General features: G+C 42.2%; 3 protein-coding genes across 3 annotated transcripts; all 3 read left to right on the top strand.

Moving 5' to 3' along the window:
* The first annotated feature begins 22890 nt into the window (after positions 1-22890).
* Positions 22891-44832, top strand: LOC133121432 (scavenger receptor cysteine-rich type 1 protein M130-like). Its single transcript, XM_061230595.1, has 4 exons — positions 22891-22971; positions 31272-31586; positions 34222-34390; positions 44739-44832. The coding sequence occupies exons 1-4, from the start codon at positions 22914-22916 to the stop codon at positions 44830-44832; spliced, it is 636 nt and encodes a 211-aa protein (XP_061086579.1). The 5' UTR covers positions 22891-22913.
* A 9505-nt stretch (positions 44833-54337) lies between these two features.
* On the top strand, positions 54338-55289 carry LOC133116360 (scavenger receptor cysteine-rich type 1 protein M130-like; the record flags this gene model as incomplete). The annotated part of the gene is made up of 2 exons (XM_061225821.1): positions 54338-54638; positions 55078-55289. Coding segments are annotated over 2 exons (513 nt in total), but the record flags the coding sequence as incomplete, so codon positions are not given.
* A 3120-nt stretch (positions 55290-58409) lies between these two features.
* LOC133121430 (deleted in malignant brain tumors 1 protein-like) lies at positions 58410-65834 on the top strand. The gene is made up of 3 exons (XM_061230594.1): positions 58410-58673; positions 59114-59301; positions 65826-65834. Exons 1-3 carry the CDS (start codon positions 58463-58465, stop codon positions 65832-65834), a joined length of 408 nt encoding a protein of 135 aa, XP_061086578.1. The 5' UTR covers positions 58410-58462.
* Positions 65835-72089: the final 6255 nt, after the last annotated feature.

Genomic DNA, 72089 nt, shown 5'->3' with positions numbered 1-72089 from the left:
TCAAAATAGTAGTAATAATAGTGGCAATATACTTATTTTGCACTTGCCTGATTTATTTCCAACATGTGTATATATATCCTCTTTGGGATCTTGTATTACTCTACATAGCTTGCCCACAAACTGTCGATGCATCGCACACAATTTGTAAACTGTGATTGATTGATAGATAGCCGGCTGTATGTCATTCTGGATAAAAGTGCAGCAGCAGATATATCCCCTGCAGTATGTACTATATGGGCTTATACATTGTATCGCTTTCTGCACTCCAGCACATTGGATTTGAAACAAAACTGTCATTTTCAAAAAACTGGCCACACTGTGTGTGTGCTGAAGACCACCCACATATTTCCTGTCTTCTGAAAAAAACATTTCCTCCCCACCAATAGTGCTCACAGTGACCTGCAGAAAAACTTGCAAACGAGTTGTATCCAGTACATACTGCTATTGAAAAACTAGAGACTTCTGCACCTGTTTTTCTGGACATATTGTTTGGTGTCTGACATATGGAAGAAGCTCCATACCACAGTGTGGAAAGCACTGATATTGAACTGCACAGGACTGGGGGGAGGGCGGTGGCTGGAGGTATATTATCACTGTAGATATGCCCAGGGTCGTATTAAGGTTTTACTCTGTCATAAGCACGGGCCATTTCTATGTTTGCAAATACATACCCATATATGGGCAAAGAGCAGAGTGCTCACATGTAGCTGGCCGGCTACTCTATAAAACATCATAATATCTTTAAAAAGATATATTCAATGGTATCTGTAATTATGAAATCAGAAGACTAATAATATTATCCGCTGCCAACTACATTGTCACACGCACTAGCTTCATATATCAATGCAATGTTCACTTATGGGCTCTCTTGGGAGAGAGGAAAGAGCCTACTGCCACTCTCTGCACTGACAGCTCGTCATTGTCTCTGTGAACCCGATGTAACGTAGTCACCTAATCATAATCAGCGGTGAGTTGCATTTTCTGTGGGCTATTTCACATATTAGCTATCTAATTAACACATTAATTTCTATCAGTGTTTACCCGGTTAACAAACTACCCTCAACGGTAAAATAATTGCAATGCTAGAAGAATAAAGTAAACCATATTTTACAGAGGGCTCCCCAAAAATGGAAGTAGTAGGCCAAAGAGAAAAAGTAGCTGGCCAGGGGGTTTCAGTTGAAATATCATAGTATCAGGCACTCAGAACGGAGGATCCAATAGCGAGACCACAACAAAAGTTATTTATAAAATAAGGTCTTTATTTTCTCAGGGTAGGTTGGTACAGCGAGGGTCAATAGCCAGCAAACAGTTATAGCAGGGATAAGGCAGTTCATAAGCGATAGTCCAGGCGATAGTCCAGGCAAGAATAGTTAAGAATAGTCGCGGTCACAGGCAATGGGTCAAAAACAAACGGGCTAATTAAACAGAAACACAATCCAGAACCAAAGATAAACAGAAACAGGTTGGAAAAACTACAGGTCAGAACAAGACAGAAGGAATAAGTTAAACTTGGTTGGGGACGAAACAGGTCAAAACAGGTATCAATACGAAAATGCTGGAGAATATGGATTAAACACATAACAATCTGGCAACTAAATGCACAAACAGAGGGGTTTTTGTACACAGGTAACTCGAGGGAATGGGAATCAGGTGGGAAACAATCAGGAAGTGAAACAGGTGAAACGAATGAATGAAGTGACAGGGAGACTACGGTGTGCAAGGAGGTCACAAAAACACGAAAACGCAAACAACAGAATTTCGCAGAATACAGAACATGAAAAACACAAAACCACATAGTTTCATTCACTTTTTATGGCTTAGAGTGGCTCCACTTTTAGAAAGACCCAGACTGGTGGTCCCCTGTGCTGGCACTAGCAGGGCTACATCTGACCTGTTTCACATCCGACCAAAGAATCCAAGTAGGCTAATTAAAAAAATAACCTCCGGAGGATAATGAGGGCATTTTCTTCTACATAACTAGGTGCAAAATGGAGAGCACATTTTTTAAAATTGTTTCTTATCCCCAAACTATTATTTCTTGTGGGAGCTGGCTTAATGGTATGGGTAACAATTAGCCAATGTTTTTTGAATGAAAGTATTATTTTCCGTTTTTTGATCCATCCATCCATCCATTATCTGAACCCGCTTATCCTGAACAGGGTCACAGGGGGGCTGGAGCCTATCCCAGCATACATTGGGCAAAAGGCAGGAATACACCCTGGACAGGTCGCCAGTCCATCACAGGGCACACACACCATTCACTCACACACTCATACCTATGGGCAATTTAAACTCTCCAATCAGCCTAACCTGCATGTCTTTGGACTGTGGGAGGAAACCGGAGTACCCGGAGGAAACCCACGCAAACACGGGGAGAACATGCAAACTCCACACAGAGAGGCCCCGGCCAACAGGGATTCGAACCCAGGACCTCCTTGCTGTGAGGTGGCAGTGCTACTCACTGCACCATCCGTGCCACCCCGTATATTGACAAGTAGCAAATTGTTTTATTTGGAGCATCTTTGGGAGAGACTGGCAAAGGTGTGTGTGCAGACAGTAGCAACAAGCGAAGGAGAATAAAGTAGCAAATCACAGCACTGTATTTTTTATAAAAATGTATTGTTCGATTTTGTGACAATAATTAATCCCACCAATCTTCAACATCTTATTAGTCTTACAATAATAACAATCTTATTATTATTATTATTATTTTCAATGTAAATACATGTTTACAGATCATTGGTTTGAATAGGCAACAGTACCTGCCAGTACAAAAATGTGCTCTTCAAAGTCCCATTCAGCTGGCAGATTTCAGTAAAGGATTCATTAATGTGCTGCTTTCATGAATGAAAGCTCTAGATGACATGAAATGGTGGTCAGAAGTCTATGCAACTTCCAGTGGGGGTTACATCCCCTCAGAACCTCCCCCATTTGTGTCCCTACCAATGTGAAAATCGAACCTACGCCCTTGGACTCTTCCCAGTCCCTGTCAAAAGACACCAATGCTCTACAAAGCTCCTCTCCGAGACTGGGAACGGATGTTGTGTCAATTTGAACTGATTTGCTTATTAGGGCATGGGCTTCTTCCTCCTCTATCTCTGCACTGCATGGAGGCTCTCTGTGAGGCTGGCGTTGGTGCTATCTGTGGGCCTGTCTGTGAGGCTGGCATTGGTGCTTTCTGTAGGCCTGTCTGTGTGGCTGACTGGGGCCTGACTGGCACTGGTGTGGAGGCTGACTGATCCCCTCTACAAAAGCAAATGCCATTCCAAGATGAGATTTCATCTTTCATATTCTTCATATTAGTTTAGGACACAAATTGAATCACTCAGGTCTTAGTAATAAAATACCATATTGGTAAAATCATAATTAAGCACCTATAAAATTTAGAGCATGTTTTCCAAGTCATAGTCACTGATGAATCAAATTAACTCTTTATTACGGTTTCTTATAGTAGCCTGAAGTAGCCTGAATAATATGCACACTTCACCTTACATAATCTAAAACATACCTGAATTGTATTTAAGACATTTTCACTGCAACACCAAATGACACATGGGTTTGCTAATTTTACAAAAATTAAATCGATATAGATGCAATAACTTTACATTGTTCAACACCAAATCCGACGGAGACAAACAGTAGATTCAGTGGTTTCTCCTGTTCGCTTATAGCCTAAAAAGCAAAGTGGCTTCACAACGTCGATCACGTTTGCTTTTACTTTCGTCAATCTGTTCAGGTTGTGACGGCTGATGAACTGAACTGAATTTCAATTTCATAAATTGGTAACGTTAGAAGGTTTATTATGTTAACGCCTCCATTTTACAATTGCCTAACTTCACCATTCTATGCTCGACATATATAGAATATATATCACTGACGTTATAACTGATGTTCAAACCCTGAAGTCCATCCATCCATCCATCCATCCATCTATCCATCCATCCATTATCTGAACCCGCTTATCCTGAACAGGGTCGCACGGTGGCTGGAGCCTATCCCAGCATACATTGGGCAAAAGACAGGTCGCCAGTCCATCGCAAGGCACACACACCATTCACTCACACACTCATACCTACTGGCAATTTAAACTTTCCAATCAGCCTTACCTGCATGTCTTTGGACTGTGGGAGGAAACCGGAGTACCTGGAGGAAACCCACGCAGACACGGGGAGAGCATGCAGACTCCACACAGAGAGGCCCCGGCCGATGGGGATTCAAACCCAGGACCTCCTTGCTGTGAGGCGGCAGTGCACCATCCATGCCGCCACCCCTGAAGACTCATATGAAATTGACAGATTTCCGAGTCCACAAAAATCGGATCTTAAGAATGAATGAATTGATCCAGGATATCTATATCTGTCAGGTTCTGTCAGGTACGGGGAGACAGAGGACCCAAACGCAGACTCAGGGACAAAAATAGCAGGTTTAATGACACAGGGGGGCAGATCCAGAACACAATCCAGAAAACAGGCAAAGGTCGAGATCCAGGCAGCCAGGTCAATGTGGGGCAGGCAGAGTTTATAAGTCGAGGAGACAGAAAAACAGAAGCACAAATCCAAGAATCAAAAGAAGAGTCGAAAAAGCCAGGTGGAGTTCAAAACCAAAAGATCCAATAACAGAACTGAACAGAGCAGAGAGGAGCGGGACCGAACAGAACAGAACAGAACAGAACAGAACAGAACAGATAACAGGCACAGGTACAGGGAGCTAGAACTGGGGTGGGGAAAATTACATTAGGTCTGGCAGGGGTGTAGGGTTTGATGATTTTTTGTAGGCAAGCTGGGGAAGACCCTTTAACTGCTTGGAAGGCCAGCAGCAATGTTTTGAATTTGATGTGAGCCATGACAGGCAGCCAGTGGAGGGAAGTAAGCAGGGGGGTGACGTGAGTATTTGGGAAGGTTGAAGACCAGACGAGCTGCTGCATTCTGGATAAGTTGTAGGGGTCTGATGGTGGATGCTGGGAGGCCAGCCAAGAGGGAATTGCAGTAGTCCAGGCGGGACAGAACCATCGCTTGGACCAGGAGCTGGGTCGAGTAGGGGGTGAGAAAGGGGCGGATTCTCCGTATGTTGTATAGGAAGAACCTGCATGACCGGGTCACCGCCGCAATGTTCTCGGAAAGGGACAGTCTGCTGTCCATCACCACGCCAAGGTTCCTTGCACTGGGTGATGGCGTGAGTGTGGTATCCCCGAGGAAAATGGAGAGATCCAGGTGGGGAGAGGTATTAGCAGGGATGAATATCATGGATATAGGTGCAGATTGCCCCGAGTCTTCGGGCTCTGCCTCTTCCACAGAGGACATGTTGTTTGGGTCCATGACCTCCTCGAAGTGCTCTTTCCACCGCCCGACAGCATCCCCTGTTCAGGTCAGCAGTTATCTTCCCCTGCTGAAAACAGCCTGAGACAAGCCCTGCTTTCCCTTTCATCGGATGGTTTGCCCGAACTTCCTTGAGGCCAACCGAAAGTCCTTCTCCATAGCCTCCCCAAACTCCTCCCAAACCCGGGTTTTTGCTTCAGCGACTGCCGAAGCCGCAGCCCTTCTGACCACCTGTCGGTACCTGTCTGCTGCTTCAGGGGACCCCTGGGCAAGCCAAGCCCGAAAGGCCTCCTTCTTTTTTTTTTTTTTTGTGTCCCCGGTATCTTAGGCAAGCAGTATGATTGATCTGGGTGCCGTGTGTTTTGGGGCCAGAACATACGTTCAAGACAGTACAAAGACAACTACAACACTAAAGACTTGGCTGTAACAAGAGAAGAGGTTAGCATCAAGATGAACCAACTATTCAGTAAAGTGGTATGTATGAACGCGCATGCAAGTGGGTGTGAGCAGGTTTGTCACTTCCTGTGGAATGTTGGTGGACGTGAGGGGCGCGACAGGGCGCGGCGGGCCCCACCATCCAGTGGCCCCCAAGCATCGGGCCCCCCGCGCACACCCCGGCCGGGTCCCGGGGCCCCTGCCCCCAGGCGGCCTGAAACGCACCACCACCGGCCACAAGGGCGAGATGGGCCCCAAGGCCCCCCGGCCACCCCAACCCACCGTCCCCAAGCCCCCACCCGCCCCAGAGGACAGCGCCCCCATGGCCACCGACCCCTTCCCCACGCCACCCCCAGAGGGCCGCCCCCCGGGGACAAGTGCCCCAGGCCCCAGCCGGAGAGCCCACAAGGAGCCCACGCCCGGAGGCCAGGGAGGGGAACCCCGCCGAGCCCCCCCACCCTATGTGATGTCATTAATTATCGGGGCCCAAGTGTCTTCAAATGCTGCCAATTGGTTTTTCCTGCATGCAGACATTGGAAACGTGTTCTGACAGTAGATTTTTGAATTGCGTTAAATTCAGATTTTCTTTGGACTTCCAGTTCAGGAGGATAGTTTTCTTTACGATAGTAAGGATTGTGAGGAGCCAATGGGATTGTTTTGTGTCCATGTTAAGGTTAGTGAGGTCACCAAGTAGGCAAAGGGAGGAGGAGTCTGGGATGGGGTGTTCTAGGTGCAGAGATAGGTCTTCACAGACCCTTCGCCAAAATGCATTAACAGGTGTGCAGTGCCAAGTGGCATGTAAATAGTTATCTGGCAGTTTGTTTCTGCAGTGTGAGCATATGTCAGTATCACTGATACCCATCTGAAAAAGTCTTTGTCCTGTATAGTGTGTTCTGTGAAGAATTTTGTATTGGATTAGCTGTAGGAGTTTTGGGTCATTCCAAAGGTGTTTTTGCAAACTTGCGACCAAAAGTGAGGGTCAGGGTTAATAAGTAAATCTTTTTCCCATTTATGGGTTGGGAGTGAATGGGATGAATCATACTCAGATAATCTTATATAGATTTTGGAGAGTATTTTTTGTGGTGGGAGTATTAGAAGGTTTATTATATTTGGCGGGACTCCAAGATCCAAATGTTTAGTTTTAAACCTGGTTTGAATTATAGATTTCAGCTGGAGATATTCTAAATATTTGTTTTTGTCAATACCATGGGTATCTATTATTTGGGTAAATGGTATGAAGTGGTTACCTTGAAAAATGTGCTCCAGATGTCTAATTCCCTTATCATACCAAGTTGTAAAGTTTATTGTTTTTTTATTTTGTAGGATGTCAGGGTTGTTCCCGATGGGTGGGAGTCTGGGTATGAGATGGGACCAATGAGGACCTGTTTAATTTAAGAAGTTCCCACCATGCTGTCAGCGAAGAGCTAATGCTGATACTCTTGAAGCAGCAGTGATGTTTGATGATGGGACTGATGAATGGTAAATCCTGTATTAGGATGTCATTACATAGTGATTGTTCAATATCCAACCAGCCACAATCTTGTTGATTTTGCGTCATCCATTGTACGATATATTTTAGTCTATTGGCCAAAAAATAATTATAGAAATTGGGAAGCTCAAGTCCACCCCTATTTTTGGCCTTCTGTAATGTTTTTATGCTTATCCGCGGTGGTTTAGATTTCCATAAGAATTTAGTCATTGCGGAGTCTAATGATTTGAACCATGCCCTGGGAGGTTTAGTCGGGATCATTGAGAAAATATAGTTGATTTTTGGTAGAATTGTCATTTTGATTGTAGCTACCCTTCCCATGAGTGATATGGGCAGAGAGCTCCAGCGAGTGAGGTCATCTTCTATTGTTTTGAGTAGGGGAGCGTGATTTAAGCGTATTAAATCAGATAGTTTGTCTGAGTTGTTGATGCCCAGGTATTTGATGTTCCCGGATTTTAGTGGGATGGCTGCGCTGAACTGGAAGTCGTGAGCAATAGGAAGGACTATTGATTTGTTCTGATTTATAGAGTAGTCTGAGATAGATGAGAATTTGTCTATGAGTGATAATGTTGCAGATAGAGAAGTGTGTGCGTTTTGGAGAAAAATGAATACGTCATCTGCGTATAAGCTAATTTTATGGCTCGTGTTTGCTGTTTGAATCCCTTTAATGTTCACGTCCTGTCGAATTGCGGCTGCCAGTGGCTCAATAAATAAGGCAAATAATGAGGGAGAGAGTGGGCATCCTTGCCTGGTGCCCCTCCCAAGGTTGAAGTTTGGGGAGGTTTGGTCATTTGTTTTGATACATGCCCTAGGTGAATTGTATAGTATTTTAATCCAATTTATGAAGTTGTAACCAAATCCAAATTTTTGTAAGGTATTGAAGAGGAAGTTCCAGTTTACTCTATCAAACGCCTTTTCTGCATCCAATGAGACAATTACGGCTTCTGTATTTTTAATGTTGCAGTGGTCTATCAGATCAATTAGTCTCTGTGTGTTGTTAGTAGATTGACGGCCCTTGATAAATCCAGTTTGGTCTTGGTGTATTAAATGAGGTGTTACTTTTTCGATTCTACTTGCCAGTGCGTTGCAAATAATTTTCAGGTCGGCGTTTATGAGTGATATTGGGCGGTAGCTAGATGGGAGTGTAGGGTCTTTGTCTGGCTTAAGGATGAGGTTTATATTTGCACAGTTCATGTTAGGGGAAAGTCTGGAGGTTTCTTAAACTTTGGTAACCATTCTATGGAAGGTTGGTGCAAGCATAGGCCAGAATGTTTTGTAGAATTCTGCTGGGAAGCCGTCTGGGCCTGGGGCTTTTCCATTGTGCATGTGTTCGAGGGTCTCCTGGAGTTCTGTTATTGATAACGGTAATTCCAGCATTATATTTTGCTCATCGTTAAGTTTTGGCAAATTGATAGTATTCAAAAATTCTTCTATGTCTGTATTGGAAGGATTGATATTGGATGAGTACAATTTCTTATAGAATTCCCTAAATATATTATTGATTTGGGATTTTCATGGGTTGGTTTTCCAGTTGAGTCTGTAACTGAGGTGATCAATACTTTTTCTTTGTTTTGTTTCAACTGATTGCCTAAGAATTTACTTGATTTATTACTATGTACAAAATTATTGAGGCGTAGTCTTTGTAGGTGAAATTGTATTTTCATATCTATTAGTTCTTGATATTTTATTTCAAGTTTCCTTAACTCGTCTAGTAGGTGTTTTTCTTGAGAGGTGGCGTGTGCCGTCTCCAGGGCTTTAATTTTCTGTTCTAGTTCTAATTCAAGTGCTTGGTCCCTTGGTCCCACTCTGGAATTCCGAAGAAGACCAGATTCTCCCTCATACTGCGCGTTTGACAGACTAGGATGGATTCCTTGATGTGCTTATTTTCTCCAGCGATACTCGTCATTCCCTCAGATAGGGTCTTGACGGTATCCCGGAGAGACTTATTTTCCGCCGACAGCACTTCTACCTGGTGTTGGCTGAACTCGAGGGATTCTCGCAGTGCTTTAAATTCTTAGTGGAGGATTTCCACCAGAGCTGGTCGGGCATCCAAGCTGGACAGCTTTTTGTCGATTGAGCTTAGAATTTCTTCATGCTCTTTTGCTGGCGAGGAGTCGGTGTTGGACGAGCATGCGGAACGGGATCTCTTCGAGGCGGGCGTCTCCGATTTGTTACGTTTCCCCATGACGAGACGCTGAAAACACTCGTCGATGTACTCTTGAAGGCTTTCGACTGTTTCCTGGTCCAGGATGTGATAGCAGTTGTTCGGATTGTCGGAGAATTAATGCCGGTCGGTTTTATAAGCTATAGCTAGGTTTTTTTTGTTTGTTTGTTTTGTTATTTTTTTATGATCAGATCGAAGCTGCCATGTTAGATTACACGCTCGCTTACACGCTCGCTTCCTGCTTCCTGCTTCCTGCTACACCCACATCCACACGCGGCCTCCTTCTTCAGTTTGACGGCCTCCCTCACTGCTGGTGTCCACCAGCGGGTTCTTGGGTTGCAGCCCAGACAGGCACCGATGACAGCTCCTGCTTGCTGCCTCTGCAATGGAGGCTTTGAACATGGCCCACTCCGGGATGCGCGAGAAGTTCCTCCGGAGGTGGGAGTTGAAGACCTCGCGGACGGGGGCCTCTTCCAGATGCCTAACTTCACCATTCTATGCTAGACAGATATGGAATATATATCACTAACGTTATGACTGATGTTCAGCCCGTGAAGACGCAGATTTCCGAGTGCACAAAAATCGGATCTTAAGAATGTATGAATTGATCCAAGATATCTACATTACATTACATTATTGGCATTTGGCAGACGCTCTTATCCAGAGCGACGTACAACAAAGTGCATACCCATAACCAGGGCTAAGTGCGCTGAAAGACCCTAGAGGGAAGTACAATTTCAATTGCTACTCGTACAACAAAGATAAGGACCAGGGCCTATATATATATATATATATTTTTTTTTTAAACAACAAATAAACAAACAACAAAGCAAAAGTGACCAAACTTAACTATCCAAATACTGCTTACCTAGCCAACTAAAAATACCAAAACACTACGTAAATCACAAAGAAAACAATTAAGGTTCACCGGGAGGTAGGGGAGAGGTGCTGCTTGAAGAGGTATTCAGTCTGCGCTTGAAGATGGCAAGAGATTCTACTCTTCTGACCTCCACGGGGAGTTCGTTCCACCACCGTGGAGCCAGAACAGACAGTAGTCGTGAGCAGGAGGTGGAAGTGCAGAGAGGGGGAGGCGCCAAGCGGCCTGTGGTGGCTGAATGAAGAGGTCTGGCAGGGGTGTAGGGTCTGATGATTTTATTAGGTAAGCTGGGGAAGCTGCTTGGAAGGCTAGCACCAATGTATGAATTTGATGTGAGCCATGACAGGCAGCCAGTGGAGGGAAGTAAGCAGGGGGGTGATGTGAGTATTTGGGAAGGTTGAAGACCAGACGAGCTGCTGCATTCTGGATAAGTTAGAGGGGTCTGATGCTGGTGGATGCTGGGAGGCCAGCCAAGAGGGAATTGCCGTCGTCCAGGCGGGACAAAACCATCGCTTGGACCAGGAGCTGGGTCGAGTAGGGGGTGAGAAAGGGGCGGATTCAGGAACAGAATACAGAAAGACGAACGAGCAACAAGAAACTGAAAATGACAGGTTTAAATAGACTGGTGATTTACAGATAATGAGACACTGCTGATGTTATCTCTGTGTGACCGAATGGTAAGGGAGTAAAATGTCACAAGGCTAAACGTGACTACGCCACCCCTGATTATAATGGGTAAGGGAGCCCAGCTAGATACAGCATAAGAAGCAACACTTAATATAAAAAATAAAGCTTTTATTTTCATTTATCTATAAAAAGTAGCTGGTTTGGGCATCACACTCCAGCACATCGACCACGCTACTGGCCCTCGGTGTTACAAGTAGTCTTCCCACCAAATAGTTAGTTAATTAATAAATACACAAACGAAAAATACAACAATGCAGAGATATATGCACCCCCTGATGCTATGTCCCAGATAGGCCCCAGTACATACTTTAACCATGTAGCTAGGCTAGGCCCTTAGGGGTTGAGTCACACCAAACAGTTCAGAGTGGGATACAATAGGCCTTAACCCATGTGATGCACAGCACAATCCGTGATCACTACACACTGTTCACAAAGAAATACACAATTTCAACAGCAAACCCTAGTCGCTGCACCGCACCCAAAAGCTACTCTGCAATAATAGGGGTGGAATTAGTAGCCCGAGGGCCAGTCTACCAGCCAGAATAGTCTCAGTTCTCCAGGGCCCAAAACCTGGGCACAACAGTAGATGTCTGATATGGGCATACACCGAAAAGGACAATGAACCAAATAAAGAAAATACACACTTAAATCACAATACACCAAATGTAAACCAAGGCCAGCAAAAGGTGAGAAATCAATAAACAACCACTATGGTGGCTCGACTCATTTCTAAACTGCTATTGGAGGTAAAAGAAACGGTGGCCATACAGCACTCCAAGCGAATTGGCCCTTTCCTGATTCAGCAGCGGAACTTGATTATTGCCGATAGTTGCGTCTTAACTTCGGCCCGACAATAAACACGATTTAAATCCTTTAGAGGATCACTCACGCCAAACAGTCTCCTACAGCCCAGCCACGAGGATGCAAAGAAAGAGACAAGAAAGAGGCGGGTGTACCTGTCCTATATTCAATGCTCTATGCACCTGTTAGACAGCGCACCTTCTCTAACTCTATCAGTGGCGCTGATGGATGTCAATCACTTCCTGGCGAACAGGTAAATATTTGACTAGATAGACAACGGGAGAGAGAAAGGAGATGACACCCAAGTACGCCTTGTGCACTAGAGATATTTGCGTGATCATTATTATGCGCACTGGAGGAGAATATAAATATTTGCGTGATCATTATTATGCGCACTGGAGGAGAATATAAATATTTGCGTGATCATTATTATGCGCACAGGAGGAGAATATAAATATTTTCATGATCATTATTATGCGCACAGGAGGAGAATATAAATATTTGCGTGATCATTATTATGCGCACCTCACTAAATCTGTATGTCCAACAAACCTGGTTAACCTTTGTATCACAGCAGGATGCTGACTCACAGGTAACTTGCATCACCTGTGGTTTATTCCTATCAGATCTTTATTCAGCAACCAGTGCACTACACCGCCAATGACACAAAACTATTTCCCACATCATTAGCTATCTAAAGACACCAAACACTGTATGTGGAAAACCCATGGTTTATACAGAGCTATTTCAACTCATCAGTTCTGGGAGCATTCCACTGAGGTGGCAGAGTTGCGCAGAGGCAGCACAATGATGGGAGCAATAGTCCTGTATTGATGAGCACTGTCTTTTCATCAAGCCTTGCTGACCCTGTGTCAACATGGTCAACACAGTCTGTTTCCTTTTGGGGGTCTGCAGAGAGGCACACTTATGTACAATGCCCTACAGGGTCTCAGGGGAGCTTGGGCCCTCAGGGGGCTTCTTCGGGCAGAAGCAGTGCGGTTCAGCCTTATTTTTTGTAAAAGCAATGAAAAAATCAATCAGTTTGGTCCACATACAGTGCTCTTGTGCTCACAAAAAATGATTTAAAAAAACAGTATTCTAATTAAATATATATTTTACAGTATTCTGATTTTATTAAATGATTCCACTCTCTTCTACTGTTTCCACTATTCCCTTTATTTAGAACCACAAAAATTGAAACCATATTGAGACATGTATCAAGTATTGCTAACTGCAATATTAAAGTATTGTAAAAACACCGGTGATCTAAACAAATGTTTATATAATATTTCACGATAAATTAGTTACTTGAACCAGTGATTTTGGAAGTGCAACATTTCTTCAAAGATATGCACAATGCATGTTTTGAACAGGCGAACAGGCTGTGTTTACAAGTACTTCTCGTTTTTTGTGTTGTGTCTAAGGTTTTTAAAATTGAGCACAAACTTAATGTATAATTAATGAAAATAAATGTAGGCTGTAGGCCAAATTTTTTTCTTTTAGGAAAAGTTCATTACCAGTTGCAGACTGCCGCACAAACGATACTTCATGTTAGATTAGGCTCATTGGATTTGAAACAAAACTGTAATTTCCAAAAAACTGGCCACACTGTGCATGTGCTGAAGATCAACCACATATTTCCTTTCTTCTGAAAAAAACATTTCTTCCCCACCAAGAGGGCAGAAACCACAGTGCTCACAGTGACCTGCAGAAAAACTTGCAAATGAGTTGTTTCCAGTACATACTGCTATTGAAAAACTAGAGACTTCTGCACCTGTTTTTCTGGACATATTGTTTGGTGTCAGACATGTGGAAGAAGCTCCATACCACAGTGTGGAAAGCACTGACATTGAACTGCACAGGACTGGGGGGGAGGGCGGTGGCTGGAGGTATATTATCACTGTAGATATGCCCAGGGCCGTATTAAGGTTTTACTCTGTCATAAGCACAGGCCATTTCTATGTTTGCAAATACATACCCATATATGGGCAAAGAGCAGAGTGCTCACGTGTAGCTGGCCGGCTACTCTATAAAACATCCTTATATCTTTAAAAAGATATATTCAATGGTATCTGTAATTATGAAATCAGAAGACTAATAATATTATCCACTGCTAACTGCATTGTTACACGCACTAGCTTCATATATCAATGCAATATTCACTTATGGGCTCTCTTGGGAGAGAGGAAAGAGCCTACTGCCACTCTCTGCGCTGACAGCTCGTCATTGTCTCTGCGAACCCGATGTAATGTAGTCACCTAATCATAATCAGCGGTGAGTTGCATTTTCTGTGGGCTATTTCACATATTAGCTATCTAATTAACACATTAAGTTCTATCAGTGTTTACCCGGTTAACAAACTACCCTCAACGGTAAAATAATTGCAATGCTAGAAGAATAAAGTAAACCATATTATACAGAGGGCTCCCCAAAAATGTAAGTAGTAGGCCCAAGAGAAAAAGTAGCTGGCCAGGGGGTTTCAGATGAAATATCATAGTATCAGGCACTCAGAACGGAGGATCCAATAGCGAGACCACAACAAAAGTTATTTATAAAATCAGGTCTTTATTTTCTCAGGGTAGGTTGGTACAGCGAGGGTCAATAGCCAGCTATAGTTATAACAGGGATAAGGCAGTTCATAAGCGATAGTCCAGGCAAAGGGTCAGATCTCCAGCAAATAGATATATTGAGGATAATCCAAAGAGTAGTCGCGGTCACAGGCAATGGGTCAAAAACAAACGGGCTAATTAAACAGAAACACAATCCAGAAACGAAGATAAACAGAAACAGGTCGAAAAACTACGGGTCAGAACAAGACAGAAGGAATAAGCTAAACTCGGTTGGGGACGAAACAGGTCAAAACAGGTATCAATACGAAAATGCTGGAGAATATGGATTAAACACATAACAATCTGGGGTTTTTATACACAGGTAACTCGAGGGAATGGGAATCAGGTTGGAAACAATCAGGAAGTGAAACAGGTGAAACGAATGAATGAAGTGACAGGGAGAATACGGTGTGCAAGGAGGTAACAAAAACACAAAAACGCGAACAACAGAATTTTGCAGAATACAGAACATGAAAAACACGAAACCTAACACATAGTTTCATTCACTTTTTATGGCTTAGAGTGGCTCCACTTTTAGAAAGACCCAGACTGGTGGTCCCCTGTGCTGGCACTAGCAGGGCTACATCTGACCTGTTTCACATCCCACCAAAGAATCCAAGTAGGCTAATTGAAAAAATAACCTCCGGAGGATAATGAGGGCATTTTCTTCTACATAACTAGGTGCAAAATGGAGAGCACATTTTTTAAAATTGTTTCTTATCCCCAAACTATTATTTCTTGTGGGAGCTGGTGTAAGCCAGTCATAAGTAACATTTGGTCTCATGCGCTGGTCAGCTTGCTGACTTCCCCCTCCTGGAGCATACATTGTTAGCCCCCACCGTTGGCACACATGCCTGTGGGGGAGAGCTGGAGAAGGATTCTTAGAGGCGCCTTCTTGGGCCCTGGGGGCCCCCTTTTCTCACATTCCAGAACAGGAATATTGGAGATGGTATAAAGATGTTTCATGATAATCCCAGGTCAGAATATAGTGATGTTTGGTGTTATTCTGATTGGTTCAGTGCGACTGGTGTAATGGTCTAGTTTTTGTAACAGTCTACCGTTGATATCATAACCATTCAGGAGCCGAGGGGAAACTGGGCAAAAGCTGTCTCTGTAGAGGCCATGTGTTTTAGCCCCCTGCCTGGTGGGCCTGGCTGTAAATTATAGATGGGTGACTCACTTTTAGGGTCAAGAACTAAGGCCTGGATTTCGGAGATAAGGAGAAGAAACCAAACAGTCTGGGATGTCTCCTTTCCTTTCATTCACCCAAATCAGGTTTATCCAAAAGGTATATTACCATGAGAGGCACAAAGACATATTTACAGCATAATGCAGTTATCATGAAAACTCCCAACTACAGCATTCATAGATATGATGGGGCGGCCTGTAGCATAGTGGTTAAGGTCAGGAAGGGCTGCCATTTGTGAGGGGCCTGAGAGCTGGGGTTTCAATGTTGTTTAGACTACCTGTTGGGGAGTTAAGATGTATGAGTGGTCCAAGGCCAGTTGGGTCATGGGAAAAGAATCCTCCCGAACATTGGTGACCTCCCTGTGACCCCATACCTGGTCACTTCCAAGGGGGAAGACTCCGGACAATGCCACAGTGCCCTCATTTGGGCACTGCTGTCATTACACCGGTGACTGTTCTCCTAGATTAAATATTCAAAACTGCTATTAAGATAGTAAATAGACCTGGTAACACCTTGAAAACATTGCCCATGTGATCCTTGTATTATTGCATTAAGTCTTATGTAATGGTAACAGGAATTGCATGTAAAATGGATAATCAGGAGGGAAGTTTCATGATAACTGCAACATAATAAAACATAAGGGTAATCTGTTTGGTATGGATGCGATCTGATAAAATCAAGGAATCGGATGAGGTACATTTCATACCAAATGGAATTTAATAAACTATAGTTTCAGTATCCCAAGGGAAACCCTACACTTCCTCTCTTGGTAATCATCTCATTTTCCCTACTCAACAACCCCCAACGGTGGGGGTCTAAATTCCAGATTTGACCACCCCTCCGGGTTGATTTATGGCACTGCCGCCTGGTTCCAAACGTATGATTTGGCATAAAAGCAAGGGAGACAGACCAATCTGGGAAGATCGTATTCGACTTCCCACACAGCATATTGTACGTGTATGTAAGTATCAGGAAGATCGTATTCGACTTCCCACACAACATGTCTTGTGTATGTATGTATGTATGTATGTATGTGTAGCAGTGGAAGATCGTATTCGACTTCCCACACAGCATAATGTACGTGTATGTAAGTATCAGGAAGATCGTATTCGACTTTCCATACGGCATATTCTATACTCTGTGTTTGTGTGTAGTCCAAGCAGGCTAGGTATGATTATTTACTCTATCTCTATTCTTAATTTGTGTATTTTATACTTGATTGTGATATTCTAAAGCTAATAACCTACCTGTCTGCGAATAAACTATTTTGTTTGGAACTTGCGTGATCTCCATGACTCTAATTCATCTTGTACCTTTTCAGCCTAAGTTACAACTGAATACTCAGGGGGAAATGGTGGCCGAAGACCGACCGATCGGCGGGGCGGTACACCTGTGGGAGTTCTAAGCTGTGCGGCCAGCAATTTCTGTCCCTTAAAGGGTCGGGTGACGCACGGCTCTTGTGATTTGGTGCGAAGGGAACCCTTGGGCGTTACGGCGCTGGTTCCTGCCAAATTAGCTCTAAGGAGCCCAGTTAATGCTACGCCAACCTGGGCTCGCAACTATCATGGCAGGTTTGCATGTATTGTGTTGACTGGACCCGCAGCCTCTGAGTTCTCCACCAAACTGAGATTTCAGCAGTAATGCTAATCCCGGGAGCATCTATTGAGTAATGGTGGCGCAGGTACAAGTTGAATGTAATCACTCCCGAGGTCCGCGTAAATTGCAAACCCAAATTTCTAAATTATATTTTAAATGGAGTCAGATAAACGAGTAAAACTATAGTAACCACTAAGCGTACAATACGGCCCCGTTTGAGAACGGAGAATATTAAGAATTGTACTGATCCGTTTCTGGCCAGCTATAAGCGGGATATGGGGCAGGTCAATCCATATCCGACCCATGGCAACGGACCCAGTGTATTCTTAAACATAATTGTGCTCTGTTCTTGTACGGAGGATAATAATTAACCCAACTAATGTTCTCCCAGCAACGCCAGAAGGACAAGCAAGCAAAACCCCCTTCGGCCCCCACTAAATTCCGTCATTGGGTTAGCTGTGGAGTTTTACACTGGCTTAATGGTACGGGTAACAATTAGCCAATGTTTTTTGAATTAAAGTATTATTTTCCGTATATTGATCCATCCATCCATCCATTATCTGAACCCGCTTATCCTGAACAGGGTCACAGGGGGGCTGGAGCCTATCCCAGCATACATTGGGCGAAAGGCAGGAATACACCCTGGATGGGTCGCCAGTCCATCACAGGGCACACACACCATTCACTCACACACTCATACCTATGGGCAATTTAAACTCTCCAATCAGCCTAACCTGCATGTCTTTGGACTGTGGGAGGAAACCGGAGTACCCGGAGGAAACCCACGCAAACACGGGGAGAACATGCAAACTCCAAACAGAGAGGCCCCGGCCAACGGGGATTCGAACCCAGGACCTCCTTGCTGTGAGGCGGCAGTGCTACCCACTGCACCATCCGTGCCACCCCATATATTGACAAGTTGTTTTATTTGGAGCATCTTTGGGAGAGACTGGCAAAGGTGTGTGTGCAGACAGTAGCAACAAGCGAAGGAGAATAAAGTAGCAAATCACAGCATTGTATTTTTTTATAAAAATGTATTGTTCGATTTTGTCACAATAATTAATCCCACCAATCTTCAACATCTTATTAGTCTTACAATAATAACAATCTTATTATTATTATTATTATTATTATTTTCAATGTAAATACATGTTTACAGATCATTGGTTTGAATAGGCAACAGTACCTGCCTTAAAACAAAAATGTGCTCTTCAAAGTCCCATTCAGCTGGCAGATTTCAGTAAAGGATTCATTAATGTGCTGCTTTCATGAATGAAAGCTCTAGATGACATGAAATGGTGGTCAGAAGTCTATGCAAAATGCCTCAACTTCCAGTGGGGGTTACATCCCCTCCGAATCTCTCCCATTTGTGTCTCTACCAATGTGAAAATCAAACCTACGCCCTTGGACTCTTCCCAGTCCCTGTCAAGAGACACCAATGCTCTACAAAGCTCCTCTCAGAGACTGGGAAGGGATGTTGTGTCAATTTGAACTGATTTGTTTATTAGGGCATGGGCTTCTTCCTCCTCTATCTCTGCACTGTATGGAGGCTCTCTGTGAGGCTGGCGTTGGTGCTATCTGTGGGCCTGTCTGTGAGGCTGGCGTTGGTGCTATCTGTAGGCCTGTCTGTGTGGCTGACTGGGGCCTGACTGGCACTGGTGTGGAGGCTGACTGATCCCCCTCTACAAAAGCAAATGCCATTCCAAGATGAGATTTCATCTTTCATATTCTTCATATTAGTTTAGGACACAAATTGAATCACTCAGGTCTTAGTAATAAAATACCATATTGGTAAAATCATAATTAAGCACCTAAAAAATTTCGAGCATGTTTTCCAAGTCATAGTCACTGATGAATCAAATTAACTCTTTATTACGGTTTCTTATAGTAGCCTGAAGTAGCCTGAATAATATGCACACTTCACATTACATAATCTAAAACATACCTGAATTGTATTTAAGACATTTTCACTGCAACACCAAATGACACATGGGTTTGCTAATTTAACAAAAATTAAATCGATATAGATGCAATAACTTTACATTGTTCAACACCAAATCCGACGGAGACAAACAGTGGATTCAGTGGTTTCTCCTGTTCGCTTATAGCCTAAAAAGCAAAGTGGCTTCATAACGTCGATCGCGTTTGCTTTTACTTTCGTCAAGCCGTTCAGGTTGTGACGGCTGATGAACTGAACTGAATTTCAATTTCATAAATTGGTAACGTTAGAAGGTTTATTATGTTAACTCCTCCATTTTACAATTGCCTAACTTCACCATTCTATGCTCGACATATATAGAATATATATCACTGACATTATAACTGATGTTCAAACCCTGAAGTCCATCCATCCATCCATCCATCCTTTATCTGAACCCGCTTATCCTGAACAGGGTCGCAGGGTGGCTGGAGCCTATCCCAGCATACATTGGGCAAAAGGCAGGAATACACCCTGGACAGGTCGCCAGTCCATCGCAGGGCACACACACCATTCACTCACACACTCATACCTACGGGCAATTTAAACTTTCCAATCAGCCTAACCTGCATGTCTTTGGACTGTGGCAGGAAACCGAAGTACCCGGAGGAAACCCACGCAGACACGGGGAGAACATGCAGACTCCACACAGAGAGGCCCTGGCTGATGGGGATTCAAACCCAGGACCTCCTTGCTGTGAGGCGGCAGCGCACCATCCGTGCCGCCACCCCTGAAGTCTCATATGTAATTGACAGATTTCCGAGTCCACAAAAATCGGATCTTAAGAATGAATGAATTGATCCAGGATATCTATATCTGTCAGGTTCTGTCAGGTACGGGGAGACAGAGGAACCAAGCGCAGACTCAGGGAGAAAAATAGCAGGTTTAATGACACAGGGGGGCAGATCCAGAACACAATCCAGAAAACAGGCAAAGGTCGAGATCCAGGCAGACAGGTCAATGTGGGGCAGGCAGAGTTCATAAGTCGAGGAGGTTTTTAAAATTGAGCACAAACTTAATGTATAATTAATTAAAATAAATGTAGGCTGTAGGCCAATACTTTTTTCTTTTTGGAAAAGTTAATTACCAGTTGCAGACTGCCGCACAAACGATACTTCATGTTAGATTAGGCTCATTGGATTTGAAACAAAACTGTCATTTCCAAAAAACTAGCCACACTGTGCATGTGCTGAAGATCAACCACATATTTCGTGTCTTCTGAAAAAAACATTTCCTCCCCACCAAGAGGGCAGAAACCACAGTGCTCACAGTGACCTGCAGAAAAACTTGCAAACGAGTTGTATCCAGTACATACTGCTATTGAAAAACTAGAGACTTCTGCACCTGTTTTTCTGGACATATTGTTTGGTGTCTGACATATAGAAGAAGCTCCATACCACAGTGTGGAAAGCACTGATATTGAACTGCACAGGACTGGGAGGGAGGGCGGTGGCTGGACGTATATTATCACGGTAGATATGCCCAGGGCCGTATTAAGGTTTTACTCTGTCATAACCACAGGCCATTTCTATGTTTGCAAATACGTACCCATATATGGGCAAAGAGCAGAGTGCTCACGTGTAGCTCTTTAAAAAGATTCAGTGGTATCTGGAATTATAATCCTCTGTGCTGGCACTAGCACGGCGACATCTGACCTATTTCACATCCCACCAATAAATCCCAAAAACCAGGGCATCTTCTTCTGCATAACTAGGTGCAGAATGGATAGCAGCAAATCAAACCTACGCCCTTGGACTCTTCCCAGTCCCTGTCAAGAGACACCGATGCTCTACAAAGCTCCTCTCAGAGACTGGGAACAGATGTTGTGTCAATTTGAACTGATTTGTTTATTAGGGCATGGGCTTCTTCCTCCTCTATCTCTGCACTGCATGGAGGCTGTCTGTGAGGCTGGCGTTGGTGCTATCTGTGGGCCTGTCTGTGAGGCTGGCATTGGTGCTATCTGTGGGCCTGTCTGTGAGGCTGGCGTTGGGTCTCTGTGGGCCTGTCTGTGAGGCTGGCGTTGGGTCTCTGTGGGCCTGTCTGTGAGGCTGGCGTTGGTGCTATCTGTGGGCCTGTCTGTGAGGCTGACTGGGGCCTGACTGGCACTGGTGTGGAGGCTGACTGATCCCCCTCTACAAAAGCAAATGCCATTCCAAGATGAGATTTCATCTTTCATATTCTTCATATTAGTTTAGGACACAAATTGAATCACTCAGGTCTTAATAATAAAATACCATATTGGTAAAATCATAATTAAGCACCTATAAATTTTAGAGCATGTTTTCCCATTCATAGTCACTGATGAATCAAATTAACTCTTTATTACAGTTTCTGAAGTAGCCTAAATAATATGCACACTTCACATTACATAATCTAAAACATATTACCTACCTGAATTGTATTTAAGACATTTTCACTGCAACACCAAATGACACATGGGTTTGCTAAATTAACAGAAATGCATTCGATATGGATGCAATAACTTTACGTTGTTCAACGCCAAATCTGACGGAGACAAACAGTGGATTCAGTGGTTTCTCCTGTTCGCCTATAGCCTAAAAAGCAAAGTGGCTTCACAACATGGATCGCCTTTGCTTTTACTTTCGTCAAGCCGTTCAGTTTGTGACGGCTAATGAATTGAACCGAATTTCAATTTCATAAATTGGTAACGTTAGAAGGTTTATTATGTTAACTCCTCTATCCATCCATCCATCCATCGCGGTTCAAGCTGACCCCTTGACTGCTTGGAAGGCTAGCACCAATGTTTTGAATTTGATGTGAGCCATGACAGGCAGCCAGTGGAGGGAAGTAATCAGGTGACGTACAGTTGATTAGACTAAGCAGGAGACAATCCTCCCCTGCAGCAATGCAGGGTTAAGGGCCTTGCTCAAGGGCTTATTATCTTATTGTGGCTACACCAGGATTAGAACCACCGACCTTGCGTGTCGCAGTCATTTACCTTAACCACAATGCTGCAAGCCGCCCCACATAATGTAAAACCTCTGTTGGCTACATAAATTGTATTTAAGACATTTTCACTGCAACACCAAATGACACATGGGTTACAACTAGGTCACTTCTATGTGATAAACTCTAAGCTCAAAAAACACATTTCATTTCACAAAACCACTTCTGTTAGACACACACATACTTTAAGAAGCTATATCTCCTAAATGGATTGACCAAAGTGATACCTAATTGTGTAGCTCTGATCTTCTAGTTTCACATCAAATAAAAATCAGATCTGCACGAAGATACACCATTTACTGCATTGTATGACATTTTGACTTCTTCCTCTCTAATGCTATGTCAAAAGCATCCTCTCATGGCACTGGTAACCCAATGAAGAAAACTATCTGATCCCTTTCTGAGGACAAAACCAAGTCAGGTCTCAAGGAGGTTGAAACAATAATCGGGAACGTGGAGTTTCCTACCAATATCTGTTAGTAGTTTCCTGTCCATCTACCAGTATGATTTACCTGTGGTTGAACAGCACTACTCTGCCCCTCTTGCATGAAAGCAATCAAACAATTTCCACTATAAGCAGCATGCAAGTTAACCTTGACGTGTTTGCTTTCAAATACTTGACCCAAACAATTAAGAACTTGACATGATTGTGAAAGAAAAAAATCTAGGGTCCCTAAATAAGAGCAAAAAAGGGAAATGAGGGACCACAGCAAGCGTCCTTTAGGGGAGGGCTCAGTTTATTTTAGAGCTCAGAGGTGTGAGAATCCACTCTGCTCTGTGGAAGGGTGCGTTTGTCTGCGCTGAAGATGGAGACATGTCTGCTGTTCCTCTCTCTCTCCTCCCTCCTCCTGCTCTCCACAGCCAGTGAGTACCAGCTTCATCCTCCTCTCCTGCTTCTCCACACCCAGTCAGGGTCAGAGACTGGGGGCCAGGGCCAAGGGGTCAGAGGGTCTGCTGGTCAAAGGGCTCTCCAGTAAGAGCAGGGTTACAGGCAGCCTGTAAACACCACAGATTACTGGAGGAACATTTCTCTGCATGATTCATTGAGTTTTCATCAAACAAATGTTATTATGAATTATTTAGAAAATGTTTCTGTATTTGATTCACAGGAAATTGGCATACTCTCTTCACAGCAGTGCTCATTTCCTCATGAGAGCACTTTAATAATTATTTAAAATATATATACTTAAAAAAAATGACAGAGAAAAAATTATAGATATATATATATATATATATATGTATATAGTATACAAACACTATTACTGAGTACTAGTGGTAACGCCTGTGGAAACCTTAACTTTCTAAGCAGGGCTAAAGCAACATTGATCCAGAGTCAGACTTCTTCTGGAAATCTTTTAAAATAACAGATCCTCAAATCCTAAAATAATATCCTCAACCTTTTTTTTAAAAGCATGTTGTCAACTAAAATACAATAAATAAATAAATATGGAAATTTAACAAGAAATTTAAAAAAGATGTACTGATAAATAGTGATTGTTTAACGGGCAGGCATTTCTTGAAGCGCAACTACAGATATGAACTGTTTCCTCTTGGTGAAAACAAAATTTGACTGAAAACAAAACCATCACAAATGTGAAACATTAAAAACACTTTTTGCTTCATATATAAAATGCAAAGTAGATGCCTACAGGTTTCTAGCCATGGCTAATGTGCAACCCCTGTCCAAGGCCAGGTTTTTTAAAATTAAAACGGGAAATACAGAAGCATTGAACTAAAAATAATACCTAAACATTAAAAAGCGGTACAGATAAAAGACTAAAATAATGACAAACACTAAAATGGGCAAAGACAAAAATCTAAATTTTAATAATACATAAAATCAGTGTTCACAGACTTGCTTCAGTTTCAGCATGTGTGTTTAAAAATCTTGAGCTCTTTCAATGTTTTAATTTCAGATGGTAATGCGTTCCGCAGTTGTATACTTCTTACTGAGAAAGATGACTGACCAAATGTTGTTCTGCGTTTTGCTGCTCTGTGATTTCCAGTTGTTGCACCTCTGATTCCACTGTTTTGTTTGTTTTATTTCTGGGGCAAGGTTGTTCACACTTAAAAATAAGTTTAATAAATGGTACATTTACAAAACTGTCAAAGCATGTTATGTTTCTGTAAAATTAGGCAATGGTGCCTGTTTATATAACGACCTGATGGGTGTAGTTTGGTTGGCCTGGCCCCAAACGGTTATACAGTATGATAAATGAGAAAATATAATGGCATGCATAAACTGCTGTGCTGCCTTAATAGGTATGTAATGTCTAATTAAGCGGAAGCAATTGAAATTTGTTTTGACAGTTTTGCACAACCTCTTTACATGTTTATCGAACTTAAGCTGAGAGTCTAAATTAACACCTAAAAATGTCATTTCATGTACCTCATCTAACTCTTGCTCGTCAATCTTTATTCTTAAATTTTCATTGAAATGTATTTTTTATTAAAAAGCACATTGAGACCGTCTTATTACAGTTCAGAGTCAGATGATTATTTCAGAGCCACTGTGACACACCAGACATTTATTTTGTGAGCATCTCTGCTGTCATATGAGGGTTTTTTGCACGCACATATATAATTGTGTCGTCCGCATACATTTGGCATCTAACTCTTTTACAGCTATCAGGTAAGTCATTTACATATAAACTAAAAAGTAAAGGGCCTAAAATTGAACCTTATGGAATTCCCATTTGGCAAGTTTGGGCAGATGACTGGGTAGAATTTATTCTAACACATTGCTCTGTGTATTCAAGATAAGATCTAAAGCAGGTTATTGCATTGTTTGAAAAATGAAATCGTTGCAGTTTATTTGAAAGAATTTCATGGTTCACAGTACAAAAATACTGCTCCCACTACACTGCCTTCATCTAATGACTGTTTTATAGTTTCAGTGAGGTAACAGTTTTCCAACTCTGTTGAGTACCTTGGTCTGAATTCAAATTGTTTGGGGTGCAGAAAGTGATTACTTTCAAGGTAATCAACAAGTTGTTCAGCAACTGTTTTTTCAAGAACCTTTGAGAGTGCTGATAAAATTGAAATTGGTCTGTAGTTACAGACCTGGTCAAGTGCTCCAGACTTGGAATTGGAGTGATAGTTACCGATTTCCAATGCTGAGGAAACTCATTAGTTCTGATTGATAAATTGACCACATGTGTTACTGCCGTTAAGAGAAGAGAACTATGTTTTTTTTTGTAAACAAAATAACAAAATTATCCTTGGCCTTAGATTGCCTTCACTGCGTGATAACCTTACCAGTCTTTCTTTGATCTACTTCTTTAATAGAAAAGGACGTTGATTTGTCTCTCAGTGTATCTTTTACCTGTACTGGTTGGAAACTTGCTGCCATTTCCTCAGCTGATTGAGTAAAACATTTATTAAATTTGTTTGCAATTTCAATACTATCATTACTAACTCATTTCTATAATCAATTCCACTGTTGATTTTTGTGGGTTAAGCACTCAATTGGCTAAAATATTTCAGTGCTTCCAAAGTGCCAAGCTTTTCCCCTCTGATTCTGTGATCAACTGCATGAAGTAACATGTTTTTTCATCATGTGGCGAATATCCTTATTCTGCCACAGTAAAGCCCTACTACGCTGTGGGTGCTTCAATGAGTGTATTTCTGAATCACATCTATAAAGTGTTTTTGTCATTGTAGTACAGAAGGTATTTAAATCCTGAATTTGTTTAATGTTATCCCAATTAATATTCAGTAATTCATTTTCAAATTGTGTTATTTTATTCTTTGGGATGCCTGTGAACTCTGGATAATTTTCTAACAATTAAAATCATATTATGGTCGGACAGACCTGTAATTAAATTGTACGTCTTTGTCACTCGCTCAGTTCTATTTGTGAAGATCAAATCAATAAGGGTTTTAGTGACTTTAGTAAGTCTTGTTGGTCCTTTAATTATTTGGTGAAAATTATGTTTTGAATACATTGTTTTCAGTTTTTGCTCTCTGCTTTTGTTCACCAATTTATATTGAAGTCTCTGAAAAAGATAGTTTCACAACGACAATTTATCTGTTTAATGAATTCATCAAAATCCTGGTAAAATGAAACACCATGTGAGGGAGGATTACATAGTGTCACAAGATTACATTTCATTTTTGTTGACAAGACTACATTAATAGCCACGCATTCTAAAGGTGTGTCCAGATTCATTTGAACAGATTTAAAAGTATCTCTAATATAGATCAACACTCCACCCCCCCTGCCCATCAATCTGTCTTTTCAAAAACAAACAAAACCAGATACATCAATTATATGTGTTGGGATATTACTCTTTAACCAAGATTCACTTCGACACTTCTTCAGAGGAACCATCCTTCCCCATCTGCAGGGGATCACGGCTGAGTGCAGAAGATGCCTCTTCTCTGGAAATCATTTTCACTTTTCCAGTCTTTACCCTGTTACATGTCATTAGGGTGTCTTCCATTTTCCAGATACTTTTATCCAGAGGGAATTAAAGTGTAATAAAGATCAGGGAAGGAAGTGCAGTAATTCTCTGGAGAGGGAAAGTATCATCCCAGGAGAGCCAACGTATCTGCAAAACCTCCGTTTTAGGAACCACAGGGGTCTACTGAGCTCCATGGTTGGGTGACCGTTTGACCACAAAATGCAACATAATGTTAAAACTGTTTCTACCAAACTACAATAAGAAGGCACATCATCTCAGTCTAAATAAAAGTTTTACAACTCTTATTTTTTGTACAAAGTAGATCCTGATTACATTTTGACTATGTCCATTTTTGTAATGGCATGGAACTTCTGATATCTGCAAGTGCTTTTTAATACCATATCAGCATTCTCCTTCCAATTATCAGGGTAGTGAAACAGTTTTAGTGTCTGACAAAGTAAAAGGTTTTTCTCCCCCTTGTGGCCAACGTGTGTCCCTGCAGTCTGTAGGGGCTTCTTCTCCCTGAGAGATGAGCGCTGTCACAGGAGTGTCAAGAAGATGTTTCTATCCTGTATAGCATAAAAAATCAATGCATGTTCTTCACTTCTTTAGGCCGTGTTGGCCAATGGTAAAAAGCATTCTGCAATCTTGAAGCCTTTACAGGCATAGCAGCAAATACCTTTCAGTTTAAGGAAACCTTGCACAGAATCAGCCAATAATGTGGCAGCACCTAAATGCATAAAAGCATGTAGACATTGTGAAGAGGTTCAGCTGTTTTTCAGACCAAATGTCAGAATGGGGAAGAAATGTGATCTAAGTGACTGTTTGATGTTGGTGCCAGACAGGGTGGTTTGAGTATCTGCTGATCTCCTGGGGTTTTCATGCACAACAGTCTCTAGAGTTTGTGGAGAATGGTGCGATAAACAAAAAGCAGTTCTGCGGACAGAAACACCTTGTTCAAAAGAGAGTTCAAAGGAGAAGGGCCAGACTGGTCGAAGCTGACAGGAAGTCGACAGAAACGCAAACAACCACACATTACGGCAGTGGTATACAGACGAGTATCTCTGAACACACAACTTCGTTCAGCCTCCACAGGCCGCTTGGCACCTCCCCCTCTCAGAACCTCCACCTCACGCTCACGACTACTGTCTGTTCTGGCTCCACGGTGGTGGAACGAACTCCCCGTTGAGGTCAGAACTATAGAATCTCTCCCCACCTTCAAGCGCAAGCTGAAGACACACCTCTTCAAGCAGCACCTCTCCCCATCCCTCCCTACCTCCCTGTGAACCTTAATTGTTGTCTCTGTGACTTGCTTTGTGTTTCGGTATTTTTAGTTGGCTAGGTAAGCAGTGTTTAGTTAGTTAACTTTGGTCACTTTTGCTCTGTTTGTTTGTTTGTTTGTTCCAAAAAAAAAAAAAAAAAAAAAATGGCCCTTGTCCTTATCTTTGTTGTACAGGTAGCAGTTGAAATTGTACTTCCCTCTAGGGTCTTTCAGCGAACTTATCCCTGGTTATGGGTATGCACTTTATTGTACGTCGCTCTGGATAAGAGCGTCTGCCAAATGCCAATAATGTAATGTAATGTAATGTAAAAGTATTTTAACATTTACAACCATTTGTTTTCTCCACCTTGTGGCTAAGGTGTGTTCCTTGAGAGGTACACACCTGTAGCAGCTGTAGGGGCTTCATCTCACTGAGAGATGAGCGCTGTTGCACGAGTGGGGTGACATTAGCTCAGGAGGTAAGAGCAGTCAGAGGGCAGTCGGAGGGTTGCAGGGTCGATTCCCTGCCCGGGGTGTGTCGAAGTCTCCCTGAGAAAGACACCTCACCCCCAATTTCTCTTGACAAGCTTGTTGGTGCCTTGCATGTGTAAAACCCTACGCTAACCCAACGACGGAATTTAGCGAGGGCTGAAGGTATCAGCGTGCTCGTCCTTCTGGTGTTGCTGAAAGAATACTAATCGGGTTAAAAATTAGTGGCCCCTATGCGGAGATTCTAGATCAGCCAATAAATAAACCACGATACAAAGGCAGTAGTACCACTCTGCCTTCCGCTCTTTACTGGTCTGGGCTGACCCAGAATCTCCACAATAGGGCCAATAGATTCACCTTCATTTATCTGACTCCATTTTAGAATAATAATTTAGATTAGTTATCCACATTAGGTAGATTTCTTATTGATAATTTTGACTTGATCGCCATAGGAATCCTGTACTGAGATTTACTCTCCGAACAGTCCTCTGCTGGTACCGCCGCATGTCACATCGCGCGTTATGTGCACGTCTCACAAACTGACTAGCTATCTGTAGTCATTACAGAGGTCGCAGGAATAGCTAGTCTTGGGTATATCTGTTTACAGCCTAGGGACCCAAGCAGACCAACCTAGCTACGGCTGTGCTCGACATGAATGAACTACCACGCGGAGGCGAGGGATTTACCAACATAGGCCTACGGGTGCTATACGCCGTGATACATTAAGTGGAAATAATCATCCTCCCTAGACCAGTTTGAGGGGGTAAACCAAGCATTCCCTGTATAACTTTGAGTGTCAGTAAGCGAAACCAAACAGATCAAGTTTTAACAATTTATTTTACCAGGCAGGTTACATACACGTAATTACAAACTAGTTCCAAATCAAAAAACATCACAACGGAAACCAAATTACGGAGTCTTAAAAGTCATACCTGGTAACAAAAGCTACATACGGGAGTCTGGCTACAGACACCCTGTACGTAGAAATTACGTGCACGGTGTGCACGGGAGAGACTGATTGCATCCTCCCAGAATGCTTAGTTTACTGTCCTTAAATCCAAAATCTGGCCTTTGATGTTAACTCTAAAAATGGGTCACCCATCTGTAATTTGGAGCCACGCCTCCCCAGGAAACGCAGGGGGTTTGAGGCACATGGCTTTCACTGGGGCAGAGCTCCACACAGTTTTTCCCTGGTTCCTGGTTGGTTATGATGTCCAGGGTTTGCTGTTGCAGAAATGAAACCATTGCACCAGTCGCACTGAAACAATCAGAATAATACCAAACATGAATATTATCGAAACTGACTTTGTCATGAAACATCCAATGCTGTACACATCATTTAGTGACTGAGTAAAGAGGGAGAGAGCAATGAAGGGGGGTTCAGGAGAAGGTCAGGGCCTAACAGGCCGTGCCCTCTGAAACCTTCCCTTGCCGTAAAGGATGTTGCCCCGTCGTAACGAGTTTTACGGCTGGAGGCCTGAGTCTTCCCCCACAGGCTCCTGCCCGTATGGGTGTGGAGATACTGGGGGTTAATGGTGCATGCTCCTGGGTTAAATTACTTCACAACCACATATTCCACAGTACCAGAGGAAACCAGCAAGCTGACCAGCCCTGAGTGATAATGCCAGATGTCCAGCCTTACACATGGCAGCCAATCGCTGTTGGTTTTTGAGTGTGTGAATGAGAAGCATGAACTGTACAGCGTTTGGATGAATGCGTGATACAAATGCAGACCATTTTCCATTCATCTGTCATGTGACAGACAGAGCTCATGTCACTGGTGTACAGTGTACAAAGCCAGGGAGATAGAGACTCGGGTGCACTCTGTGTTCCTGCAGACACTGCTGGGGTCTTACCCTTTGAATCCACAGTGAAGGTGTTTACGCTGTGTTCACAACTCAGCGCATCATCGGCTTGACACCAGAAGTCATTCATTCCAATGGAGAATGGTTATTGGACAGTTACGCTCCTGCGCCCCCTTGTGGCCAATATTTATGCTGGCCGACGGATGACATGTTCTTTGGATTTTTCCAAACCTTGTGTTGTTGGTGGACCATCGGATTAACCGGAAGTAGAGAAAATCACAGTGTGCTCACAGAGAAAATCGGGCATGTTACACATTCCATTCATTTTCTATGGAGAGGCTTGCGGTGCGTGAAGTTTGCAGTCTGGTGAGTGCCGTGTACGTTTGGCGGTTCTGTATTTACATATCGTGATCTGCCCATGCAAATCAACTGAGTCCAGCACTGCTCGCATGGCTCACAAAACTAGGATCAAACTTTCAAACTAGGTATTGTTGGTAAAATGTGAATCAGCAAGTGTATTTTGTTTATTTTGCTCTTCAGATGTTTTCAAAAACATATTTTAATGGACTGGTTAAGAGGAATAGGACCCGCCATATTGTGATGTTTTGCTAAAACAAACGGACGCAGTGCTGTCCAATCAGGTGCCGACAGTGTTCTGCAGTAGATTACGTCCCTCCTCGTATTGATCCCATGGAGCGATCAATCAGACCGAACCAACCTACAGTACCGCCCATGATACGGACAACTTGGGGGAACTATTTGTCACCATGTGTCACTGGTCGTTGGATTTGGTGTGTGGGTATCTTGACAACTTGGGGGTATAAACCCACGCTACACCAGGTTAAGCAATTTTAAAGATCTATCAACAGTGTCTGCACAAAAGAACCATGTTCCTGAAGAAGATGTTCATGTACTGTATACCGGATAAAATCAATGCATTATCTTCACTTCTTTTGGCACTTTTGGCCACCATTAAAAGCATTCTACAATCTAGCGAACACCTCGGTGAAAGGACCTTTTATTTTGAAACCAGTAATTTGGACAGGGAGGAAGCCCTTGTAGAGTTATATTAATTATGTATTTCATTAATTAATTTGAGTTCATCTCTCTCCCTCCCTCGCTTTCTTTCTCTCACCCTTTCTCTCTCCCCCTTTCTCTCTCTCTCTCTCTCTCTCTCTCTCTCTCTCTCTTTCTCTCTCTCAGGCAGGGAGGATGTGAGGCTGGTGAAGGGTAGCAGCCCCTGTGCTGGGAGAGTGGAGGTTTACCATGATGGAGAGTGGGGGACAGTGTGTGATGATGGCTGGGAGATGAGGGATGCTGGAGTGGTGTGCAGACAGCTGGGCTGTGGAGATGCTGTAGATGCACTAGGAGGTGCTCACTTTGGACCAGGGTCTGGGAGAATATGGATGGATGGTGTGTACTGCAGTGGATCAGAATCCTCACTGAAGCAGTGTTGGTCACGAGGATGGGGTGAACATAACTGTAATCATGGAGAGGATGCTGGAGTGATCTGCTCAGGTAGGACTCAGTGTTATACAGCTCTTACCAATGTTCTTTAAAAAACCCACACATTACAACAGTGGTATGCAGAAGAGCCTCACTGAACACACAACAAATCATAGGATAGGCTACAGCAGTAGAAGTCCAAAGAAAAGTCTAATAAAAACCTTATGAAGTGCTCACTGAGTGTGAGCACATTATTAGGTGTACATTAGACTCATCTTTTAGACTGGAGTCTTCTGCTCCTGTCGCCTATCCACTTAGAGCTTAGACGCGTTGTGTGTTCAGAGATGCTCTTCTGCAAACCACTGTTGTAATGTGTGGTTATTTGCGTTACTGTCACCTTCCTGTCAGCTTTGACCAGTCTGGCCCTTCTCCTCTGACCTCTCTCATTAACAAGGCATTTATGCCCACAGAACTGCTGCTAATTGGACTTCTTTTTGTTTTTTGCACCATTCTTTGCGAAATCTCGAGACAAGTGTGTGTGAAAATCGTTCAGCAGAAGTACAGCAGTTTCTGAGATAATCAAACCACCCTGTCTTCCACCTCTTTGTAATGGACAGGTTTAACATCTTCATCATCACTGCCACCGTAATATATTTATTTTATTAATTAACAAAGGAATACAGTAAGAATTCAGTATACAGGGAATAGTGTACAAACAGAACAAAAACATAAGAGCCAGGGGTATATCACACTCGAAAAATATAAGAAATAACATTAAGTGCTTTGATAGCCTTTTTGTTTGTTGAATTAGAAAGTAGTTTCACATATCGTTCAACATCTTTCATGAAAACAACAAAGTAAGGTTTTTTATTACTAAATTTACATTTATGAATGAAACATTTTGCCAGCATCAATATCAAATTTATTTTTCCCAAAATAAATTAAATTATTTAAAGATATTATCAATGAAAAATCTGCAAAGGTCTTGCCACAATTTCTTGGTGTGAGAACAAGGCCAAAATAGGCATAAAACTGTTTCTGGATATTCATCACAAAAAGAGCAGTTTGTGTTTATGTCTCTTTTAATTGTTCTGCATATGGCAGGGTAGTATTTATGGCCGGATAGTATTTATGAATCATTTTGAAGGACACCTCCTTAACCTCATCCACAATGAGGTATTTATGGGGAAGCATCCAGACTTTCTTCCAATACATGGAATTTACAAACCGATTCCAATATGCGGTGACATACAGAACAGAGACAACATCTCTGAAAAATGGCACGTCGAACTCGCGTGTCGTCTCCTAGATCAGAGCGGTTATGCGTCACTGAAGCGTCCTAGGAATGCCACGCCCCCTTTCTGCGGCACATTTCAGCTGCTCCCATTGAAATCAGTAGTAAAAGAGTCATAGTACTACAACGACAAAGAACAAAAACAGAAAAAGCTATAAAAACGCCCCAAAATAAGTTGCAGCGTTGTGATCTGCACTGCCATTGGAAAACCCTGTTTTTCATTTTTGTACGTTTGTCATGTCAGATTATATATGATTTGTTTCATGCTAAAAATAGCTACAATGGGGAACCTCACAGATGCGCCACATCGGTTGCAGGTTGCCATCGATAGGCCACTGATTACTGAATCTTGAGTTTCATTATTAACAATAAAAAACGCCTGGTGGTTGGTCTCGCTTTCTTGCTTTTTATATGCAATTTGCACAAGAGGGCATCGAAGAAACACGATCATGAAAGTATTACATATATCCTTTCTTTAGTTTTGGATAGATAAGCGTGTATGTATTGTTAAATGTATTGTCCTGTTTTCAACCGGTTGAGAATGTTCTCCTTGCAGTGCATCACATGAGGACGTTAGCTAGCTAGATAATTTGGTTTCATAGGACGTTAACTTATAGTTGTGTTTTTATCTTAACTTGGCTAGCTAGCTCGCAAAAATTATGATTGGATAAGCCAGCATCCTTACCGTAGCTATCGATCATAGTTGAAATAGTAAGTTAGCTAGCTTGTGAAAACTCACAACGCGAGCGTCTATCATGGAGGTAGCTATGGTAACAAACCACAATGTGTGGAAAGTGGGGACACGGTCTATCAATCATAGCTAATTGATGTACATTTGTTTTATTGTTGCCTAAAGACAACTGGCAAGTGTCACATTCAACCGTAGTGCGGTTGAATCGTAGTGCTGGGCAAAAACAAAACTCACACTCACACCGGTCCTTTTTGGATAAGATTGGGGGCGACATTGGCTCAGGAGGTAAGAGCAGTTGTCTGGCAGTCGGGGGGTTGCTGGTTGATCCCCTGGGTGTGTCGAAGTGTTCCTGAGCAAGACACCTAACCCCCAGTTGCTTCTGATGAGCTGGCTGGTGCCTTGCATGGTAGCCAATTGCTGTTGGTGTGTGTGTGTGTGTGTGTGTGTGTGTGTGAATGGATGAATGAGAACCATCATTAAACAGCGCTTTGGATAAAGGCGCGATATAAATGCAAACCATTTGCCATTTGATTAGACACCCCCGATCTAGCAGTTAGAGCGTTGACCCCACCCACACCTACTCTGAGGCGGTCACATGGTTTCCCAGTACATGGATAAGTGAAATGCGCTCAGCTGAATACCAGGTTAAAGCCCGTTTACACTGTATGTTTGATGAGAACATTATTATGAGGGAGAAGCTCAGTCTGTTCTCTGTCTTACAGAGACACCCCAGGCTGTCTTGACGGTCTCTCCACATGGGTGGATATATAGAGGACAAGCTGTCAGTCTCTCTTGTGAGGTCACAGTGCCCTCTGCTGGCTGGGAATATTACTGGTACAAAGGAGATGGATCAAGTGGCACTGCCCTCATTGCCACTACAGCTGAAGGCTCGTACACCCTCAGTGCTGCAGCTCTTGCACACACCGGGGAGTACAGCTGCAGAGCAGGGAGGAGCAACCCAGTCTGGTACACAGAGTACAGTCACCCTGTCCACATACAGGTAACAGGTGAGTGCTGTTACACAGAGTACAGTCATCCTGTCCACATACAGGTAACAGGTGAGTGCTGTTACACAGAGTACAGTCACCCTGTCCACATACAGGTAACAGGTGAGTGCTGGTACACAGAGTACAGTCACCCTGTCCACATACAGGTAACAGGTGAGTGCTGGTACACAGAGTACAGTCACCCTGTCCACATACAGGTAACAGGTGAGTGCTGTTACACAGAGTACAGTCACCCTGTCCACATACAGGTTACAGGTGAGTGCTGTTACACAGAGTACATTCACCCTGTCCACATACGGGTAACAGGTGAGTGCTGGTATACAGAGTACAGTCACCCTGTCCACATACAGGTAACAGATGAGTGCTGGTACACAGAGTACAGTCACCCTGTCCACATACAGGTAACAGGTGAGTGCTGGTACACAGAGTACAGTCACCCTGTCCACATACAGGTAACAGGTGAGTGCTGACTGATATTCTTCTGTGTGTAAAACTTGCAAGGTCCCATAATGCAGTGGGCACCTCTCCCCATCCCTCCCTACCTCCCTGTGAACCTTAATTGTTGTCTCTGTGACTTGCTTTGTGTATCGGTATTCTTAGTTGGCTAGGTAAGCAGTGTTTGGATAGTTAACTTTGGTCACTTTTGCTCTGTTTCTTTGTTTCTTTGTTCTCAAAAAAAAATAATATATCTTTGTTGTACAGGTAGCAATTGAAATTGTACTTCCCTCTAGGGTCTTTCAGCGAACTTATCCCTGGTTATGGGTATGCACTTTGTTGTACGTCGCTCTGGATAAGAGCGTCTGCCAAATGGCAATAATGTAATGTAATGTAATGCACACACACACACATGCACACACACACATCCACATGAGTGCATACACAAGCACATAATATGTTACATGTACACACACATGCATAATAAACAGCAGTGGGTAGAGATGTAAAGGCAAAGCAGTGGAACTGACCTGATGTGGCTCTTATCTCTGCATCCATTAGTGAGAATCTCACACTGCCTGCTCTCCTCCCACAAACCTACACACCCCTGTCCCACACACACACATCTGAGAGGGACAGGTAACCAGGAAAAAGACAGACAGAGACGTGCCTCCTTTACAAACTGTTCCACACCAAGCCAGTCTACAGAGAATGTGTCATCCTAACAACCCCCCCCCCCAGTAACATCACCCAAAGTCACCAGTTTGCCCTCCCCTCTGACCCCTGCATGGAGAACAGTGTGTGTGGCGTGTGTTAGTGTGTAGAATCACTGCTCCCATAGCCTCAAGACAAATAACAAGCAGCACTCAGTGGCTGCACTCGTGCTGATCACCATTACTGACCCAAATGGGTCAGGCAGGCAGAAACACTCAATAAAGCAGTGACAACTTTACAGCAGTTCCCTCTGTGGGTCAGAAACAGCCATGATCTCACCACATTACAACTACAGACTGCCATTTTTACTTTTACTAAACACTAAGGATAAGGTTACTTTAATTTATTTTAGACTCTCGAGAATCATGGAGTGGATTACAGCATGCTTACAGTACCTAGAGTTTAAACCCCTAGATCACAGAACTGCATTATGACTGAAAACGCTAAACCTTATTCCACAGATTTGTATACAGTAGCTGTTCAGTGTAGTCCTGTGGTCTAGGGGGTTTAAGGCTGAGGTTTAACCATGCTGAAATTGACTCCATGAGTTTGAGCACAGACTATTTGTTGCCATCTGTGTTCAAAAAGCAGTGTTTCTTTCTGGAGCACAAATTGGTCTTGCCAAGGCTGCCCCCCTGTCTCAAAACGTTAAAAAAAAGAAGCAAAACATGCCTCCAAAAACGTGCTTCCTGTGTCAGTTCTACAAAAGAAAGAGCATCAGGGCAGAGCAGTGCCATGGAGAATCATGAAGTAGAAATGTCACACAGGAAACTCTGTGCATATTTTATGCTTAAAATACTACAATGAGTCACGTTTGATAATTATGTCTTAAATATCATCAAAAAGGCCTTCCACGTGCAAGTAGGACAACCAATTATAATGAACTGGGTGTATTGTTCTCCAGTTGCATTTTTTATTTTTGAATACAATATTCATTTTTCAACATTCATTCAGTTCTGACAACAGAGGCTGAAAAACCAGAAATAAGTGATTTTTGATATTATTTGTGATACCCCTAAGGTCTCACCAGGCTGGGCCTGTTTGGGTTTTTTTTTTTCATTCTGTTTTTAACTGTGCTTTTATTTTGGGTATGTCATTTGTGTCAAGAAAAGGGGTGATACTTAATTGGTTAATTGGGGCGGCCTGTAGAGTAGTGGTTAAGGGAAATGACTGGGACACGTAAGGTCGGTGGTTCTAATCCCGGTGTAGCCGGTGTAGCCACGATAAGATCCGCACAGCCGTTGGGCCCTTGATCAAGGCCCTTAACCCTGAATTGCTCCAGGGGAGGATTGTCGCCTGCTTAGTCTAACCAACTGTACGTCGCTCTGGATAAGAGCGTCTGCCAAATGCCAATAATGTAATGTAATGTAATGAAAAACCACATAATTTCTGGTAATTCTGGTATCCTGTTTGTTCCATAACTGCCAACATACTTTTCTGGCGTTCATTATTGAATGTCTTTTCTAAATAGTATTCATAAAAGAATTCCAGCTGCCTTTGTCCCTCTGTGAGGGTGATTTGTTTTCTCCACAGTCATAAATACACTGGTGTGAAAACTGCATTCACTTACTGTAGCAGATGCATTACAGTATACTGCATTCATTGACTGTAGCAGATGCATTTCAGTACACTGCATACACTTACTGTAGCAGATGCATTACAGTACACTGCATACACTTACTGTAGCAGATGCATTACAGTACACTTACTGTAGCAGATGCATTACACTACACTTACTGTAGCAGATGCTTATGTTCAGAGTGACGTTCAGCACAGGAGCAATGTATAGCAGTATGCATCCCTCATCTCTGTGTCTCCACAGGCAGAGTGATGTGTGGTCTGGGTGCTGCTCCTCTCCTGCTGGCCACCATTGTACTGTGTGTGAAATGGTACAGGAGACCAGGTGATGTGCTTTCACTGGGATGCACACTTACTCTCTAAAACATGATGTGTGTTTCAGGGCTCAGGCTGCAGCTCTGCTCACTCACAGTTCTCTCTCATCTGTTGTGTCTGTACGTGTTTGTTGATGTACAGGGCCATCTGATGAACCAGCTGTCCGCTACACTGGAGGGAATGTGGAAATTGGCATGTAAAACACACAGAGGCTGGGTCCGTGTACTCATGTGAAATGAGAATGAAGTCTGAGAGCTCAGGACTCTTTTTTCATCATTGTAATGTTTCTCAGCTTGCAGGAGGGGAAATTGGGGGTGCAGTCATGGGGGCATTTTAGGGAATGGGAACAGGAAGATGTTGTGTCTTTAGAGTGCAGCATCTGTACAGTATGAGCAGAGTTTCTGATTCACCTGGGCTGCACTTGTGATCCTCGTGTAGTTAGTTTGCTTTGATTGCTGTATGTTTGTTCTAGGTTAGGTCACTGATGCAGTAAATTGACATAAATTGACTGAAATTGAATATGTATGTCACCATGTGTCTGTATGTATTAAATTGGATAGATGTTAAACTCTGTGTTACATTATTTTTAAAGTGTAATGTAGCTCTGTTACTCTTCCCCTATTTCAGAGTCACAAATGTAAAAAAATAAATAAATAAACAATGTACTCTACCCATCCCTGCAATAAGTTTTCCAAGCAAATGAATAAAAACGTAAATACACAATAAAAAACTGAATTTAAAAAATGAAAGAACAAAGTAAAATAAGTCTTTTAAGCTTTACTTGAAAATATATTAATGTGCAGCCATTAATATGCTGGTATTGATGAAGACAAAGAGATACATGTGAGAATTAAAAAATATATATTTCATTTTTATGAAATGCTCTCTCAAAATCTGTATAATTCTTCAATTTGTGGAATCCAAATGTCTAAAAATATGGGATGTTGATGATTATATTTGGCAAAAGATTTTTGAAAGTTGCACGGTGGGGCCTCCATGGATTGGACTTGTTCATCCAGCACATCCCACAGATGCTCCATCGGATTGAGATCTGGGGGATTTGGAGGCCAGGGCAACACATTGAACTCTTTGTCATGTTCCTTAAACCATTCCGCTTTCGACAGTAGACAGAGGTCAGAATGGGCACTCTGACTGACATATGTAACATGGTGTGTTGTGACACATTCATCACGTAGCCATCATTAAAATAGTCTGTGACTTGTGCCACAGTAGCCCTTGTGTCAGTTTGGACCAGATGGTATGGCCTTTGTTGCCTGTAGACGGTTCATGGATTGTCCCTCCTTGGACCACTGTAGGTAGGTGCTCACCACTGCTGACCGGGAGCGTTTCGAAGTTGCTCTGACCCAGTCGTCTGGCAATAACGATTTGGCCCTTCAGGTCACACAGGTCTTTACGTCTGCCCATTTCCCCCGCCTTCAACACGTCTACCAAGGCTTCACCACCTAGCGATAGCCTTATGTAAAATTATTTAGAAAATGTTTCTGTATTTGATTCACTGAAAATGTGGCAGACTCTCTTCACAGCGATACATTTGATTACCATGTGACAGCACTTTCATTATACATTACACAACCATACTACATTCTCATGAAACATATTACAGCCACTATTAAAAATAAACTTGGTCCATGTTAGTCAGTGCTAATGCCTGTGGCATCTTCAACAGCAGGGCTGAAGCAGCCTTGATCCAGAGTCAGACCTGTCTAAACCTTTTAAAATGACACACTCAGATAATATCCTCAGCTAACAACAGCAAATGCAATATATTTTATTTCAAGCTCACATAACTTTGAATATGTGTCATGTTTCATACAACATTTTTAAAGCATGTTGTCAACTAAAAGAAAAAGTTTTTTTAATGGAATGGAAATTTAACAAAACATGAAAGATATACTGCAGGGGATCACGGCTGAGTGCAGAACATGCCTCTTCTATGGAAATCATTTTCACTTTTCCAGTCTTTGCCCTGTTACATGTCATTAGGGTGTCTTCCGTTTTACATATACTTCCATCCATAGGGAGATCAGGGAAGGAAGTGCCGTAATTCTCTCGAGAGGGAAAGTATCATCCCAAGAGAGCCATGGTATCTGCAAAACCGGCATGTTACGAACCACAAGAGTCTCTTGAGTCTTTTTGAGTGACCGTTTAGCCGGAAAATGCAATCAGACACAAAGGAACAGATTTTTTTTTTTCCAATGTCCAGATACTCCCTGACAGCACTGTAGTTTAACTTTGGCTGTTAAAAACATAATCCAAGAAAGAACATGGTGTGCTACAGGTAGTGTTTTCTTTTTCTCTGAGGCCCTTGTGGTCAGGAAGACTAGTATCTTCTCTCACATCTCATAGAACAGTTCCTCTGCTCAAATGTTTGCTGCATTTTAAGAAAGCAACAAGGTAATTCAGCATCTGTTATTGACAGTACGTAGTGTACCACCATCTTGTAAAACTCCGATCTGCTTACTAAGGTATGTGCTATGGTGCAAAATGAACAATGATTCTGGATAAGAGCGTCTGCTAAAATGCCATTAATTAATTAATGAATATGGAAACAAGTGAAAACTGAAAATAACAAAATAAACTTGTATGCCCAGCATAGCACAGCACTGCAGATAACTTTTTAATCTTTTGACTTTTTCCTGTGGTGATATCAGTGGAGCTCTTTATCTGTGGGCCTCTCAGTTCCATAGATACTGATCTAAGATAATGTTCCATTTCTGCTACTCCGCAATGCTAGAAACAAACTCTATTACTGAAGACATTTACATTTTTGCGACTTACAAGTGCATAGGTTCTTCCACAAGTTAAAGCATCACAAGAGGGATAGGGATATCAGAAAGGTATCAGAAATCAGGAGGGAGGACTAAGGTACAGTTTGAGAAAAACTGTTATTGATACAATTAGTTGTCCTGAAGGTAGGGCATGAGGAAGAAGCGTGAAGAGTGCGTGTTACCCTGGTACTGATGTGCTGCATAGTACATGCAATAGCTGCAGAGTAAAAGGAGCAGGCTGCTTCCTATTTAAAATGCATATACACTCACCGAGCACTTTATTAGGAACATTTTTACTTTATTACTTCTACTTATTCATGCGATTATCGAAATCACCCAGTTGTGTGGCAGCAGTGCAATGCATAGTTAATGTTCCCGTCAACCATCAGAATGGGGAAAAGAATGTTACAATCCGTAGTACTGCAATAATAATGCATAAAGATACAACAAAAATGACAACAAAGACAGTTCTGGTGGAATTCAAAGCAAGGGAAAAGAAGTGAAGAAGTGAATGGATTTGAGCTGGGGTTTGAAGGTGTGTATGGATGGTGCAGACCTGATAGAGAGGGGCAGTTTGTTCCACAGTCTCGGTACGGCCACAGCAAAGCCCTGTCACCCTTTAGCTTTAGTCGAGACCGAGGAACAGAGAGGAGCAGTTGGGTGTAAGACCTCAGTGACCTGGGCACAGAATATGGGCGAAGGAGATCAGAGATATGGGGGGAGGGGGGAGAAGGCTAAACCATTGAGTGCTTTAGAAACAAACAACAAGATGTTAAAATCAATCCTAAATCTAACCAGGAGCCAGTGCAGGGAAGCGAGAATTGGTGTGATGTGTGATGTGTTCACATTACCTGTTAAAAGCCTTGCAGCAGCGAGTTGAAAAAAGCTGGTTTTAATGACAGAATTAATGTGTTTGTTGACCGTGAGGGTGGAATCAAAAATGCTTTTGGCATGGGGTTTAGTGCAGTGAATAGAGGGATTAATAGAGAGAACTCTAAGAGTGTCAGGTGGACCGAGCCGGATCACCTCCATCTTACTTTCTCTTGGTTGGAGAAAGTATTTAGTCATCCAGTCTTCGATGTCAGCAAGCCAATCACACAGGCTCTTAAGCGAGCACTTGTCGTTTGCTTTTATAGGGAGGTAAAGCTGAATATCGTCAGCATTACAGTGGAATATTGCATTTCTCTACAATAGAGCCGAGGAGGATGCATTTACAGGCAGAAAATAAATGGCCCAAAAATTGAACCCTGGGGGACTCCACATGGAATAGGAGCAGAGGAGGACGAGGAGCACTTGATGTTAACTGAGAAGGTCCTGTTCTTTAGATAAGAGGGAAACCATTTTGTGTGAGTGAATAGTGTATCTGCCCTGCGATGGACTGGCGACCTGTCCAGGGTGTATTCCTGCCTTTCACCCAATGTATGCTGGGATAGGCTCCAGCCCCCCTGTGACCCTGTTCAGGATAGGCGGGTTAAGATAATGGATCGATGGCCTTGAATGGCACCTGTGTGCATAATCCGGTCCAATCATGGTTGACCTAAAATAGAGCATTCTCTGGCGACACTTTAAGGAGCGCAGGTTCAGTACTGTAAAGGGCTGTGAAGCCAGGCTGAAACGTTTCAAAGATGTTAATTTGGTTTTGTAATTTGGTTAATAATAAATGTTGTGAAAGAGCTATTTTTTCCAAGACTTTTGGGGCAGAAGTTATTTAGAATAGTGGGTTTGGTTTGGATTTTTTAACAGAGGCTGAACCACTGCATGTTTAAAGCAGGAAGGGACCATGGAACTAATTTCACACCAGCGCCAAAGCTCACACGTGGCAAACATTTGGGGTCCTTTCATAAAATCATTCAATTTGCCTGTGGACTAACCCCCCAACCCCACCCTAACCAACATATACTCACATACTCTAGAAACACTATCCATACAATGCCAAATCCCAATCCAACCCATCCGTAATCATGCATATTTTCCTTTTACTATTCCTTTTTTTTGGTTTTGCTTTGTTATTTGTTATTTTTATTTTATTTTTATTTGTTTTGTATATATTTTTTTCTTTTTCTTTTGTATTTAAGAATGTGTTATTCATATTCATCATGTTCTTCTTATTTTATTTCATTTTTTCCCCATCGTTACTTTTATTATTATTACTTTTTCGCTCCAATCAACAACCACCCACTTGTCCACCTGTCTGTTTGTCTGTTCATCCTCCTGTCTATCTGCCCGTTGGTCTGCGTATCCATGTGTACACAAGTCACTCTTTCCACACTTTATTATTCTTTTTATTATTCTTTTTTTCATTTATTGTTATTTTTAGTGACTCTGTCTGTTTTGTTTTACCCTCCCCTCAAAGGCTTCATATTGTTTTCTTCCTTTGCTCTTTCTCCTTCTCCCTCTCTCTCTCTCTCTCTCTCTCTCAAAATTAAAAAAAATAATAATAATAATAAAGCAGGAAGGGACAATGCCTGAGGTGAGTGGTTTATAAAAGATAGGATGCTGGGACCAATTGTGTCTCAAACCATTTTAAGGAGGTGTGAGAGGATAGTGTCAAGAGGGCAGGTAGTGGGCTTCATATGAGACACTGTATCTATCAGGACGGAAAGAGAGACAGGCTGAAACTGACTGAAGACAACAGTGTGCATAGGAAGGCTGGAAGGACCATGTGCAGGAGGTGGGATGTGAGATCAGATGTCATCAATCTTGGAAATAAAGACATTTTAAAAAATCATCATATCACAGAGGAAGGGTCAGGATTAATTGTGTTTAACAGAAATTTAGGCCTGTGGTGTTTTGATATCGCAGCACAAAAAAACCATGCTCTGGCTGCTTTAACTCCTACCTGGAACTTAACCAAACAGTTTCTCAGGATATCAGCGGGTACTGGGTGCGTGTGGGTTTTTGTGTGGGTTTTCTACTGTTTTGTTGGATTGTAACGCATAAACTCTGTTTTTAATATTGAACTCATGTCTCTGCTTGTTAATTTAATTCTTAAATTCTTAAACTATTTCCTTGGGCATAATTCCCAAGGTGGCGTAATCGAGTGGTGTTATGCCAGGTCACACATGGTGGAGGTTCCTTGCAGGTTTGGGGCTGCATTTCTGCAAATGGAGTTGGGAATTTGATCAGGATTAATGGTCTCCTCAATGCTGCGAATTTACAGGCAGATACTTACCCATCATGCAATACAGGGGAGGCATCTGATTGGCCCCAAATTTATTCTGCAGCAGGACAATGACTCCAAACAGTTGGCCGATGTCATTAAGAACTATCTTCAGTGTAAAGAACAAGGAGTCCTGGAAGTGATGGTATGGCCCCCCACAGAGCCCTGATCTCAGCATAATTGAGTCTGTCTGGGATTACATGAAGAGACAGAAGCATTTGAAGCTGCCTAAATCCACAGAAGAACTGTGGCTAGTTCTCCAAGATGTGATGCTGTTTTGAAGGCAAAGGGTGGTCACACCAAATATTGATTTGATTTAGATTTTTCTTCTGTTCATTCTCTTCTGTTTATGCATTTTGTTAATTGATAAAAATAAACTATTAACATTTCTATTTTTGAAAGGATTTTTTCACACCTGCCTAAAACCTTTGCACAGTACTGTATATATTTTGACAACAATGTCCAATATTTTTTAAATATTTCTGACAAGCTGAAAGTCTTCTGAGCATTGTCATACTAAGTTGACATTTTTATAATGAGTAGTTTTTGAGAACAAGAGCTTTGGTTTGACACCAGCACCAGTCTGTATCTGCACCTGCTCAATTGGCAAGTCCGGCAGTGCACTGACGTTAAATCGTTTCTCACCGGATCAATTGATAGCTAGCTTGCTCCGTGTCTTGTATATAAGTTGTATAGATAGATACATCGATAGATAGTTTCAGCACCAGTGTCAAGTAACAGTAGCTAGCTAGCTCCGTGTCTGGTAATGCCATGTTGCTGTCAAACAAAGCTCCCCTTCTCAAAAACTATTAATCGTAAAAATGTCAACTTCATTTGGAAATGCTCAAAATACTTTCAGGCGATCTTATCCAGAAAGGTCCGGGGTGGGTGCAGGTTTCTGTTTTAGCCAAGCTTCAACTGATGAACTAATCATGATCTATGATCAATCAAGATCTTGAAATAGAATCGTGTGACTTCATGCTGGGCTTAAACGCCAACCTACATTTGAGCAAAAAAAGGGAAATGGGAGGCCACAGCAAATGTCTTTCAGGGAAGGGCTCAGTTTATCTTAGAGCTCAGAGGTGCAGGTGTGAGGATCCACTCTGCTCTGTGGAAGGGTGCGTTTGTCTGCGCTGAAGATGGAGAGATGTCTGCTGTTCCTCTCTCTCTCCTCCCTCCTCCTGCTCTCCACAGCCAGTGAGTACCAGCTTCATCCTCCTCTCCTGCTTCTCCACACCCAGTCAGGGTCAGAGACTGGGGGCCAGGGCCAAGGGGTCAGAGGGTCTGCTGGTCAAAGGGCTCTCCAGTAAGAGCAGGGTTACAGGCAGCCTGTAAACACCACAGATTACTGGAGGAACATTTCTCTGCATGATTCATTGAGTTTTCAACAAACAAATGTCATTATGAATTATTTAGAAAATGTTTCTGTATTTGATTCACAGGAAATTGGCACACTCTCTTCACAGCAGTGCTCATTTCCTCATGAGAGCACTTTAATAAATTATTTAAAATATATATATTTAAAAAAAATGACTGAGAAAAAATTATAGATATATATATATAGTATACAAACACTATTACTAATTACTAGTGGTAATCCATCCATCCATTATCCTAACCTGCTTATCCTGAACAGGTTCGCAGGGGGGCTGGAGCCTATCGCAGCATACATTGGGCGAAAGGCAGGAATACACCCTGGACAGGTCGCCAGTCCATCGCAGGGCACACACACCATTCGCTCACACACTCACACCTACGGTCAATTTAGACTCTCCAAACAGCCTAACAGAGAGGCCCTGGCCGACGGGGATTCAAACCCAGGACCTCCTTGCTGTCAGGCAGCAGTGCTACCCACTGCACCATCCGTGCCGCCTCTACTAGTGGTAATGCCTGTGGAAACCTTAACTTTCTAAGCAGGGCTAAAGCAACATTGATCCAGAGTCAGACTTCTGATGGAAATCTTTTTAAATAACAGATTCTGAACAGTTAATATCCTCAACATCTTCTTATACCAATATATAATAATAATATTATATGTAATATTATATTTCAAGCTCACATTGGTTTGAATATGTGGCATGTTTTTTTTAAAAGCATGTTGTCAACTAAAATAAAATAAATAAATAAATATGGAAATTTAACAAGAAATTAAAAAATTATACACTGATAAATAGTGATTGTTTAACGGGCAGGCATTTCATGAAGCGCAACTACAGATATGAACTGTTTCCTCATGGTGAAAACAACATTTGACTGAAAACAAAACCATCACAAATGTGAAACATTAAAAACACTTTTTGCTTCATATATAAAATGCAAAGTAGATGCCTACAGGTTTCTAGCCTTGGCTAATGTGCAACCCCTGTCCCGGGCCAGGTTTTTTAAAGTTAAAACGGGAAATACAGAAGCATTGAACTAAAAATAATACCTAAACATTAAAAAGTGGTACAGATAAAAGACTAAAATAAGTACAAACACTAAAATAAGGGCAAAGACAAAAATCTAAATGTTAATAATACATTAAATCAGTTTTTCACAGACTTGCTTCAGTTTCAGCATGTGTGTTTAATAATCTTGAGATCTTTCAATGTTTTAATTTCAGATGGTAATGCGTTCCACAGTTGTATACTTCTTACTGAGAAAGATTTCTGACCAAATGTTGTTCTGCGTTTTGCTGCTCTGTGATTTCCAGTTGTTGCACCTCTGATTCCACTGTTTTGTTTGTTTTATTTCTGGGGCAAGGTTGTTCACATTTAAAAATAAGTTTAATAAATGGTACATTTACAAAACTGTCAAAGCATGTTATGTTTCTGTAAAATTAGGCAATGGTGCCTGTTTATATAACAACCTGATGGGTGTAGTTGTTGTTTGGTTGGCCTGGCCCCAAACGGTTATACAGTATGATAAATGAGAAAATATAATGGCATGCATAAACTGCTGTGCTGCCTTAATAGATATGTAATGTCTAATTAAGCAGAAGCAATTGAAATTTGTTTTGACAGTTTTGCACAACCTCTTTACATGTTTATCAAACTTAAGCTGAGAGTCTAAATTAACACCTAAAAATGTCATTTCATGTACCTCATCTATCTCTTGCTCGTGAATCTTTATTCTTAAATTTTCATTGAAATTTATTTTTATTAAAAAGCACATTGAGACCATCTTATTACAGTTCAAAGTCATGAGGTTTTTTTTGCATGCACATATATAATTGTGTCGTCCGCATAGATTTGGCATCTAACTCTTTTACAGCTATCAGGTAAGTCATTTACATATAAACTAAAAAGTAAAGGGCCTAAAATTGAACCTTATGGAATTCCCATTTGGCAAGTTTGGGCAGATGACTGGGTAGAATTTATTCTAACACATTGCTCTGTGTATTCAAGATAAGATCTAAAGCAGGTTATTGCATTGTTTGAAAAGTGAAATCGTTGCAGTTTATTTGAAAGAATTTCATGGTTCACAGTCCAAAAATACTGCTCCCACTACACTGCCTTCATCTAATGACTGTTTTATAGTTTCAGTGAGGTAACAGTTTGCCAACTCTGTTGAGTACCTTGGTCTGAATTGTTTGGGGTGCAGAAGGTGATTACTTTCAAGGTAATCAACAAATTGTTTAGCAACTGTTTTTTCAAGAACCTTTGAGAGTGCTGATAAAATTGAAATTGGTCTGTAGTTACAGACCTGGGGCCTCATTTATAAAACTGTGCTTAGGATTCACGTCAAAAGGTTGCGTAAGCATGAAACCTAGGACGTGCGTACGCAAAAAAATATTCTGATTTATAAAACTGCATACACACGTCCCACGCCAGTTTTCCTTTATAAATCACAATCAACTCTAAATGTGGCGCAACTTTGCCAGCTTCGTGTCCCGCCCACAGTTGCCTATAAATAGGCAGTGAAACACCCCTAATAAATATGCATTTCACGAAGACGACAATGGCAAACGCTGAAAAGAAGGCCAAGAAAAGGGATTTCAGCCATTTGATTGCCTCTGAAAAGCTACAGGTGTGGGAATTACCCTGATTGATTGTAAATGACGAACAGTTCTGCACAACGAATGTGATGATGACGATAATAATAATAATAATAATAATAATAATAATAATAATAATACACGTTATTTGTCTAGCACCATTGGAAAAAAAACATAATATATGAATATGATAACAATATATGAAACTATGCTTGTATCTGCCGACTGACGCATTGTAAACGGCATCAGTGCAGCGCAATTTGTCCGACTGTTCACCATATTATTTATGAGAATACATTTAATAACATGAAGTATTGTTTAACAATTCGTCTACATATTTGAGGGATTATTTTACAACATCTCCGTTTATATTTATCATCCTAAATCATATTTTTTGGGCACTCCAGGGAGCATCAATCAAACAGCTGTTTGTTTATTCATTGTGAGAGGCTTTTATCCATTTTTGCTAATTAACTCTTCGTATATGATACGTGAGAGGTAATATTTCATTACATTACATTGCATGGCATTTAGCAGACTCTCTTATCCAGAGCGACGTACAACAAAGTACAAATTAAACACAAGAACAAGTGCAAAGAGGACCTGAGAGGACAGTATAGTTCCGAGTCCTAGTGTAAACATGCAGAAAATCAGAACCCTTTAAGAGTACAATAAACAACAATCAATTTCGATTTATTTTACACAGTGGTATCTGTTGTGTATCATTTTCGACTTCTCTCGTCGCCAAATGTTTTGTTGCACTTAGGAAGGGAGAGAACCCGTATAGCGAGATTCAACAATACAACACTTTAGTAAGTATAACAGGGACGAAGCACGTCCTTTTAGCAGCCATACCCAGCCACAACTCCCGGCAAATCTTTATACCTTTTTATATCCTGTTTCACTTCCTGTTTTCCTGGTCTTACGTCACGAGCATTAAATGCACAGTTTCTCATTTCTCCAGTTAATGTGCGTACGCATGGGTCAGAGTTTCTGTGGAGGACCGCATATTTTCCGGTCAAGTTCGTTTTTTATAAATGCCAAAGTTTGCTTAGAAAGTGGCGTACGCATTCTTTAGTGCCTACGCAACGTTTATAAATGAGGCCCCTGGTCAAGTGCTCCAGACTCGGAATTGGAGTGATAGTTACCGATTTCCAATGCTGAGGAAACTCATTAGTTCTGATTGATAAATTGACCACATGTGTTACTGGCGTTAAGAGAAGAGAACTATGTTTTTTTTTGTAAACAAAATAACAAAATTATCCTTGGCCTTAGATTGCCTTCACTGCGTGATAACCTTACCAGTCTTTCTTTGATCTACTTCTTTAATATAAAAGGATGTTGATTTGTCTCTCAGTGTATCTTTTACCTGTACTGGTTGGAAACTTGCTACCATGTCCTCAGCTTATTGAGTAAAACATTTATTAAATTTGTTTGCAATTTCAATACTATCATTACTAACTCATTTCAATAATCAATTCCACTGTTGATTTTTGTGGGTTAGGCACTCAATTGGCTAAAATATTCAAGTGCTTCCAAAGTGCCAAGCTTTTCCCCTCTGATTCTGTGATCAACTGCATGAAGTAACATGTTTTTTCATCAGGTGGCGAATATCCTTATTCTGCCACAGTAAAGCCCTACTACGCTGTGGGTGCTTCAATGAGTGTATTTCTGAATCACATCGAAAAGTGTTTTTGTCATTGTAGTACAGCAGGTATTTAAATCCTGAATTTGTTTAATGTTATCCCAATTAATATTCTGTAATTCATTTTCAAATTGTGTTATTTTATTCTTTGGGATGCCTGTGAACTCTGGATAATTTTCTAACAATTAAAATCATATTATGGTCGGACAGACCTGTAATTAAATTGTACGTCTTTGTCACTCGCTCAGTTCTATTTGTGAAGATCAAATCAATAAGGGTTTTAGTGACTTTAGTAAGTCTTGTTGGTCCTTTAATTATTTGGTGAAAATGATGTTTTGAATACATTGTTTTCAGTTTTTGCTCTCTGCTTTTGTTCACCAATTTATATTGAAGTCTCTGAAAAAGATAGTTTCACAGCGACAATTTATCTGTTTAATGAATTCATCAAAATCCTGGTAAAATGAAACACCATGTGAGGGAGGATTACATAGTGTCACAAGATTTCATTTCATTTTTGTTGACAAGACTACATTAATAGCCACGCATTCTAAAGGTGTGTTTAAAAGTATCTCTAATATAGATCAACACTCCACCCCCCCATCAATCTGTCTTTTCTAAAACAAACATAACCAGATACATCAATTATATGTGTTGGGATATTACTCTTTAACCAAGATTCACTTCGACACTTTTTTAGAGGAACCATCCTTCCCCATCTGCAGGGGATCACGGCTGAGTGCAGAAGATGCCTCTTCTCTGGAAATCATTTTCACTTTTCCAGTCTTTACCCTGTTACATGTCATTAGGGTGTCTTCCATTTTCCAGATACTTTTATCCAGAGGGAATTAAAGTGTAATAAAGATCAGGGAAGGAAGTGCAGTAATTCTCTGGAGAGGGAAAGTATCATCCCAGGAGAGACAACGTATCTGCAAAACCTCCGTTTTAGGAACCACAGGGGTCTACTGAGCTCCATGGTTGGGTGACCGTTTGACCACAAAATGCAACAGAATGTTAAAACTGTTATTACTGCTTTTTAATACCATATCAGCATTCTCCTTCCAATTATCAGGGCAGTGAAATAGTTTTTGTGTCTGACAAAGTAAAAGGTTTTTCTCCCCCTTGTGGCCAACGTGTGTCCCTGCAGTCTGTAGGGGCTTCTTCTCCCTGAGAGATGAGCGCTGTCACAGGAGTGTCATCTGCTTAATCAGTCATGTGACAGGCCTCACTGGCAGAGCTCATATCACTGGTGTCCAGTGCACAACGCAAGGCAGATAGAGCGCACCCTAGTGGTGTCCCTGTGTTCCTGCAGACACTGCTGGGGTCATCCTTTGAAGCCACAGGGAATATGGTCCAACAGGTTAACCCCTTCCCCGTCAATTATTTTGGAAAAAACCTGTCATTTTCAGACGATTTTTAAATTTTTAAATTTAATATAGTATTTTTATGCTGATTATGAAAAAGAACTTGTATTTCATTTTTTTTCCCATTTTTGTGGTTGAAATTTTATTTTGAAAATAAAAGTGTTTAGACCTGTTTACTCGTCCGTGACTGAAAAAAAACACATTCGGTCAAAACGTATATACTCGTCTCCGCCGGGGAAGGGGTTAAACAGTATTAAAGATCTATAATCAGTGTTTTTACATGACCATGTGTATCAAGAAGATGTTTCTATCCTGTATAGCATAAAAAATCTATGCATATTCTTCACTTCTTTAGGCCGTGTTGGCCATTCTGCAATCTTGAAGCCTTTACAGGCATAGCAGCAAATACCTTTCAGTTTAAGGAAATCTTTCTTGAGTTGTCTTAAATCTGTTCATTCATCAAGTTAATTTGCGTATTTCTCTCTCTCCCTCTTCCCTCCATTTCTCTCTCTCTCTCTCTCTCACTCTCTCTCTCTCTCTCTCTCTCTCTCTCTCTCTCTCTCAGGCAGGGAGGATGTGAGGTTGGTGAATGGTAGCAGCTCCTGTGCTGGGAGAGTGGAGGTTTACCATCGGGGAGAGTGGGGGACAGTGTGTGATGATGGTTGGGACATGAGGGATGCTGGAGTGGTGTGCAGACAGCTGGGCTGTGGAGAAGCTGTAGATGCACTAGGAGAGGGTCACTTTGGACCAGGGTCTGGGAGAATATGGATGGGTGCTGTGTTCTGTAGTGGATCAGAATCCTCACTGAAGCAGTGTGAGTCACGAGGATGGGGTAAACATCGCTGTGATCATGGAGAGGATGCTGGAGTGATCTGCTCAGGTTGGACTCAGCTCTTACAATAGTCTTATACCAAACGGCACTTTGGATTTAAATGAGGATATGTACATTTTTAAAAGCAAACTTATATTACATGTGTCTAAAACATAGTATTTCATTTTTTTATGTTGTGTTATAAACTGATGTGTGCATTGTGCCATTCAGTGAACTAACCAGAGTTTGCACAGTTGCAACAGACTCATGTTTATGTTCTGTCTTTTTATGTTGCTCTTATTTTGTAAATGTGATTGGCTCATCTCCTAAAAAGGTTTACAGGTAATTGTCTCACCTCAGACTGCAGTAGACGTGTGATTGGCTCATCTCACACCCTATGTATAATAGCTGTGCAGTCCTGTGTTCAGACAGCTGTGCTGAATGTTGTCTCTGGAATAAGGTGCCGGCCATTGCTAATGATTCTCTCTTTATTCTCTGTTCAACTGCAGAGGTCAGGCTGGTGGGCGGGACTGACCTGTGCTCTGGGAGAGTAGAGGTGCATCATGGGAGCTCCTGGGGCACGGTGTGTGATGCTGACTTTGACCAGCAGGACGCAGAGGTTGTGTGCAGGGAGCTGGGCTGTGGGGCTCCTAAAGAGCTGCGCGGGGCAACTGCATTCGGCCAGGGCGAGGGCCAGGTGTGGGCAGAGGAGATTCAGTGTAGAGGCAACGAATCTCAGATTAACTTTTGCCCCACAGCAGCCTCACAGGATCAACCCTGCTCCCATGGAAACGATGTGGGCCTGGTGTGTTCTGGTAAGAGTCTTCTGTGCACTGTGAGAGTTTCTGTGATGCTGGGTGAATATAGCCCCTTAATAGGCCATATGAGTTTATATTTAACAAGGTCTTTATTCATTATACTGTGAAATGTTACACGTCAGTGTGTATGAGTTTAATCAAGTGTGGAGTTTGGATGATCTCCCAGATATGTACTTTGAACCATCTCAACATCCTAATTTCCTCTATTCAGGGCAGAACTGTTCTTACATCTGGAAAGGCAAACTTATATACTCAGTGACCACTATATTAGGTAGACCTGTACACCAGCTTGTTAATGGAAATATTGAATCAGCCAATAATGTGGCAGCACCTAAATGCCTAAAAGAATGCAGACATGGTCGAGAGGTTCAGTTGTTTTTCAGACCAAATCTCAGAATGGGGAAGAAATGTGATCTAAGTGACTGGTTGATGTTGGTGCCAGACAGGGTGGTTTGAGTATCTGCTGATCTCCTGGGGTTTTCATGCACAACAGTCTCTAGAGTTTGTGGAGAATGGTGCGAAAAACTAAAAACATCAAGTGAGCAGCAGTTCTGCGGGCAGAAACACCTTGTTAATGAGAGAGGTCAGAGGAGAAGGGCCAGACTGGTCAAAGCTGACAGGAAGTCGACAGTAACGCAAACTACTACACATTACAGCAGTAGAACAGCATCTCTGAACACACAACGTGTCAAACCTCTAAGTAGATAGGCTACAGCAGCAGAAGACCAATAAGTCTAATAAATGCCTAAAACAGTGCTCACTGAGTGTATATAGTGCTATTATTTCAATTTGAGTATCTCTATCTCTCTATCTCTCTCTCTCTCTCCCTCTCTCTCTCAAATTCAAATTCAAATTCAAATTGCTTTATTGGCATGACAAAATTTGCATTTGTATTGCCAAAGCATGGCAAGGAACATGTTAAAACAGATGAAAATAACACAGTAATATGATTATTATATTTAAAAAAAAATATATAAAAAATAAAATAAAATAAATAAATAAATAAATTAAGGATAATAATTAACAATAATAAATCTATATATACATATATATACACACATATACATGCACATGCATATTCATACACACGTATATACACATATATATATACATACATACATATAATTAGACACATCTTTCTAACATACTAATAACAAGCTAATCTAATAATAACAGTTTATATAACAGGTAAATTTAATGTGTGTGTGTGTGTGTGTGTGTGTGTGTGTGTTTGTTTTGTCACTCACTGTCTCTGAGTATGTGACATTCAGACACATATTTTACTGCAATATGTGCAGTTGTTCCCTCTCCCAAGACTATCGGCAGTTGGTTGCTCTCTTCTAGATGGAGAAAGTTGGGGATATGTTTTTTAAATTTATTAAAATATTTTTTTCTGATATTTTTTGTATTTTTCACATTTTAGAAGGAAGTGCACCTCCGTTTCAACCTCACCTGTCATACAGTGACCACATATCCTCTGTTCTTTTGGTAGCCAGGACTTTTTATGTCTACCTTTTTCAATGGCTAGGTTGTGGTCACTGAGTCTGTACTTGGTAAGGAGTCGTCTCTGCTTCATATCTCGGACAGTTACAAGATATTCAGCCAATTTGTATTCTCGTTTTAGGGCCAGGTAGCAAGTAAGCTTGTTTTGTGTTTTGGTTTGGTTGTTCCAATGTTCCAGATAAATGGTTTTATTTTGTTTAGCAATTTGGTTTATTCTGATTTGTGTTTGTGAAGCAGTGCTGGCCTGAGAGATGTTCTTGTTAGATGTGAGATGATTAGTTAGTCTCAGTACCAGCTGACTTAGTGGACTCTTTTCAGGGTTCAGCTCTTGGGTTTGAAATGCGTGGAACTGCAATGTTGTTTTGGGACTTGATTTCAGATGCATCCAGAATTTGAGTGACCTTTTTTGTATGTTTATAATCAATGGGAATCGTCCTAATTCAGCCCTGCATGCATTGTTTGGTGTTTTTTGTTGGATGTTTAAAATTGTTCTGCAGAATTCTGCATGTAGGGCTCTCTCTCTCTCTCTCTCTCTCTCTCTCTCTCTCTCTCTCCCTCTCCCTATCCCTATCTCTCTCTCTCCCTCTCTCTCTCTCTCTCTCTCTCTCTCCCTCTCTCTATCTCTCTCTCTCCCTCTCTCTCCCTTTCTCTCTCTCTCTCTCTCTCTCTCTCTCTCTCTCTCTCTCTCTCTCTCTCTCTCTCTCTCTCTCAGGCAGGGAGGATGTGAGGCTGGTGAATGGTGGCAGCCCCTGTGCTGGGAGAGTGGAGGTTTACCATCGGGGAGAGTGGGGGACAGTGTGTGATGATTGGTGGGACATGAGTGATGCTGGAGTGGTGTGCAGACAGCTGGGCTGTGGAGATGCTGTAGATGCACTAAGAGAGGCTCACTTTGGACCAGAGTCTGGGAGAATATGGATGGGTGATGTGTACTGCAGTGGATCAGAATCCTCACTGAAGCAGTGTGGGTCACGAGGATGGGGTAAACATGACTGTAATCATGGAGCGGATACTGGAGTGATCTGCTCAGGTATGACTCAGCTCTTACAATAGTCTTATACCAAATGGCACTTTGGATTTAAATGAGGATATGTACATTTTTAAAAGCAAACTTATATTACATGTGTCTAAAACATAGTATTTCATTTTTTTTGTTGTGTTATAAACTGATGTGTGCATTGTGCCATTCACTGAACTAACCAGAGTTTGCACAGTTGCAACAGACTCATGTTTATGTTCTTTCTTTTTATGTTGCTCTTATTTTGTAAATATGATTGACTCATCTCCTAAAGAGGTTTACAGGTGATTGTCTCACCTCAGACTGCAGTAGACGTGTGATTGGCTCATCTCACACCCTATGTATAATAGCTGTGCAGTCCTGTGTTCAGACAGCTGTGCTGAATGTTGTCTCTGGAATAAGGTGCCAGCCATTGCTAATGATTCTCTCTTTATTCTCTGTTCAACTGCAGAGGTCAGGCTGGTGGGCGGGACTGACCTGTGCTCTGGGAGAGTAGAGGTGCATCATGGGAGCTCCTGGGGCACGGTGTGTGATGCTGACTTTGACCAGCAGGACGCAGAGGTTGTGTGCAGGGAGCTGGGCTGTGGGGCTCCTAAAGAGCTGCGTGGGGCAGCTGCATTCGGCCAGGGCGAGGGCCAGGTGTGGGCAGAGGAGATTCAGTGTAGAGGCAACGAATCTCAGATTAACTTTTGCCCCACAGCACCCTCACAGAACCAACCCTGCACCCATGGAAACGATGTGGGCCTGGTGTGTTCTGGTAAGAGTCTTCTGTGCACTGTGAGAGTTTCTGTGATGCTGGGTGAATATAGCCCCTTAATAGGCCATATGAGTTTATATTTAACAAGGTCTTTATTCATTATACTGTGAAATGTTACCTGTCAGTGTGTGTGAGTTTAATCAAGAGTGGAGTTTGGATGATCTCCCAGATATGTACTTAGAACCATCTCAACATCCTAATTTCCTCTATTCAGGGCAGAACTGTTCTTACATCTGGAAAGGCAAATTTATATACTCAGTGACCACTATATTAGGTAGACCTGTATACCAGCTTGTTCATGGAAATATTGAATCAGCCAATAATGTGGCAGCACCTAAATGCCTAAAAGAATGCAGACATGGTCGAGAGGTTCAGTTGTTTTTCAGACCAAATGTCAGAATGGGGAAGAAATGTGATCTAAGTGACTGGTTGATGTTGGTGCCAGACAGGGTGGTTTGAGTATCTGCTGATCTCCTGGGGTTTTCATGAACAACAGTCTCTAGAGTTTGTGGAGAATGGTGCAAAAAACAAAAAACATCTAGTGAGCAGCAGTTCTGCGGGCAGAAACACCTTGTTAATGAGAGAGGTCAGAGGAGAAGGGCCAGACTGGACAAAGCTGACAGGAAGTCGACAGTAACGCAAACTACTACACATTACAGCAGTAGAACAGCATCTCTTCACACACAACGTGTCAAACCTCTAAGTAGATAGGCTACAGCAGCAGAAGACCAATAAGTCTAATAAATGCCTAAAACAGTGCTCACTGAGTGTATATAGTGCTATTATTTCAATTTGAGTATCTCTATCTCTCTATCTCTCTTTCTCTCCATCTCTCTCTCTCCCTCTCTCTCTCTCTCTCTCTATCTCTCTCTCTCTCCCTCTCCCTCTCTCTCTCTCTCTCCCACTATCTCTCTATCTCTCTCTCTCCCTCTCTCTCACTCTCTCTCTCTCTCTCTCTCTCTCTCTCTCCCTCTCTCTATCTCTCTATCTCTCTCTCTCCCTCTCTCTCTCTCCCTCTCTCTCTCTCTCTCCCTCTCTCTCTCTCTCTCTCTCTCTCAGGCAGGGAGGATGTGAGGCTGGTGAATGGTAGCAGCCCCTGTGCTGGGAGAGTGGAGGTTTACCATCGGGGAGAGTGGGGGACAGTGTGTGGCCATGACTGGGACATGAGAGGTGCTGGGGTGGTGTGCAGACAGCTGGGCTGTGGAGATGCTGTAGATGCACTAGGGGAGGCTCACTTTGGACCAGAGTCTGGGAGAATATGGATGGGTGATGTGTACTGCAGTGGATCAGAATCCTCACTGAAGCAGTGTGGGTCACCAGGATGGGGTAAACATGACTGTTATCCTAGAGAGGATGCTGGAGTGATCTGCTCAGGTATGACTCAGCTCTTACAATAGTCTTATACCAAATGGCACTTTGGATTTAAATGAGGATATGTACATTTTTAAAAGCAAACTTATATTACATGTGTCTAAAACATAGTATTTCATTTTTTATGTTGTGTTATAAACTGATGTGTGCATTGTGCCATTCACTGAACTAACCAGAGTTTGCACAGTTGCAACAGACTCATGTTTATGTTCTGTCTTTCTATGTTGCTCTTATTTTGTAAATGTGATTGGCTCATCTCCTAAAGAGGTTGACAGGTAATTGTCTCACCTCAGACTGCAGTAGATGTGTGATTGGCTCATCTCACACCCTATGTATAATAACTGTGCAGTCCTGTGTTCAGACAGCTGTGCTGAATGTTGTCTCTGGAATAAGGTGCTGGTCATTGCTGATGATTCTCTCTTTATTCTCTGTTCAACTACAGAGGTCAGGCTGGTGGGCGGGACTGACCTGTGCTCTGGGAGAGTAGAGGTGCATCATGGGAGCTCCTGGGGCACGGTGTGTGATGCTGACTTTGACCAGCAGGACGCAGAGGTTGTGTGCAGGGAGCTGGGCTGTGGGGCTCCTAAAGAGCTGCGTGGGGCAGCTGCATTCGGCCAGGGCGAGGGCCAGGTGTGGGCAGAGGAGATTCAGTGTAGAGGCAATGAATCTCAGATTAACTTCTGCCCCAAAGCAGCCTCACAGAATCAACCCTGCTCCCATGGAAATGATGTGAGCCTGGTGTGTTCTGGTAAGAGTCTTCTGTGCACTGTGAGAGTTTCTGTGATGCTGGGTGAATATAGCCCCTTAATAGGCCATATGAGTTTATATTTAACAAGGTCTTTATTCATTATACTGTGAAATGTTACATGTCAGTGTGTGTGAGTTTAATCAAGTGTGGAGTTTGGATGATCTCCCAGATATGTACTTAGAACCATCTCAACATCCTAATTTCCTCTATTCAGGGCAGAACTGGTCTTACATCTGGAAAGGCAAACTTATATACTCAGTGACCACTATATTAGGTAGACCTGTACACCAGCTTGTTAATGGAAATATTGAATCAGCCAATAATGTGGCAGCACCTAAATGCCTAAAAGAATGCAGACATGGTCGAGAGGTTCAGTTTGTTTTTCAGACCAAATGTCAGAATGGGGAAGAAATGTGATCTAAGTGACTGGTTGATGTTGGTGCCAGACAGGGTGGTTTGAGTATCTGCTGATCTCCTGGGGTTTTCACGCGCAACAGTCTCTAGAGTTTGTGGAGAATGGTGCAAAAAACTAAAAACATCTAGTGAGCAGCAGTTCTGCGGGCAGAAACACCTTGTTAATGAGAGAGGTCAGAGGAGAAGGGCCAGACTGGTCAAAGCTGACAGGAAGTCGACAGTAACGCAAACTACTACACATTACAGCAGTAGAACAGCATCTCTTCACACACAACGTGTCAAACCTCTAAGTAGATAGGCTACAGCAGCAGAAGACCAATAAGTCTAATAAATGCCTAAAACAGTGCTCACTGAGTGTATATAGTGCTATTATTTCAATTTGAGTATCTCTATCTATCTCTCTATCTGTATCTCTCTCTCTCTCTCTCTCTCTCTCTCTCTCTCTCAGACAGTATAAGGCTGGTGAATGGTAGCAGCCCCTGTGCTGGGAGAGTGGAGGTTTACCATCGGGGAGAGTGGGGGACAGTGTGTGATGATCGCTGGGACATGAGGGATGCTGGGGTGGTGTGCAGACAGCTGGGCTGTGGAGATGCTGTAGATGCACTAGGAGAGGCTCACTTTGGACCAGGGTCTGGGAGAATATGGATGGGTGCTGTGTTCTGCAATGGATCAGAATCCTCACTGAAGCAGTGTGAGTCACGAGGATGGGGTAAACATCGCTGTAATCATGGAGAGGAAGGTGGAGTGATCTGCTCAGGTTGGACTCAGCTCTTACAATAGTCTTATACCAAATGGCACTTTGGATTTAAATGAGGATATGTACATTTTTAAAAGCAAACTTATATTACATGTGTCTAAAACATAGTATTTCATTTTTTTATGTTGTGTTATAAACTGATGTGTGCATTGTGCCATTCACTGAACTAACCAGAGTTTGCACAGTTGCAACAGACTCATGTTTATGTTCTGTCTTTTTATGTTGCTCTTACTTTGTAAATGTGATTGGCTCATCTCCTAAAGAGGTTTACAGGTAATTGTCTCACCTCAGACTGCAGTAGATGTGTGATTGGCTCATCTCACACCCTATGTATAATAACTGTGCAGTCCTGTGTTCAGACAGCTGTGCTGAATGTTGTCTCTGGAATAAGGTGCTGGTCATTGCTGATTATTCTCTCTTTATTCTCTGTTCAATTGCAGAGGTCAGGCTGGTGGGCGGGACTGACCTGTGCTCTGGGAGAGTAGAGGTGCATCATGGGAGCTCCTGGGGCACGGTGTGTGATGCTGACTTTGACCAGCAGGACGCAGAGGTTGTGTGCAGGGAGCTGGGCTGTGGGGCTCCTAAAGAGCTGCGCGGGGCAGCTGCATTCGGCCAGGGCGAGGGCCAGGTGTGGGCAGAGGAGATTCAGTGCAGAGGCAACGAATCTCAGATTAACTTTTGCCCCACTGCACCGTCACAGAATCAACCCTGCTCCCATGGAAACGATGTGGGCCTGGTGTGTTCTGGTAAGAGTCTTCTGTGCACTGTGAGAGTTTCTGTGATGCTGGGTGAATATAGCCCCTTAATAGGCCATATGAGTTTATATTTAACAAGGTCTTTATTCATTATACTGTGAAATGTTACACGTCAGTGTGTGTGAGTTTAATCAAGTGTGGAGTTTGGATGATCTCCCAGATATGTACTTAGAGCCATCTCAACATCCTCATTTCCTCTATTCAGGGCAGAATTGTTCTTACATCTGGGAAAGTCAAACTTATATACTCGGTGACCACTTTATTGGGTAGACCTGTACACCAGCTTGTTAATGCAGATATTGAATCAGCCAATAATGTGGCAGCAATGCATAAAAGCATGTAGACATGTTGAAGAGGTTCAGCTGTTTTTCAGACCAAATGTCAGAATGGGGAAGAAATGTGATCTAAGTGACTGGTTGATGTTGGTGCCAGACAGGGTGGTTTGAGTATCTGCTGATCTCCTGGGATTTTCACGCACAACAGTCTCTACAGTTTGCAGAGAATGGTGCGAAAAACAAAAATCATCTAGCGAGCAGAAGTTCAGTGGGAAGAAATGCCCTGTTAATGAGAGAGGTCAGAGGAGAAGGGCCAGACTGGTCAAAGCTGACAAACATTACAAACATTACAGGAACGTTCCAGTGTGCTCACACACCAAATCCAGCATGCTACACATTCCATTCATTTTCTATGGAGAGGCTTGCGGTGCGTGAAGTTTGCAGTCTGATGAGTGCCGTGTACATTTGGCGGTTCTGTATTTACATATCGTGATCTGCCCATGCAAATCAACTGAGTCCAGCACTGCTCGCATGGCTCACAAAACTAGGATCAAAATAGGTTTTGCAGGTAAAATATGAATCAGCACATCTATTTTGTTTATTTTGCTCTTCAGATGTTTTCAAAAACATATTTTAATGGACTGTTTAAGAGAATAGGACCCGCCATATTGTGATGTTTTGCCAAAATTCTCTCTCTCTCTCTCTCTCTCTCTCTCTCTCTCTCTCTCTCTCAGGCAGGGAGGATGTGAGGCTGGTGAATGGTAGCAGCCCCTGTGCTGGGAGAGTGGAGGTTTACCATCGGGGAGAGTGGGGGACAGTGTGTGGTGATTGGTGGGACATGAGGGATGCTGGGGTGGTGTGCAGACAGCTGGGCTGTGGAGATGCTGTAGATGCACTAGGAGATGGTCACTTTGGACCAGGGTCTGGGAGAATATGGATGGGTGTTGTGTCCTGCAGTGGATCAGAATCCTCACTGAAGCAGTGTGAGTCACCAGGATGGGGCAAACATTCCTGTAATCATGGAGAGGATGTTGGAGTGATCTGCTCAGGTAGGACTCAGTGTTATTCAGCTCTTACCAATGTTCTTTAAAAACCCACACATTACAACAGTGGTATGCAGAAGAGCATCACCGAACACACAACAAATCATAGGATAGGCTACAGCAGTAGAAGTCCAAAGAAAAGTCTAATAAAAACCTTATGAAGTGCTCACTGAGTGTGAGCACTTTATTAGGTATACATTAGACTCATCTTTTAGACTGGAGTCTTCTGCTCCTGTCGCCTATCCACTTAGAGCTTAGACGCGTTGTGTGTTCAGAGATGCTCTTCTGCAAACCACTGTTGTAATGTGTGGTTATTTGCGTTACTATCACCTTCCTGTTAGCTTTGACCAGTCTGGCCCTTCTCCTCTGACCTCTCTCATTAACAAGGCATTTATGCCCACAGAAATGCTGCTAATTGGACTTATTTTTGTTTTTTGCACCATTCTTTGCGAAATCTCGAGACAAGTGTGTGTGAAAATCGTTCAGCAGAAGTTCAGCAGTTTCTGAGATAATCAAACCACCCTGTCTTCCACCATCGTCTTTGTAATGGACAGGTTTAACATCTTCATCATCACTGCCACCGTAATCAGCACCATAGAGTATATATATTTATTTTATTAATTAACAAAGGAATACAGTAAGAATTCAGTATACAGGGAATAGTGTACAAACAGAACAAAAACAAAAGAGCCAGGGGTATATCACACTCGAAAAATATAAGATATAACATTAAGTGCTTTGATAGCCTTTTTGTTTGTTGAATTAGAAAGTAGTTTCACATATTGTTCTCCATCTTTCATGAAAACAACAAAGTAAGGTTTTTTATGACTAAATTTACATTTATGAATGAAACATTTTGCCAGCATCAATATCAAATTTATTTTTCCCAAAATAAATTAAATTATTTAAAGATATTATCAATGAAAAATCTGCAAAGGTCTTGCCACAATTTCTTGGTGTGAGAACAATGCCAAAATAGGCATAAAACTGTTTCTGGATATTCATCACAAAAAGAGCAGTTTGTGTTTAAGTCTCTTTTAATTGTTTTGCATATGGCAGGGTAATATTTATGGCCGGATAGTATTTATGAATCATTTTGAAGGACACCTCCTTAACCTTATCCACAATGAGGTATTTATGGGGAAGCATCCAGACTTTCTTCCAATACATGGAATTTACAAACCGATTCCAATATGCGGTGACATACAGAACAGAGACAACATCTCTGAAAAATGGCACGTCGAACTCGCGTGTCGTCTCGTAGATCAGAGGGGTTATGCGTCACTGAAGCGTCCTAGGAATGCCACGCCCCCTTTCTGCGGCACATTTCAGCTGCTCCCATTGAAATCAGTAGTAAAAGAGTCATAGTACTACAACGACAAAGAGCAAAAACAGAAAAAGCTATAAAAACGCCACAAAATAAGTTGCAGCGTTGTGATCTGCACTGCCATTGGAAACCCCTGTTTTTCGTTTTTGTACGTTTGCCACGTCAGATTATGTATGATTTTTTTATTGCTAAAATTGGCTACAATGGGGAACCTCACAGACGCGCCACATCGGTTGCAGGTTGCCATCGATAGGCCACTGATTACTGAATCTTGAGTTTCATTAACAATAAAAAACGCATGGTGGTTGGTCTCGCTTTCATGATTTTTATATGCAATTTGCACAAGAGGGCATCGAAGAAACACGATCATGAAAGTATTAAATATATCCTTTCTTTAGTTTTGGATAGGTAAGCGTTTTAAATGTATTGTCCTGTTTTCTGAGACAGGTGCGTGGGGGTTGGACCCAAAATGCACGACTCAGAAACAATAGTTATATAAAGACCCCTCAGGGCTTTATTCGGGACGAATCCCAGGAGCGTAGTCAAAACAAGTCCATACACGTAGATCCAGCCAAACAAATAGTAAACAAACAAAAAGCACGGTGCCGAGGGAAGAGGCAAACTCGTAGTCGGTAGACGTGCAAGGAGGTCCGGTAGCAGGAGAGCTGTCAGCGGGGCAGATGAACAGGCGGACGGCAGGCAGAGGCGTAGTCGTGGGCGAAGCGGAAGTCGAAACCATGAAACAATCAGCGAAGCAAAAGTACAAAACGGTAGGCGAGGACGTGGTCAAAAACAAACAGTGGTCAACAAAACAGAAATCAATGGACAATGGTCGGTAAAAGGCTTGGATCGTAACGTGTAATCAAACAGTAAATAATGCTCAAGAGTTGCGTAGTAAACTAGAGGCAGACAATTTCGCAGTGAACAGTAGCGCGACTGGGATACAAATGCAGATGTAGACAGGTGTAGACAATTAGTTAGAGCGTAGCAAGGAAATGGAAAACAGGTGCGATGGATGACAAGTTTAACAAGGTGATTAGTAATCGTTAGTAATAAACCTATCCTGCCCTAGCATTAGTAAATTAGTAAATGACATGCACGAGAAACGTAAGGTAACATGAACACATGATTAGTTTGTTAGTTTCTACCCAGTCCTGATCTAGCGTTAGTAGTTTTAGTAAATAGACAAATGAAAACAATTAGGGAGTGAATGACAGAAAGAGAGAGAGAGAAAAGGCGGAACGCAAGGTTTGCGGAAAAACATGTAAAAGTGTATGCATAAACAACGACCAGTTAACGTAACAATAAACATAAATCAAAACATAACACAAAGCGAAACTAAGACGATAACCACTCAACATAACAAGGTAATATAATCGTACAAAACATAACTAGACATGACAAGAAAATAAATCATAACGAAACATAACTAAACAACATGACGAACCTAGACTAACATAATACATGATAAGACACTACGTGACTAAGACAACATGAATAAACATAAAACATGGCAAGACAGACCTGAAACGTGACATTTTCAACCGGTTGAGAATGTTCTCCTTGCAGTGCATCACCTGAGGACGTGAGCAAGCTAAATAATTTGGTTTCATAAGGACGTTAACTTAAATGTATGGGTGTTTTTATCTTAACTTGGCTAGCTAGCAAGCAAAAATTATTATTGGATAAGCCAGCATCCTTACCTTAGCTATTGATCATAGTTGAAATAGTAAGTAAGCTAGCGTGTGAAAACTCACAGCGCGAGCGTCTATCATGGAGGTAGCTATGGTAACAAACCACAATGTGTGGAAAGTGGGGACACGGTCTGTCAATCATAGCTAATTGATGTACATTTGTTTTATTGTTGCTTAAAGACAACTGGCAAGTGTCACATTCAACCACCATGTTACTGTATAAATCAACAGAATGCAGTCGTCTCTGTTCTGATAGAATGGGAAATCATAATGCTTTAGCTCTTAGCCGTAACCCTAACCAGCTCCACTGCAGTCATATCTGCATTACAATAGCACAGGGGTGTGTAATCTTATCTGTAAAGGGCCAAGGTGGGTTCAGGTTTTTGTTTTAGCCCGTCAGAATCGGGGTATCGTAGTGCTGGGCAAAAACAAGAACTCACGCTCACACCGGTCCTTTTTGGATAAGACTGGGGGCGACATTGGCTCAGGAGGTAAGAGCAGTCGTCTGGCAGTCGCGGGGTTGCTGGTTGATCCCCTGGGTGTGTCGAAGTGTCCCTGAGCAAGACATCTAACCCCCAATTGCTTCTGATGAGCTGGCTGGTGCCTTGCATGGTAGCCATTTGCTGTTGGTGTGTGTGTGTGTGAATGGATGAATGAGAACCATCAATTATACAGCGCTTTGGATAAAGGCACTATATAAATGCAGACCATTTTCCATTTGATTGGACACGCCTGATCTAGCAGTTAGAGCGTTGACCCAGCCCACACCTACTCTGAGGCAGTCACATGGTTTCCCAGTACATGGATGAGTGAAATGCGCTCAGCTGAATACCAGGTTAAAGCCCGTTTGCACTGTATGTTTGATGAGATCATTATTATGAGGGAGAAGCTCAGTCTGTTCTCTGTCTTACAGAGACACCCCAGGCTGTCTTGACAGTCTCTCCACATGGGCGGATATATAGAGGACAAGCTGTCAGTCTCTCTTGTGAGGTCACAGTGCCCTCTGCTGGCTGGGAGTATTACTGGTACAAAGGAGATGGATCAAGTGGCACTGCTCTCATTGCCAGTACAGCTGAAGGCTCGTACACCCTCAGTGCTGCAGCTCTTGCACACACCGGGGAGTACAGCTGCAGAGCAGGGAGGAGCAACCCAGTCTGGTACACAGAGTACAGTCACCCTGTCCACATACAGGTAACAGGTGAGTGCTGTTACACAGAGTAGTCACCCTGTCCACATACAGGTAACAGGTGAGTGCTGTTACACAGAGTACAGTCACCCTGTCCACATACAGGTAACAGGTGAGTGCTGGTACACAGAGTACAGTCACGATGTCCACATACAGGTAACAGGTGAGTGCTGGTACACAGAGTACAGTCACCCTGTCCACATACAGGTAACAGGTGAGTGCTGGTACACAGAGTACAGTCACCCTGTCCACATACAGGTAACAGGTGAGTGCTGGTACACAGAGTACAGTCATCCTGTCCACATACAGGTAACATGTCAGTGCTGTTACACAGAGTACAGTCACCCTGTCCACATACAGGTAACAGGTGAGTGCTGACTGATATTTTTCTGTGTGTAAAACTTGCAAGGTCCCATAATGCAGTGGGATCCTGTTTGTTCCATAACTGCCAACATACTTTTCCAGCGTTCATTATGAAATGTCTTTTCTAAATAGTATTCATAAAAGAATTCCAGCTGCCTTTGTCCCTCTGTGAGGGTGATTTGTTTTCTCCACAGTCATAAATACACTGGTGTGAAGACGGAACAGTGACCCAGTCTGTCTGCTTCCCACAGCACTGCCTAAGGCCACTCTGGATGTAGAGCCAAAATGGCATCCACTGTACACTGTATTACATTATGCTGCATACACTTACTGTAGCAGATGCATTACAGTACACTGCATACACTTACTGTAGCAGATGCATTACAGTACACTTACTGTAGCAGATGCATTGCAGTACACTTACTGTAGCAGATGCTTATGTTCAGAGTGACATTCAGCACAGGAGCAATGTATAGCAGTATGCATCCCTCATCTCTGTGTCTCCACAGGCAGAGTGATGTGTGGTCTGGGTGCTGCTCCTCTCCTGCTGGCCACCATTGTACTGTGTGTGAAATGGTACAGGAGACCAGGTGATGTGCTTTCACTGGGAAGCACACTTACTCTCTAAAACATGATGTGTGTTTCAGGGCTCAGGCTGCAGCTCTGCTCACTCACAGTTCTCTCTCATCTGTTGTGTCTGTACGTGTTTGTTGATGTACAGGGCCGTCTACTGAAACAGCTGTCCGCTACACTGGAGGGAATGTGGAAATTGGCATGTAAAACACACAGAGGCTGGGTGCGTGTACTTATGTGAAATGAGAATGAAGCCTGAGAGCTCAGGACTCTTTTTTCATCATTGTGATGTTTCTCAGCTTGCAGGAGGGGAAATTGGGGGTGCAGTCATGGGGGCATTTTAGGGAATGGGAACAGGAAGAAGTTGTGTCTTTAGAGCGCAGCATCTGTACGATATGAGCAGAGTTTCTGATTCACCTGGGCTGCACTTGTGATCCTCGTGTAGTTAGTTTGCTTTGATTGCTGTATGTTTGTTCTTGGTTAGGTCACTGAACTTCATGTTTGATGCAGTAAATTGACATAAATTGACTGAAATTGAATATGTCTGTCACCATGTGTCTGTATGTATTAAATTGGATAGATGTTAAACTCTGTGTTACATTATTTTTAAAGTGTAATGTAGCTCTGTTACTCTTTTTTATTCTAAAAAAAATAAAAAAAACAATGTACTATACCCATCCCTGCAATAATTTTTCCAAGCAAATGAATAATAACATAAATACTCAAGAATTTTTTTTTTTATGAAACAACTAAGTAAAATAAGTCTTTTAAGCCTCACTTGAAATATCATATTAATGCATAGCCATTAATATGCTGGTATTGCTGAAGACAAAGAAATACATGTGAGCATTTTAGAAAATTTGAATATTTCCTATTTATGAAATGCTCTCTCAAAATCTGTATAATTATTCAATTTGTGGAATCCAAATGTCTAAAAATATGGGATGTTGATGATAATATTTGGCAAAAGATTTTTGAAAGTTGCGCGGTGGGGCCTCCATGGATTGGACTTGTTTATCCAGCACATCCCACAGATGCTCCATCGGATTGAGATCTGGGGGATTTGGAGGCCAGGGCAACACATTGAACTCTTTGTCATGTTCCTTAAACCATTCCGCTTTCGACAGTAGACAGAGGTCAGAATGGGCACTCTGACTGACATATGTAACATGGTGTGTTGTGACACATTCATCACGTAGCCATCATTAAAATAGTCTGTGACTTGTGCCACAGTAGCCCTTGTGTCAGTTTGGACCAGATGGTATGGCCTTTGTTGCCTGTAGACGGTTCATGGATTGTCCCTCCTTGGACCACTGTAGGTAGGTGCTCACCACTGCTGACCGTGAGCGTTTCGGAGTTGCTCTGACCCAGTCGTCTGGCAATAACCATTTGGCCCTTCAGGTCACACAGGTCTTTACGTCTGCCCATTTCCCCGCCTTCAACACATCTACCAAGGCTTCACCACCTAGCGATAGCCTTATGTAAAATTATTTAGAAAATGTTTCTGTATTTGATTCACTGAAAATGTGGCAGACTCTCTTCACAGCAATACATTTGATTACCATGTGACAGCACTTTCATTATACATTACACAACCAAACTACATTCTCATGAAACATATTACAGCCACTATTAAAAATAAACTTGGTCCATGTTAGTCAGTGCTAATGCCTGTGGCATCTTCAACAGCAGGGCTGAAGCAGCCTTGATCCAGAGTCAGACTTCCTGTCTAAACCTTTTAAAATGACACACTCAGATAATATCCTCAGCTAACAACAGCAAATGCAATATATTTTATTTCAAGCTCACATAACTTTGAATATGTGGCATGTTTCATACAACATTTTTAAAGCATGTTGTCAACTAAAAGAAAAAGTTTTTTTAAGGGAATGGAAATTTAACAAAACATGAGATATACTTCATAGATTGGATTAAATCTAAAATGTGATTGTTTCACAGGCTGGAATTTCATGAAGCACAACTACAAATATAAAATGTCACCTCGTGGTGAAAAGAACATTTGACTGAAAACAAAACCATCACAAATGTGAAACATAAAAAACCAGAGTAATGCACATGGGGGCGGCCTGTGGTTAAGGTAAATGACTGGGACCCGCAAGGTCGTGGGTTCTAATCCTGGTGTAGCTGCAATAAGATCCGCACAGCCTTTGGGCCCTTGAGCAAGGCCCTTAACCCTGCATTGCTCCAGGGGAGGATTGTCTCCTGCTTAGTCAAATCAACTGTACGTCGCTCTGGATAAGAGCGTCTGCCAAATGCCAATAATGTATTGTAATGTAATGTACAGGAACCATCCTTCCCCATCTGCAGGGGATCATGGCTGAGTACAGAACATGCCTCTTCTGTGGAAATCATTTTCACTTTTCCAGTCTTTACCCTGTTACATGTCATTAGGGTGTCTTCCGTTTTCCAGATACTTCCATCCAGAGGGAGATCAGGGAAGGAAGTGCCGTAATTCTCTCGAGAGGGAAACTATCATCCCGAGAGAGCCATGGTTTCTGCAAAACCGGCGTATTACGAACCACAAGAGTCTCTTGAGTCTTTTTGAGTGACCGTTTAGCTAGAAAATGCAACCAGACACAAAGGAACAGATTTTTTTTCCAATGTCCAGATACTCACTGACAGCACTGTAGTTTAAGTTTGTCTGTTGAAAAAATAATCCAAGAAAGAACATGGTGTGCTACAGGTAGTGTTTTCTTTTTCTCTGAGGCCCTTGTGGTCAGGAAGACTAGTATCTTCTCTCACATCTCACAGACCACTTCCTCTGCTCAAATGTTTGCTGCATTTTAAGAAAGCAACAAGGTAATTCAGCATCTGTTATTGACAGTACGTAGTCTACCACCATCTTGTAAAACTCCGATCTGCTTACTAAGGTATGTGCTATGGTGCAAAGTGAACAATGATTCTGGATAAGAGCGTCTGCCAAAATGCCATTAATTAATTAATGAATAAGGAAACAAGTGAAAACTGAAAATAAAAAAATAAACATGTATGCCCAGCATAGCACAGCACTGCAGATAACTTTTTAATCTTTTGACTTTTTCCTGTGGTGATATCAGTGGAGCTCTTTATCTGTGGGCCTCTCAGTTCCATAGATACTGATCTAAGATCATGTTACATTTCTGCTACTCTGCAATGCTAGAAACAAACTCTATTACTGAAGACATTTACATTTTTGTCACTTAGCAGACGCTTTTAATCCAAAGCGACTTACAAGTGCATAGGTTCTTCCACAAGTTAAAGCATCACAAGAGGGATAGGGATATCAGAAAGGTATCAGAAATCAGGAGGGAGGACTAAGGTACAGTTGGGGAAAAACTGTTATTGATACAATTAGTTGTCCTGAAGGTAGGGCATGAGGAAGAAGCGTGAAGAGTGCGTGTTACCCTGGTGCTGATGTACTGCACAGTGCATGCAATAGCTGCAGAGTAAAAGGAGCAGGCTGCTTCCTATTTAAAATGCATATACACTCACCGAGCACTTTATTAGGAACATTTTTACTTTATTACTTCTACTTATTCATGCGATTATCTAAATCACCCAGTTGTGTGGCAGCAGTGCAATCCATACAGTTAATGTTCCCATCAACCATCAGAATGGGGAAAAGAATGTTACAATCCGTAGTATTGCAATAATAATGCATAAAGATACAACAAAAATGACAACAAAGACAGTTCTGGTGGAATTAAAAGCAAGGGAAAAGAAGTGAAGAAGTGAATGGATTTGAGCTGGGTTTTGAAGGTGTGTATGGATGGTGCAGACCTGATAGAGAGGGGCAGTTTGTTCCACAGTCTCGGTACGGCCACAGCAAAGCCCTGTCACCCTTTAGCTTTAGTCGAGACCGAGGAACAGAGAGGAGCAGTTGGGTGTAAGACCTCAGTGACCTGGGTACAGAATATGGGTGAAGGAGATCAGAGATATGGGGGGAGGGGGGAGAAGGCTAAACCATTGAGTGCTTTAGAAACAAACAACAAGATGTTAAAATCAATCCTAAATCTAACCAGGAGCCAGTGCAGTGAAGCGAGAATTGGTGTGATGTGTTCACATTACCTGTTAAAAGCCTTGCAGCAGCATTTTTCACTAGCTGCAGGTGGAGGAGGGATGATATAATGCATGAATAACTATGTCCAAGTTGTGAAACCAAAGAAAGGGCTTGGCCTTGGCTATGGCTCGGAGTTGAAAAAAGCTGGTTTTAATGACAGAATTAATGTGTTTGTTGACCGTGAGGGTGGAATCAAAAATGCTTTTGGCATGGGGTTTAGTGCAGTGAATAGAGGCCCTGGTTTAATAGAGAGACCTCTAAGAGTGTCAGGTGGACCGAACCGGATCACCTCCATCTTACTTTCTCTTGGTTGGAGAAAGTTTTTAGTCATCCAGTCTTCAATGTCAGCAAGACAATCACACAGGCTCTTAAGCGGGCACTTGTTTGCTTTTACAGGGAGGTAAAGCTGAATATCGTCAGCATAACAGTGGAATATTGCATTTCTCTACAATAGAGCCGAGGAGGATGCATTTACAAGCAGAAAAGAAATGGCCCAAAAATTGAACCCTGGGGGACTCCACATGGAATAGGAGCAGAAGAGGACGAGGAGCACTTGATGTTAACTGAGAAGGTCCTGTTCTTTAGATAAGAGGGAAACCATTTTGTGTGAGTGAATAGTGTATCTGCCCTGCGATGGACTGGCGACCTGTCCAGGGTGTATTCCTGCCTTTCACCCAATGTATGCTGGGATAGGCTCCAGCCCCCCTGTGACCCTGTTCAGGATAGGCGGGTTAAGATAATGGATGGATGGATGGCCTTGAATGGCACCTGTGTGCATAATCCGGTCCGATCATGGTCTACCTAAAATAGAGCATTCTCTGGCGACACTTTAAGGAGCGCAGGTTCAGTACTGTGAAGGGCTGTGAAGCCAGGCTGAAACGTTTCAAAGATGTTAATTTGGTTTTGTTATTTGGTTAATAATAAGAGTTGTGAAAGAGGGGTGTCTCGGTGGCGCAACCTGTAGAACACTGACCGCATGCTCATTGTAAGCCGCGACGTCGGCGGTTCGAAGCCATTTGTTGCATGTCTTCCCCTCTCTCTCGCTCCCGTTCTTCCTGTCTCTCTATACTATGTACTGTCCAATAAAGCTGAAAAAGGCCTAAAAAAAAAAGAGTTGTGAAAGAGCTATTTTTTCCAAGACTTTTGGGGCAGAAGTTATTTTGAATAGTGGGTTTGGTTTGGATTTTTTAACAGAGGCTGAACCACTGCATGTTTAAAGCAGGAAGGGACCATGGAACTAATTTCACACCAGCGCCAAAGCTCACACGTGGCAAACATTTGGGGTCCTTTCATGAAATCATTCAATTTGCCTGTGGACTAACCCCCCAACCCCACCCTAACCAACATATACTCACATACTCTAGAAACACTATCCATACAATGCCAAATCCCAATCCAACCCATCCGTAATCATGCATATTTTCCTTTTACTGTTGCTTTTTTTTGGTTTTGCTTTGTTATTTGTTATTTTTATTTTATTTTTTTTGTTTTGTATATATTTTTTTCTTTTTCTTTTGTATTTAAGAATGTGTTATTCATATTCATCATGTTCTTCTTATTTTATTTCATTTTTTCCCCATCGTTACTTTTATTATTATTACTTTTTCTCCTCTTCTCTCCCTTTTTCCATACAAGGCTCCAATCAACAACCACCCACTGTTTGTCTGTTCATCCTCCTGTCTATCTGCCCGTTGGTCTGCGTATCCATGTGTACACAAGTCACTCTTTCCACACTTTATTATTCTTTTTATTATTATTCTTTTTTTCATTTATTGTTATTTTTAGTGACTCTGTCTGTTTTGCTTTACCCTCCCCTCAAAGGCTTCATATTATTTTCTTCCTTTGCGCTTTCTCTCTCTCTCTCTCTCTCTCTCTCTCTCTCTCTCAAAATTACCAATGTATTTATGTTTGTTTTTGTATTATTGAGAATAAAGTTGACCTCTGAAGAGGGTGGGGGGGTGGTGGGCGGGAATAAAAAAAATGATAAAAATAAAGCAGGAAGGGCCAATGCCTGAGGTGAGTGGTTTATAAAAGATAGGATTCTGGGACCAATTGTGTCTAAAACCATTTTAAGGAGGTGTGAGAGGATAGTGTCAAGAGGGCAGGTAGTGGGCTTCATATGAGACACTGTATCTATCAG

This window comes from Conger conger, chromosome 2 (genome assembly GCF_963514075.1).
Source record: "Conger conger chromosome 2, fConCon1.1, whole genome shotgun sequence".
Classification (NCBI taxonomy): domain Eukaryota; kingdom Metazoa; phylum Chordata; class Actinopteri; order Anguilliformes; family Congridae; genus Conger; species Conger conger.
This window is presented reverse-complemented; position numbering and strand designations above follow the sequence as displayed.

Coding starts and splice junctions, on each gene's coding strand:
- LOC133121432 (XM_061230595.1), top strand. CDS start 22,914: ATGGAGACATGTCTGCTGTTCCTCTCTCTCTCCTCCCTCCTCCTGCTC. Junction 31,587..34,221: donor TGCTGGAGTGATCTGCTCAG/GTAGGACTCAGT, acceptor TCTGTCTTACAG/AGACACCCCAGGCTGTCTTG. Junction 34,391..44,738: donor GCCACTACAGCTGAAGGCTC/GTACACCCTCAG, acceptor CTCCACACCCAG/TCAGGGTCAGAGACTGGGGG.
- LOC133121430 (XM_061230594.1), top strand. CDS start 58,463: ATGAGGGATGCTGGGGTGGTGTGCAGACAGCTGGGCTGTGGAGATGCT. Junction 58,674..59,113: donor AGGTGGAGTGATCTGCTCAG/GTTGGACTCAGC, acceptor GTTCAATTGCAG/AGGTCAGGCTGGTGGGCGGG.